We start from the raw sequence: 56,291 nt of genomic DNA on the forward strand, positions 1-56,291 counted from the left end.
TTTGATGCTGCAGATCCTACCACCAGAGAACCATCCTTCAGAATTAAAAAGAATCATCCAGTTGAAGGGACTATTGGCAACATTAATGAAGGGATTTGCACTAGAGACAAGCCTAGATTGAACTACCGTGACATTGTGAGATATGTGTGCTATACATCCAAAATGGAACCGAAGAATGTGAAAGAAGCTTTAGAAGATGAGCTGTGGATAAATGCCATGCAGGAAGAATTGGGACAGCTTGAGAGGAATGATGTGTGGGACTTAGTTCCACGACCAAGTAACTCTAATGTTATTGGCACTAAGTGGATTTTCAAGAACAAGACAGATGAGCATGGAAATGTTACAAGAAACAAAGCCAGACTTGTAGCTCAGGGGTATACTCAAGTAGAAGGAGTGGATTTCGATGAGACATTTGTACCGGTAGCAAGACTTGAATCAATTCATCTTTTGCTATCATTTGCTTGTCTGATGGGTATAAAAATGTTCCAGATGGATGTTAAGAGTGCATTTTTGAATGGTTTTCTGGATGAAGAGGTCTTTGTTGAACAACCCAAAGGTTTTGAAGATCCACAGCACTCCGACCATGTGTACAAACTGAAGAAGGCACTATATGGGCTTAAACAAGCACCAAGAGCATAGTATGAACGACTGACTGAATTCTTGAACAAGAAGGGCTACAAGAGAGGGGGAGTAGACAAGACCTTGTTTATCAAGAAATTTGGAAATGGGATCATCATAGCTCAGATTTATGTGGATGACATTGTGTTTGGATCAACATCACAAGCAAAAGTGGAGGAATTTGTTGAACAAATGAAGAATGAGTTTGAGATGAGCATGGTAGGAGAACTGACTTACTTTCTTGGTCTGCAGGTGAAACAAATGAAAAATGGAATCTTTATTTCACAAAGTAAGTATGCAAGAAATTTAGTTCATAAATTTGATCTAGTAAAGGCTAGGCACATGAGAACACTGATGGGCACCAATGAGAAGTTGATTAAAGATGAAAATGGAGTCGCTGTCGATCCAACTCTTTATCAAAGCATGATTGGAAGCCTCTTGTATTTAACTGCAAGTAGGCCTGATATAAGCTTTAGTGTTGGCGTGTGTGCTAGATATCAGGCAAACCCCAAAGAATCACATTTGGCTGCAGTGAAGAGAATTGTTCGATATGTTAGTGGAACGGTGGATCATGGGATTTGTTTCTCAAGTGATACAAATTCTAGTCTTACAGGGTTCAGTGATACGGACTGGGCAGGCAATGCAGATGACAAGAAGAGCACCTCAGGAGGATGTTTCTACTTAGGTAATAATCTGGTTTCCTGGTTTAGTAAGAAACAGAATTCGATCTCTTTATGAACTGCAGAGGCTGAAAATATAGCGGCAGGAAGTTGTTGCACTCAATTGTTGTGGATGAAGCAGATGTTGGAAGACTATGGTATTATACAAGATGTACTGACAGTTTTTTGTGATAACACCAGTGCTATAAATATTTCAAAGAATCCTGTTCAACATTCTCGAACGAAGCACATCAATATTCGACATCATTTTATCCGAGAATTGGTGGAGAACAAGACTGTCGTGTTGGAGTATGTAACTACAGAGAAGCAACTAGCAAAATATTTATACAAAGCCTCTTGATGCTGTTCGGTTTGAGGCCTTACGGACAGCTTTGGGCATTTGTGTAACGTAATTGTTCTTAGTTTTTTTTTTTTTTAAAAAAAATGACATTGCGTATTGGGTGGGAGCCGTGTGTTATAATAACCGGCCCCTTCATTTGAAATTTCCAGCCCTAATTCTTTGCTTTACTCCAGAAAGTTTGCTCTCCATATTTCTCAGAAATTTCTCCAAAATGGTGAGGACCCGAAGCAATCGAGTGTTCAATCAGTTTCCCCCCAAGAAATCTTCCGTGCCGTCGAAGAAGGTGAAGTTTTTTGCCCCACGGCAAGCTGCTCACGCCTTTGCTGAAAGCGAACCTGTCCCACTTGCTTGCCTTCCTCCGTCAGCCATTGTTCCTTACTCCAAGGCTCCGTTTTGCGACGAAGGAGATGAGATTTACTCTACTCCACGCGGGTCTTCAGAGCAAGAAAGTATTGCTCCCATTGCCCCTTTATCTCCGTCTCCTGACGTGCCGAATTTGGGTGAGAATCGGTCACCAACCAACTCTTCTAAGCCTCTGAAGGTTGTTGCGGATCAGGTGTTTGATGAAATGCCACAGAGAGATAATCTTCCGGATTTATTGAAATTTGTAGCAAGACCGGGTTTTTCATGTTGGAGCTCTCGTTCTCATGCATTCCAACAAGGTTTGAGGCCACAGTTTACACCAAGTGTTGACAACCAGAATCCTGAGTCATCTTCAAAGAAGCGGTCTCGATCTTTTAGTGAAGAATCCCTACACCCATGTGTTCTTTCTTCGGATGATGAGGAAGAAGTTTTACTGGAAGCCATGGAACCAGTGGAAAAGGAGAAGTCTTCTCAGCAATCTCCGTTTTGCGACGAAGGAGATGAGATTTACTCTACTCCACGCGGGTCTTCAGAGCAAGAAAGTATTGCTCCCATTGCCCCTTTATCTCCGTCTCCTGACGTGCCGAATTTGGGTGAAAATCGGTCACCAACCAACTCTTCTAAGCCTCCGAAGGTTGTTTGTTGCGGATCAGGTGTTTGATGAAATGCCACAGAGAGATAATCTTCCGGATTTATTGAAATTTGTAGCAAGACCGGGTTTTTCATCTTGGAGCTCTCGTTCTCATGCATTCCAACAAGGTTTGAGGCCACAGTTTACACCAAGTGTTGACAACCAGAATCCTGAGTCATCTTCAAGGAAGCGGTCTCGATCTTTTAGTGAAGAATCCCTACACCCATGTGTTCTTTCTTCGGATGATGAGGAAGAAGTTTTACTGGAACTCGTGGAACCAGTGGAAAAGGAGAAGTCTTCTCAGCAATCAACAAAGAAGAGGAAAGAAAAAGACACACCGTTGCCAAGCAGAGTCACACGGTCTGCAGCAAAGTGTTCCGCCTCTGTTCAGAAAGGTTCGGGTTCTCCACAGAGCACACGAACAAGACTAACGCACCTGGTACATCCTCTACTTTTTACTCAGAATTAAATAAGAAAGTATGGGACTCAGTAGTGCAGAGAAAATTTTTGTCTAAACGGCTATTACATGTAGCCAATTTTAGGGAGTTAGGCATTTTTTATCTTCTTAAAGCACAACATCTACTTGGAACGGTGACTAGGGTGCAGCCTTTGTGAAAAAACGTGGTTTATGAGTTTTATGCTAACTTGGTGGAAGAGATGAATAACCCTGCATCTGATATGTATCACAAAGTGTTCGTCAGAGGTCATTTGTTTAATTTCTCTCCTGTTATGATCAATGACTTCTATGAAAGTAATCGGCCGGTTTTGAATAGAGAAGTTGATTTTAATGTCATTATCGCTGAAATAACTGCCAATGTGCGACGTAAATGGCCTCCTGCAAAGTCTTTTCCTGTAGCAGAGTTAAGCTTGAAATACTCTGCCCTTCATAAGATTGCTCTGAAAAATTGGATGCCAAGTATGCATGCAACGGGAGTAAAGAAGCCTTTGGCAAAGCTACTCTTCCTGATTGGTACTACTACTACATTTGATTTTGGGCAGTTAGTGTTTGATCAGATCATCAGCAATGCTGAAGCCACAATCACTCATCCGGTTCTTCCTTTCCCTTCCCTCATTTATGGGATTCTGACGAAGCAACATGATGTCAAGAAGTCGGATGAGTTGTTTGAGAAGGCGTCGGGGTTACTTCGAATCTCGAAGAAACTGCATTCGGGAAAACATGTCGATGATGTTCAGGGGGAGCAGAGTTCTGATGAAGATGATAATGCTGAACCTAGTGTTGCTCCGAGTGTCTCTGGTGGTGTTGCAACAAGATCTTCTCAGTCCACAGCAGCGGTTTTAAATGCAAAAACCGTTCAATTTTTGTCCAAGGAGTTGCTCAATTTGTCAGCATATGAGTCTCATCTTCTTCAGGAAATGAAGAGGGTCGGACACATGAAGAAGGAGATCACTGCTATGCTTGGAGATCTTCAGTCTTCCTCGGGTGCTGATGGGCATGCTGGTACATCACAGTAGTTTGTTGTCTTTCCTGTCTTTTATTTCTTATTGTCTTTGGCTATCTTTTTGTCAAAAATGGGGAGAACATTTAATTAATCCTCTTGCCTTAGTCAGATTTTTTTTAGTAATCAGGCTGTTTTGTTAGTTTAGCCAAAAAGAGCCAAAGGGGGAGATTGTTAGTGTATTTTGTTATTGGCTTATTTTTGGTAAACTATTTGAAAAACTATTTTAGGCAGATTGGTTGTAATTTGGTGGTAACCTTGGCTGGCGTAAGAAGGAGGGAGTTTCTTAAGGAAAGTTTTGGTGGCACAGCAATCGTATTGATTTGGTTGCAGAAAGTGTATAGTTGACTTAGTGAATTAATGGTTGACAGATTTGAATGTTGGTGATGGTCTTTTGATTGGGTGAAGCACGGTTTAGGTTGTACACACTGAATGAATGTTTTGAGTAAGAGTGTGCTGAGGATTGCAGAACTGTGTACGTGAGAATGAGATTGTAAGGCCAAGAATCACTTGATGAGTTGTGACGGATTGTGAGAACATATTTTGAATTGGTTCTTCGGAAGAAGATTTTGTTGGTTTCGGGAGGAACCCATCAAGACGAGTGGTGCTCGCTGATCAAGTCTTCTAAGGAGGTTCTAGGCAACGGCAACAACTTCAAGGAGGGAGTAAGACTGTTTTCGGTCCTTGTAATCTTTTGAACTTAGTGGATTGATCACTGTCTGGGCGTGGCCCCGCAGAGTAGGTGTGCGCACCGAACTGCGATACCATTTTCTAGTGTTCTTTACGTTTTTACATTTAGTTTCTTGCATTTCTGATTTGATGGCTTAATATCGAAATTTCTATTATAACAGTGTTACAGTAAAGTGTTGTAATGCTTTCTGTGACACCAGTAACCAAAACAGACCTATCATAGATATATATGCAATGTTATAATGATGTTGTTATATGTAAAAAAAAAAAAATTATGAATTTGAAACATAATGCAATTTAAACTATTGAATAATATTTACCTTTATCGATAACACACTTTTAGAACGGATTAAAGCTCTTGTCCTTTACTAACGAGTATAGAAGAAAGACGAGAAAGCACACGCATTATATAGAGCTACGTACGCTCAATTTAAGCCGTTGCATTAAGTTTCAAGAGAATCATCCACCTCACACTTGCGATTTGGCTCCACGCTTAACAATAACAAGTAAGCAAATAAAAACATGCTCTTATGAAGGCTTGCCCCTCAACGGAATACATGGAAAATATATGGAATCGATAGAAAAAGAAACACAATACGGGAGAAAGATTTAAAAAAAACCAACATACTTGTTGTGATTCTCGGAGTTAAATCTGGAGAAAGATTCAGTAGAATCGTTTTCGTGAGTTTTTGAGCTACCAAACGATCCAAAACCAACATGAAATACACAAAGGGGAAAAAAAACTATTACATTCCTCACAAAAAATTAATGGAATCCAATATGTAGTTCGATTGGAACTTGAGATTTTTGTTCCACTAGGAATTATATAAATTAAAAAAATAATAATTCAATTCAATTAAGGGTAGGTTTAGGATTATTTCTGATATATATATATATAAAGTAATTCAATTCAATTAATGGTAAATAACAAAAAAAGGAGGAGGTAAAGGAAAATAGAGGGGTCATAGTTACAAGCGGGACAGAACTTGTTTAGAAAATGATTCTAGAGAAGAATTTTGATGCTTAGTTGTAACTTTGCCTCATCTTTGTTAGAGTTGAGGCAGGTCAGCATTATTTTGATCACACAAGTTATACTAGTCAAGGTTGTTGAAATTAAGGACGTGCTATTTTTTTAGGCTAAGAATCAAATTTTGTTGTTCCACTTGTTTTTTTTTTTCTTTTCTTTTTTCTTTTTCTGTTAATCTTTACTTTACCCTCTCTGGTTTTGAAAATTTCCTATTTTCAAAGGCAATTGGTGGTATTGATGGATGAGTCATAAGTGTCAAAAGCGACCTACATAAATAGAATTGAGCCATCCTTGTGTAATTTGAATACCACAAGTCAATGTGCCTCATAGTTTTGGGTTAGTGGCGATGACAATCAATGATGAGAATTACGTGTTTTGGCATCTAATGATAGCATAGATATAATATTTAATCCTATCTAGTTCTTAGAGATGTTTTTTGCCATGTGTAATTATCAGATTAATACGATGTGTCACTAGTTCTTAGAGATGTTTTTTGCTATCTAGTTCTTATATATATATCCAAGCAGTTTTAGGATTTTTTCTTTCAAATCCTTATCAGAGTCCAACTCAACTCTTTAATCCTCCATTATATTATAAATGCCTGATATTCCATTCTTCCCAATCACTTATCTCTCTAGCCAAACCATAGAAATCAGAGAAAAAGCCTTCTTTCCAAGAATCAGAAAGAAACATTATAAGTCGCTGATTTGAGAAGCTCATTAAGTATTGTTTGTGTCAACATGTCAATGGAGAACGGAGAAGAGTATGAATATGAAATACCAATAGGATATAGATTTTGTCCAACTGATGAAGAACTCATTACTTATTACTTGCTCACAAGAATCTTGAATCATTCACTCCCCTCCAATGACTATGTCAAAGAAGTAGATATATATAAGCACACTCCTGACGAACTTCAAGGTAATTTCTCTTCTTGTCACTCCACGTAGTTTCGTCTTTATTAACATAAATAAATTTACATATATATACACAACAGCACTCGTTTGATAATATATGTTGCTGATTTGATCAATATAATACATAGAGTTGGCCGATGAAATTGCACCGCCATTTCATGTTAGCCATTTGCTGTTGTTGTTGTTGTTGTATTTTTTTTTTTAAGAATTGTTTTCCCTTGTATACTGTATAGTAATAATACAGTTCACTTGCTATATATCTACAGAGAAATATGGCACGCGCAGAGAAGTTGAGATGTATTTTCTCACCAAAAGAACGCCCATAAGTGCAACCGCAACTCGCCCCAGCCGTACCGTAGCTAAGGGTGGATATTGGAGAGCGAGTACTCAAAAGAAGCCCGTAAATGATTCAAATGGAAAAACAATTGGATATAAGACATTGTTCAACTACTTTCTTGCTAAAGGCAACATGTCGACTTGGCTTATGTACGAATATATCCCTCAATCCGGTTCCGCAAAGGTATTTATCAACATACATGATTTGAATACAAGAATTCAGTGTTGTTATAATTTGCCAGATAAATTTAGCAAATTGTTTTAATTACAAAGGCAACTAACTAGATCTTTATTTTTTCCACAGGTGGATGAATTTGTACTGTGCAAGATCTACAATAAAAGAAGTGAACAGAAGCACACAAATGCTGCTCGAAGGGAACAGCCTCGCCGTAACATGATGCAGCCACAAGCACCAATTACTTATCAAGTCGATGACGTCGTACTTGCTGAACCGAACGTTGCGCCACAAGCACAGCCAACTTTTCAAGTCGATGATTATGTCCAAAGCGTGCAGCCTCAAACACTTACTCATGAATATTCTCTCAATAATATTGAGTGCTTCACAATGGAAGAACTTTGTCGAATGGCCGGGATTGTTTCCTCAGAGGAGCCTAATTATGTATGTGATTATCAACCTCCGGTTCCGCAACAACCTGCTTGTGACATTCCAACTCATGACGATCTACAATTTAGTCGACAATACATGGAGGCACAACAACAAGAACCTTCTTCTATTATTCTTAGCGATGTTGATGTCGAATTTGCACAAGAATTGGAGGCACAACTACAAGAACCTTCTTCTGAAACTCTTAGTGATCTTCATGTTGAATTTGAACAAGTATTGGAGGCGTGGACTCTTAAAGTTGCAAAACAATTTGAGTCACAATGGCAAGAACCTGCTTATGATTTCTCACATGATGCTGATCTTCATCGTCACAAAATTAGAAGATTAGCGTCAGCATGAATAAGCATCTACATGTTTAGAAAGGTTTCTTCTGTTCCTTCAATAAATATAGCGGGTTTTCCCGAATTCTCTTTGTTGTATAAGGAACACAAAGACTGTGATGGACATTAGCATCAGCATGTACTTCTTCGTCCGATCATAGTTATATTCTGCAGCAACAAGTAGACGTAGCTCTCACAATTCTCTGTGTCTTTTGTTTTCTTTTTTTCCTACTTGTTTTAAGCTTATCGTTAACTGTAGAAATTTGGACATTTAATTCCTAGTATGGTTCACGTACAATTACACATAAAAAAAAAAAGCGTATATTACTATCACATCAACATTATAACATTCTACTCCTGATGAACAAATCGTTTCAATCGTTTGATCCAAATTTTATGATTGAGATTCCGTAACAGAATTCTATAAGATGTAATTTCACATCTTAAATTCCATTTTCAAATATTTTTTTCAACACGCTTCAGATCAGGAACTCGGATTCTGATTTTTTTCATTCTCTACCCCAAGCTAATATTTCAATTTTGAAATATTTGGTTCATATGATAGTATAGTTGTTTTTTGGTTTATTTAAGACTTAAGATTGAAATAAGAATACACAAAAAATTCAAAACTCAAGGTATAATTGATATCCAAAGATATCTTACAAAGTCAATTAGAAGTTCATACTAAAGAGGTGGTTAATAAAACTAGTAATATAGGAAAGTCAAACGACTACAAACCGATATTTATAAAATACATTAGTCCTCTGCCTCTTAATAACAGTACAATCCCAATGTTGCAATTCAGGAAGTAACACAGAAAAAGGGCGCAGATGTTATATCTATATATATGTGTGTGTGGGGTTTCAATGGATACTTCATTATTTAGTATTTACTCATCTGTGGGTATTGTTGGTTTAACCATAACATAATGATCCGGCGGTTGTGATAAAGTGGGGGATTGATGCAATTAAGCAATTTGGATTCTTATCACTCTTGATGGACAAATCATTTGGATCCTTTTATTAAAATTTTATTCATTGCCAACTCTGTTCAAAACATGCTGTTAATGTCTTGCCCTATCACAATATCTTAGTTATTGAGAGAAGATATAACACGTGGACAAGATATTCACGCCTAGAAATAGATTGATAGGAACTGAAAGTTAGTTGGTTAGGTGATTGTTTAATTGTCGGTACTTGTTAGTATTTTCTTAAGTAGTTTGTTATCAGTTCATTAGAAGTGTTAGTATTATAAAAGGGTAGTCAGGAGGATTAAAAATTAATTAGTGTAAATTTGGAAAAATCCTTTGAGAGGACAAGCAGACCTCTCGAAAGTCTGCAAATCTTTGTTGAAATCACGTTTGGTTCTTTTTTTCAATAATAAAATTTCTAGGTTTTTATCATAGATCTTCTGTAGAACTTTAATAATTAGTACAATACGATACAAAGACCAACACTGGTAAGCAGTTACACATAAATTTAGTAACAATGCAATATTATTACTCAACACAATTTCAAGCTTTCGTGACAAATATTAGGGTGAACAACATCTGTGTCGTAGGTTTTTTTCTTTTTTCTTTTTTCTTTTCTTCTTCTTTTTTTTTTTTTTTTTTGGGTTTTTTTTTTTTTGGCTGAATATTTTGTCCCCAGTGTCCGGATGATGTCCTTTCCTGAGTATGTAATAGCTTTTTCTGTTGATGTCGTTGCCGTTTCATAGTCATTGTCATTTTCCTCATTCAGTGTCGTTTTTATATATTTTACTGTCACCCTCTCATGTTAATGTTGTTTTGCCTCAAAATCTCTGCTTTGATCTTCGGCCAAACAGCAATTGCCACGAAAACATCCACGACAAAAAGGAAATTACTCATATTTCGAATAGCTAGTACCATTGAAAACATATGTGGGGAGATTTAACTGTTAGTATTTTTTTTATAATAAAAATTTTTATTGTTGTTTATTTTAACTTACTAATTTAGCTTTATTTTACTACTAATTTGTCGTTTGTCTTAGAGGAAATTTTACTATCGTTTTGTAAGTGCACTATAAATAGTCACATTAGCTATTGCGATAGAGGGACTTGATTATTGATGTTGAACACAAAGTGTTGAATGTTTTTCTCCCATTTTAGGATTTTTATTTGCTAAGTGATTTTTAGGAATACTTCTTAGTTAATTTTATCAATCTTGTAGTATAAGCTTCTTATTAAGCTTACTACATACGTTTTTACCATGTACATATATATGCTTATATTCTATTATTCAGAGTAATGAGAATAATATTCCTCTCTGCCCAAACTGTTTTTCTTCCGCAATATGGTATCAGAGAAGAAATTTTTTTGATTGATTTTCCTTTTCTTCCGCTGATTTTCTCGTTTTTCCTCTGATTCTTCCCGGTCATTCGAGCTTGTTTGTTCTATTTTTTTTTATCGGAATCCATGGCTACTCAAGTTCCGGATTTTTCTTCCTCGTCAAACGGCAGATCCGTCATTGATGATCCTTCGAGTTCATTTTTCCTTCATCATTTTGATGGTCCAGGACTCGTACTGGTGTCTCAACTCCTCATTGGTGATAATTACGCTTCTTGGAGCAGAGCTATGCTAATTGCTCTCTATGTCAATAACAAGCTAGGGTTTCTTGATGGATCTATCGAGAAACCGGAAGGTTCAGATCTGATTCTTCTCAATTCATGGATTCGTAACAACAATCTTATGATTTCAAGGGATTCTGAACTCGGTCTCTAAAGAAATTTCAGCTAGCATCATCTTTTCTGAATCGGCTACTAAAATTTGGCTTGATCTCAAGGACAGATTTTCACAGAGCAATGGACCTCACATTTTTCAACTGCGTCGAGAGTTCATCAATTTGGCTCAAGATCAACAATCGGTTAGTGTTTATTTCACAAAACTGAAAGCTTTATGGGAAGAATTGAGCAATTTCAGGCCCGTATGCTCGTGTGGAAAATGTTCTTGTGGGGTGTCAAGGCACTTCATAATCACTATCAAATGGAGTATATAATGTCTTTTCTTATGGGACTTAATGAGTCGTTTGCTCAAGTGCGAGGCCAAGTATTACTGATGGATCCTCTTCCGGCCATAAACAAGGTTTTTTCCTTGATTTCACGAGGAACGTCACAGGAAAGTGAGCTCACAGTCTTTCTCAACTGGAGATTTGAGCCATTCCATGGCATTTGCGGCAAAGAATGATTCTTTTGTCAAGTCTAGTAATGGTCCTTTTTCAGCTGCTGGCAACAAGAACCAAAAGAAAGATCACCCTTTTTGCACTCATTGTAATTACCATGGTCATACTATTGACAGATGTTACAAAATACATGGATATCCTCCCGGTTTTAGGCAATGGCAGAAGCCTCCATCACCTGCTAATCAACCTGGTGTGGTGAATCAAGTTTCTAATCATATGGCTGCTGGAAGTTCTGATTGCCAGAATGGCAATGATGGGAATGCTGGGAATCCTCTTCAGAATCTGACCAGTGCTCAATGTCAGCAACTGATGGCCTTACTCTCTAGCCAATTGAGTTTTGTTCGCCAACAGGATTCTCCCAATGATCCTTCCTCTTCGTTTGTCATAGGTACTTGTTTTTCTGTGTCAATGTCTCCAGTTTTATCATCTCCATTGTTATGGATTGTGGACTCAAGGGCTTCAAGGCATATTTGCTTCAATGCTCATGATTTTATCTCTATGAAACCGGTAAAAAATTCCATAGTAACCTTGCCTAATCGAACTACATACCTGTTCATTATTCTGGTGATGTTAGACTCAGTCCAACTTTATTGCTTAAGGATGTTCTATTCGTACCTCAGTTCACCTTTAACTTGATTTCAGTCAGTGCCATTACCAGTGCCTCTATGCTCACACTTGGTTTCTTTCCTGATCATTTCACGATTCAAGAAATGTACAGCAAGAGGAAGATTGGCAAGGGTAGAAAGCTTGAAGATTTATATGTTTTTGAAATGACAAATACAGATGTTGCATTGAAACACAATCACTCTATAGCATACACTAATAATGTGTCAATAGATACTTGGCACCATAGACTAGGTCATTTGTCCCATAAATGCTTAGACATGTTGAAAGGTCAACTGTCTTGTACCCATTTCCGTTTTGATGCTACGACTCCATGTTACATATGTCCTTTAGCTAAGCAAAGGAAATTACCTTTTGTATCTCACAATAATATGTCAAAGTTTCCTTTTGACTTAATACATTGTGACATTTGGGGTTCATACAACTTGTCTTCCTATTCAGGCCATCGATATTTCTTAACTTTGGTGGATGATTGTACTCGCTTTACTTGAGTTTTTTTGCTCAAACATAAAAGTGATGTTTCTGTGGCTATACCTAGATTTTTCAATCTTATTGCTACTCAGTTTGATAAGAAAATCAAAGAGTTCAGATTAGACAATGCGAAGGAGCTGGCTTTTACTAACTTTTTCGATAATGAAGGTGTTATTCATCAGTTTTCATGTGTGGAAAGGCCACAACAAAATTCTGTTGTTGAACGAAAGCATCAACATTTGTTGAATGTGGCGCACACGTTGTATTTTCAGTCTCAGATTCCTCTCACTTTTTAGACTGATTGTGTTCTCACAACTGCTTTCCTCATCAACAGAACTCCTTCTCATGTTCTCGGCAACAAGACTCCAAATGAGCTTTTGTATCAAAAGACGGTTGATTATTCTCTTCTTCGTGTCTTTGGTTGTCTTGCCTTTGCTTCCACACTTACAGCTAACTGTACCAAGTTTCAGCCTCGTGCTCGTATCTGTGCATTTCTTGGTTATCCTCCTGGCATGAAAGCCTATAAGCTTTATGATGTTCAGTCTAAACAGGTTTTATTTTCACGGGATGTTGAATTAGTGGACCCGTTTCCTGATTTGGTTTTGCCTACCCCTGTTCATGACATTATAGAAGCAGTTCCGCCTGCTCTTGTTGCTGATTCTCGACCAGGTCAACAAATTCCGCCTGATATTCCTTTCAGGCATTCAGCCAGGATGGTTCAACCACCTTCATACTTGTGAGATTTTCACTGTAACTTGGCTTCTCATACTTCTAAGCTGCCCTTGGCCAAGGTTCTTTATCCTTTGTCCAATTGTCTCTCTTATGATAATCTTTCTCCTGTTCACAAGCATTTTGTCCTTAATGTTTCTTCTCAGTTTGAACCACAATATTATCATCAAGCTGTCAAATTTTCTCAATGGCGTGAGGCCATGCGAGCCGAGTTGGACGCTATGGTTTCTAATCAAACGTGGTCTGTTGTTCCTTTACCAATCGGAAAACATACCATTGGCTGTAGATGGATTTACAAGGTTAAATACAAGTCTGATGGTTCTATTGTCAAGCACAATGCTCGTTTAGTTGCTAAAGGTTACACATAACGGGAAGGGATTGATTATGTTGAAACTTTTTCTCCAGTTGTTAAGTTAGTTACGGTCAAAGTTCTCTTAGCCCTTGCAACTTGTCAAAATTGGGATTTGGTTCAACTTGATGTTAACAATGCGTTTCTTAATGGTGATCTTTTTGAAGAAGTTTATATGGATCTGCCCTTAGGCTATCATCGCCAGGGGGAGACCTTGGGGCACAATAGGAAACTGGTTTGCAAGCTTCACAAGTCTATATATGGACTTAAACAAGCTTCGCGACAATGGTATTCTAAATTTTCTTATTCGTTGATTCGTTTTGGCTTCACTCAGTCTAAAGCGGATTATTCTTTGTTTACAAAAGGGACTGGTTCTTCCTTTCTTGCGTTGCTAGTGTATATAGATGATATCATCATCACCGGTCCATCTAAATCTAGCATAGCTTCTTTGAAACAATTCCTCCACAGCCAATTCAAGTTGAAAGATCTTGGTTCATTAAAATACTTTATTGGCCTTGAAATTGCTAGGTCTTCCACGGGCATTGTTCTTTCTCAACGTCACTACACCCTGTAACTTTTGGAAGACGCTGGTTTTCTTGCCTGTAAACCTGCAACAGTTCCTATGGATCCTCGCATCCGTCTCACTACTACCGATGGCGATGAGTTGCCTGATGCTTCTTCCTATCGTCGTCTTATTGGAAGGTTATTGTATCTTACCTTGTCTAGACCAGATATCACTTTTGCCGTGCATAAGTTGAGTCAGTTTCTTGCTCAACCTCGGGCTCATCATCTTCATGCTGCGCATCATCTTCTTCGGTACCTTAAAAATAGTCCTGGCCAAGGTTTGTTTTTCTCTGCTTCCTCGTTGTTGCAACTCAAAGCTTTTTCTGATGCAGATTGGGGATCCTGTGTTGACACTAGGTGCTTCGTCACTGGTTATTGTGTCTTCTTTGGTGATTCTCTTGTTTCTTGGAAAGCCAAGCTGCAGCCCACTGTTTCTCGATCCTCGGCTGAAGCTAAGTATCGTGCAATGGCTGCTACCGCTAGCGAATTGATATGGTTTAGGCAATTGTTGTTTGACTTTGGTGTTACATTGGCTGCTCATATGCTCCTGTTTTGTGACAATCAAGCCGCTGTTCACATTGCTTCGAATCCCACTTTTCATGAGCGGACCAAGCATATTGAGATTGATTGCCATTTTGTTCGTGACAAGCTAGCTGATGGCTTCATCAAGCTCATGCCTATTCGTTCTAATCTTTAGCTAGCTGATGTGGTCACCAAGCCATTGCCTTCTACTCTTTTGTTTCCTCATTTATCCAAGATGGCTGTGAAAGATATTCACTGTCCATTTTGAGGGGAGTTTTAGGAATACTTCTTAGTTAATTTTATCAATCTTGTAATATAAGCTTCTTATTAAGCTTACTACATACGTTTTTACCATGTACATATATGTGCTTGTATTCTATTATTCAGAGTAATGAGAATAATATTCCTCTCTGCCCAAACTGTTTTTCTTCCGCAATAGTGATTATCAATTATTTGCTACTCAATACATCAATTTAAGATTTTTTAATTACATTTACTCAATAAAATATCATTAATACAACCAAGTATGATTTAACTTTTTTATTATAATCAAAAAAATCTTTTAAAAGAATTAACAAAAGCAATTTTAAAATCGGTCTTAGCATGATTCTAAAAACAATTTCATTTTCACTTTTACACTCAAAATAAAACTATTTTAAAAACACTACCGAACGACGGATCGACATCTACCTTTTTTTAGTGGACTGGACCGTGTATTTTTTTGTCTATCATTATTCAGCAAAAGTGGACATTGCTCTTATATTGAGTGAACCACTATAAATCTTGTGTGTGTATATTGTTTATTGTTTTTCTTCTTATTTTCAGGATTTTTTTTTTTTATAATTGTAGCTCATTTAATTCCCAACATATTTCATGGACAACCACGAGCATCCAAACAAGCCTTTTTTGTTCCCCACTCAAAGTATCAACCAAAAAAAAAAAAAAAAAAAAAACATGGCAAAACAAAATAACAAAGTTTACTTAGTTCAACTCTTCCCCAATGTCCATTACAAAAGTACGTAGATATCTAAGATGTTTTTCTACTCCAAATGTTGGCGATTAAAACTGAACTCTTCTCCAATGTACTATTGCAAATTTGATTTCCCTCGAGAGAAAGAAACATGAGGAAATATATAGTTATGGCCTTGTGAGCTTTTGAGGCAAAAAGGGAACTCTATAAGCATTTGTTGTACATAAGTTGAAGAATCTTAAAATTAAAATTAAAATAATAAAAATAATAAAAAAATAAAGAAGAAGAATAAGCTTTTCATGAACTTTCTATAAAAAAAAAAAAAACCTCTCATGTAATGGAATACTCAAGACAATAATTGATTTTTATCTTGCTAAAACAATTCCAAAGTTCCACATAATGATTCTATAATGACTGTAAAATAGCACACCAAGTAATTACATTAAACCTCAAAGTATCAATAAGTGACTTTCGCCAATGACTCATAACCGCTATTCACAGTAAACTTGGAGCTTAAAAAGTTTTTGAAGAAAAAAAAAAAAAAAAAAAAAAAAAAAAAAAAAAAAAGAAAGAGAGAGAGAGAGAGATGCTATGAACACAAGGCTTGATCAGAAGAATATGTCCTCAAACACCAACTGCAACTTCCGGAGGCATGATCTCTTGAGCATGTGGAATATGTTCCGGCGCATTCGTTTCGGGATCTTGGTTGATCTTCGCATTTTGGTCCTGGCCTTGTTCAGTTTCTCTAAGGCATTCTTTATCGTTTTGTCTTTCTTTGGTGGCAGATTTTGACTTCGTCTTGACAGGCTTAGGCTCGGCTTTGCTGGCTGCGGTTTCTTGAGAGTGAAGCATAGGCTGCGACTTCCTAATTGGCTTCTTTGAATCAGTGACTTCTTTTTCAGACCCCTTGTTTGAATTGTTCTGGTTCTGGTTTACTCGTGGAGTTAAAGTTGCACCACCTTCTAGAGAATTGGAGTTCTTGTGCCTTCCAAGCTTTGGTGATATTGCTCGTGTAGTTGGTATCTGAGATAATTAATGAGTAGATATATATGCAATGTTATAATGATGTTATTATATGTAAAAAAAAAGTATGAATTTAAAACTATAGACAACAAGGTCCAATTACCTTTTTCAGTTCAATTTTTGGAGGAGGCTCTCTATAGAAGTTTGGCATCGGTGTTGCTTTAAATGTCATGCTCTTCCTTAATAGCTTAATCTCAGCCTCCTGGTTTTCCTGCAAATGTGTGAAAAAAGTGTGAAAACACAAAATAATAAGCAAATAAATAGAGAGAGAAGAGAGAACTTTCAAGTATGAAAAGTTTATTAGTGTCCCCGCCAACACCTTTGATTTTGCTTGCTGATTAGTTTTTTCTTCTTCCTTTGCCTGAATCTTCTCTTCTAGCTTCGAAAAGAACTGAACCAACAATGAGCGGAAAACAAATTAGATTTAACATTTGAAATTATTTCACTCTTGGAAAAAAAAAACAATATGGTAAGTAAGAGTGATTTCAATCAACCTCCTTCCTCTTTGCAGCGCGTTCATCCAACCTGAAGGCAAATCCCAAAGCGCTGCGAGAAGTTGTGGTTCTGATGTTTGTACAGAAAATCATGGAATCTCAGCACAAAGTCAGTAAATTTTAGGTGCATAAAGTAAAGAGAAGAGCAACAAATAACAAAAAGAAATCATCTAGAATCATACGAAGTAGTGGAATGAGCATCATCCTCATCTTTACTTTGCTGAGCAGTTTTGACAGGAATAGGCTCTTTGTCAACTGATCTGCAGAGTTGCAAATGAAACTATTGAATAATATTTATCTTTATACATAACGCACTTTTGGAACGAATTAAAGCTCTAGTCCTTTACTACCGAGTATAGAAGAAAGACAAGAAAGCACACGCAATATATAGAGCTACATTCAATTTAAGCCGTTGCCTTAAGTTTCAATTGAATCATACATCTCACGCTTGCGAGACTCTTCGTATTTTTCTCTAATTGATTCCCAAAACCGACACCCGCCCAATGTAAGTCAAATTAGAGAAACCGAAACTACATTTATGAAAAACCCAAGGTAACACTACGTCAGGCCGATGATTAGGCTCTACACATTCAACATTTTCATCTAGCTAAGATAGTATGAAGATATCCCCACTTGCAATTTTGAACTTCAAACAGACACTAGCAAAATGATCACAAATTTTTTAGTTGGGGAAGTAGATTGTGACTTACAAGGATGTTTCAGATGGAGGGCAATTAGCCGTTGCATTTACAGAACCAAGCTTCCCAGACTGACCAAATCATTAAATAAATAACAGAATTAGTGACATAAACAAGTGTACTGAACTAAGAACAGAAGAAAATACAGAAAAATAAGAAAGAGATCCTTACTGAAGACTGTTTAATGCTAGAAACTGATGTCAAGGTAGCCCTCCGAGCAGTAGCACCATTAGGTTTGGTTTCTTCCTTTGGTTGTGCTCCAGCAGAAGCACGCCTATTGGGACGGTTCAAAGAAGAAGCTGAAGTAACTGTTCCATTGGTGGCAATAGGCTCAGCTCTAGTCCCATTTTCTCGGGCAATTTTGGCTTCTCTTTTCACTAGTAGCCCATCAACACTTTTCTTCATGCCATCGCCACGAGCTCCTCTTGCAGGGAAGGAAAGGCTCTGAGAAAGAACTGCTCTTTGGTTGCAAGAAGGCAGATTTGTACTCTTCGACTGCTTAGTAGCTTTGGTGTTCTTTGAGACACCATTGTTTGAAGCATTAGAATACTGTCCACAAAAACACAAATTAGAGAATGGAAAGGAAAAGAGGAAGACGGGGGGTGGGGGAAAGACTAATCACAATAACTAGTTTTACCTTCATAATTTTTGAAGTTTTACCAGGAAGAGCAGTCACAGAGGCCTTAGTTGCAACAACAGAAGAATCTTTGCCATCATTGACTTTTACAGGTTCAGATTTTCCATTTGTTGTAGGAACTTTTTCTCCAAGATCAGCATTTTTTCCCTTTTTGTTTGAATCGATATGCGATTCTTCCACACGGTTTTCCTCAACCACAACACATTTCTCATCCTCCAAAGCGACCACCCCGTTTTCGGATTCCATTGAAAAAATGCTTAATTGTGCAAATGAAGAGGAATATTAGCAGCAGAAGCAATGTTCATATCATGCAAACTAAATAATGAAGAGAGAAACTATGAATAATGGTTAAAGAGTAATTTAAGCAAACAGATACAAGGCTTTCATGTTTCATTTGGTTTTTTTATTATTAATTACCTAAATAGTAAATTTCCAAAACTAAATAAAAGTTTATGCAAATGCCGTAGAAAGCAGCAAAACAAAGACCCGAAAATTAAGGGGAAAGGAAATTTTAAATAATTGAACATGAGATCTACAAGATTTAACATAATTCAGACAGGCCAAAAACATCAACGTCTCAGTGCTGCCCTGTACAAGAACAAGAATCCAATGCCATACCTTCATAAAAACAATATATGCAGAGAGAGAAAATTCTGAATCTTCTGGAAAACATATTCTAACTATTTTCCTTAATGTCCTGGAAAATAAGGAGCCACGTTTTAAAACATTAATTGCTTTTCTTCTTTGAACAAAATTCATGAACAGAACCAAATTGAATTTCTGTTTGGATGCAAAGAAAATGCTCTAGAAAGTCAGATCACAATGCATAATTGCTCCTACACACCCACAAGAGACAGACACAATTTCTTTTCATGTCAAATAATCCTTAAATACTCCTCAGAAAGAATAGTCTCAAACTTAATCCACTTCCTGGATCAAAACAAAAAAAAAACACTCTTATTTCCACAGAATCCTGCAAAACATTGTTTATTTTAATATTTTAAACTTAAAGAAAACAAAATGAAACTCATACCAAATAAGAGAAATGCGTAGTTATTCCAACCATTTAAAAACTTTCTTCGGATACCACATTTTGAAGAAACAGAACAAAGATTCATGAAACTACCATATTTTGTTAATTTTTCATCAAACTAGAACATACCCAGATTAGAACACATAAAATCTAAGATAATTCAAAAAAAAAAAAAAACGTCTGAATTAAGTCAATATAACGAATCAGAACCGGCCAAAAAAAAACAGAGCAGTAACTGTTATAAATCAAAGAAAGAAGAAAGAACATACAAGATTATGTAGATTCCGAACTCGGGTTCTGGTTATAATCTTTCAATTATTTATAGGCAAGAGAGAAAAGGACAGAACAACAATGATAACAAGGTTCAAATTATGGAAGATTTATGGATTGAATTCTATGGAAGAGTGAAGAATGAATGGATGAAGCAGAGAAAAGAGTGAAAACAGAGTGGAATAGAAGCACAAACACTTGGTGGGATTGTTGTTTTGAAGTGGATTTCCTTTTCTTTAATTTTTTCCTTTTTAGATAGTTGAGATTGAAAGCTACAGAGAGTTGGTGATGATGATACACTCTTCTCTATGGTGTGGTTTTTGGCCTTGGTTCGACAAACACGAAGAGAGAGGGAGAGAGAGAGAGAGAGAGTTGAGAAAATGACCTTTTCATGATGAAATGGATAGACAGATTGGCAAGATAATGTGGCAAATGACTGAACTGCCCCTCTCTGTCAGTTTTGTGTGTTTATGGTAATGTAACTGTTAAACGGTTTTTGAATTGGGTAACTGTTGGCGGTTTTAAAATTCTGAATGTGGTTGGAGGGACATGGGATTAATGGATAACACGTAATTGTAAATCTTAGCAAATAATATAATAAAGTTAAAGAAACAAAAACAAAAAAAACGAAAGTGAGATTTCATTTTTTATGTTTGCAGCTTTCTATGAGTAGTGTATGTTTATAAATATCGTTTAATCTGAATAACTTGATGCAGGAAAAAACAAAAAACAAAAAAAAAAAAAAAAAAAAAAAAAGCTAAAAATATAGCTTAACGAGAAAAATTTTCATTTTTGTTTTAACATTTGGTGTGAGAGTTTAATTATATAAATAAACAGTTTTGGAGTGTGAAACTGTGCTAATTGAAATGCAATATGATTCCTTATGGAATTCACTTCTGAATGCTTTTTTTTTTTTTTTTTTTTGAGAATAACTTCTCGATGCATTAATTTTTAGAGAAAAGTGGGGAAAAAAAGTCTTTTGGATGTATTATGTTTATAGTGTTAAGTGTAATAATTGTTTGGGAATGGTCCAATTCATACTTATAGATAAGAAAGTTGTTAGTTGGGCAATGGAAATTGAATCTTCTAAATTTGATTAATCTCATCGCTCCTTCTAGATTGAAGCAAAACTACCATTAATGTCAAACACTAACAAATCATGCTATATATGCCTTTTTGGCTGTAACCCATATGCTAAAAAGGTTATAGGAATAGGTTTTCTTTTTCAATTTGGGGATAAAAAAGGTGAAAACAAATGTATTAGCTTGATTAAATAGTAAACTCGGAATAATCTACAAGAATTAGCAACTTTATGCCATTCTTACCACTAGAACTTCCCTACTACCTTATCATAATTATGTTCATGACTCCCTTTTCATTAGGTCTTGGAAAAGACTAATATAAGATTATATATACACAAGACAATTTTATTAGGAGATATCTAAAATTTCATTTTGGGTCATTTTCCTATAGTTGGTGATTTAACTCTTTGGATCACGATTATTGGATGTATCTTATCAATACCAAACAATGTAAATTAAAAAATGAAAAAGAAAAAGAAAAGGAACCTTAAAATTGGGAACAATTTGATTAGGTAAAGATTAGCCCTCAAATTAACATCTAAGCAAAAAATTCAACTCCCATCATTCACAAAAGTGAGTAAGGGGTATTATTGTAAAACAGTTTCATGCAGAGAAATGTAATGGAGGGGCAAAATGGTCAAATGGAGGAGAGACCCAATGATTGAAAACAACCGAAGGACACTGTGGAAGAACGTGGGGAGAGTTCATGTGTGTTGGAGTCTCAGGTGGTGGCGTTGTCCTTCTCAATGACGTGGCAAAACAGAGGAACATGATTGGTCTCACGTTATGCCAACCTGGACAAGTACCCCACCACGCCCACCTACCGGCGTGAGCTGTAAGAACGTGCGTTTGGAGAGGAAGGTAATGAAGGCTGGCTCTTTAGCGAGCGAGATACAATCTCGTCCGTTCAATTTGTGAGGGTCCAATCGGAAGCCACGTGTCCGTAGACCCCACCTCCAAACATCCCCACCTTTGAAATTTTGTTTTGATTTTGGATTTTGTGGGTGGTACGTAGCATTCAAAAAGCTAGGCTGGCCTCTCTCTCTCCCTCCCTCTAAAATGTCCACTTCATGATGATTTGCAAATTTGGGTCGTGGGCACAAGAAAACTAATAGATTTTTTATTCAACTTTTTTTTTCTCGTTTTAGAAAAACAAACATTTTTTTTTTCTAATGATCCTCACATTAAACAAATATCATTTGGGATTCATGGTTTCATGCATGATACAATTGAGGCATATAATATTTAAGAAATTGCTAGAAGTCACATTGTTCAATGGGATTGGCAAATGAGCCGAATTATAATGGTTTTTTGAAGGAAAAAAAATGAAAAAAAAAACACACACACACACACACAATAGTACATAGCTATCCTTCAAGAGAGCATGACTAGTTTATTCTATTCCGGATATGGTATAAATTTTCTTATTTAGTGCATACGCTTTTATAAGGGAAAAATATGTGTAAGTGAAAATTTAGGCCCCGTTCACTTCGCTGATTCGAGTTTAGAATTTGGGATTTCTTATGTGCCATTTGATACAAAAGGGATAGAAAAAAGAGTGAGGAAGAAGACATAACTTCTTAATTGTGAAAACTTCTCCATGTGCCTCGTTTGGCTTGGTAGATGTTACTATGGTGGTTACCCCACATAGGAAAATATTATATATATATATATATATATATATAGAGAGAGAGAGAGAGAGAGAGAGAGAGAAGTCTCTCTTGACATCTATGCCCTACCCCATCTCATGCAAATGGAAATAATGAAGGCCATTGGGAACTCTTAGGAGTTCCATCAAGTGAGACAATCCTTTCTTGGCATAAAAGGGTCCAATAAAATTTTCAGGCAATACTTTTGTGTGAGAGAATGAAGACATATATAATTGACTGCCTACACTGTAACATGGAGCTCATGGGGTGTTTTGAAGGCTCTATGCAGCTTGTCCATTAGTATAGAACAAATTGTTTTTTTTTTATTATTTATTTATTTTATTATCAACTAGAATTGTCCCGTTATGGAACATTATTTATTTTTTAGTGTTGTCTTATCCTAGGATATCTATTTGTATTCTATGCGTTTTCAAAGGGTATCTTATATTTAAGGGCTCATTGTTGTTTTGTTAGGGATGGCGTGGGGCAGCCTGTTTACGGGTCATTGGCTCCAACCGTGCGATTAAATCTGGACTACTTATAAACTATGTACAATGAATTTTATTGCGGTCATTGACCGTAATCTAAGCATTATATTTATCGTTTGATTTAAACTGTATAGTGTAACTCGATGTAGCACGTATCATAGGGTGTCCACTATAAATATTCCTCACTTTTTACATATCTTTTAACTTTTAAAGACAATTTAACTTACAAGGACAGGAATTTGTTTACTTAATAAACAAAAATTTAGTTAGTTGGTCAAGCTTGTCATTAACAGTAAAAGAACATTACATCAAATCTCCTTCCTCATCCTTTCAATCTTTTTATTTTTCTTTTTCAGTTTTCAGTGTCTAAACAGAACAGCTTACCACACTTTTGGTTCCCCCACTCTTGCTAATCTAATTTAGTTGAGGATAATTTGGGATATGACATTGTTTGTAGTCCTATTTTACTTATTTATGGGGGGCCAAATGATAGTTGAAACTCTCCAAAAATCAATTTGATTGCCCAAATATGCATAGGAAGAGCTGATTGAAAGTATGTCCTTAAAGCATAATTTGGGTGCCCCACTTTGGTATGGTTTTATTGTTCCACATCTATTTGACCCCAACAAGCAAAACCTCACTTGTTCAGTTGTTCTCATCTTTAATTTTTTTTTTTTATTATTTCATAATCCTCTTTGCTTCAAATGTCCTCTAATGGTACAAATGCCAATTTTGCTTTGCAAAACTATGTTAATCCAAAACCATAATTGAAAATGGAAACTTTCCAAGCACATTATTCAAAGTCAGGAAAAAAAAATGAAAAACGCTATTTTTGTTTCGTATAAGAGCAGAAATATATATCACCCTTGAATGGGATGGTTTTTTATATATATATATATTAGTTAAGTGTTATAAAAGAGACATTCTCTTTCTTTCATACAACATATAATTATTCATTTGGTTATGGAATGATAACTATTAGATAATGTCATTTGAAAGCCTCATTCCACCAACCACTTCTACTAGAAGCCAAGCAGTCTCTCTCTCTCTCTCTCTCTCTCTCTCTCTCTCTCTCTCTCTCTCTCTGTGGCTAGCTAAGAATTTGAAGGAAAGGTTCATGATTTACAAAGGGATCTTCAACAAAAGTGCAGCCTGACAATAATCTGTCGGCAGTACAAGTTCGGAGAATGAGGAGTCATCTAAAAGCTAGTACCTGACGCATCCATGAAGGCCTTTTCCATCTTCTATTTGACAAAAGGGGGGAAAGAAAGCATTTGGAAATAAAAAGAATAAAAAGTTTTACTGATTTAGGGAATTTGACATTCCACTATAGACTTTAATCTAACTTATAGTTTGATCAAAATTATTTCCAAATGTGCTATCTCTCATCTCCAAAAACCTTCCTAGAATAGAGTAAATGGACGATCTAAAACCCGCCTATTATTTATGTTAAAACAAATGGGAAAAGGACTGACCTTACTCTTAGTCTCATTCTCATCCAATGGCCCGCCAATCCTAACTAAAGGAAGGAATGTGATAAGGACCGATTTTTCTCAAAAAAAATTTAAAAAAACAAAACTTTTCTTTTTCTACAACCATATCTTAATCTTACTTTATAGAGCCGACTTCAATCAAGTATAACGTTCTACATAACTAGAGACTGGTAGAGGATCACCAATTTCTTGTCCTTTTTTACTAGAGTTTATGATGTTTAAAAGAAAATGCATACACATGGTTGATCATCATGTGTCTGTCTTTGTGCTTGTAGTTGTCTTGGAGGAAGAGAAGCAAAGGACTTGTTTTCCTTTCACATATTATTTGAGAGTGTAACACACCATTTGATAAAATTTTCCCTTCACATATATTAGTCACGACATTCGTTTTTATAAGATTCATTCTCACGGAATAAATTCTCATCACTCACACAATGATGAGTCTCACCTACTCACCTAGCAGGACTCACTCTATATGAGACTATGGGCCCGTTCGGTTCACTAATTCGAGTTTTTAATTCGAGTTGAGATGTAATGTTATGTGAGAGCTTTTTACTGTAGCAAAAAAAAAAAAAAAAATTAAATATGACTGTTTCTGAGAGCTTTTTACTGTAGCAAAACTCGAATTCTAAACTCGAATCGGCGAAAAGAACGGGGCCTATGAGTAAAGGAGTTTCATCATCGTGAGGATGAAAATGATTGCTTAATCGTTTTATAAACAAAATCTAATCGAAACACTTCGTAAGTGAGATGATTGGATAGGCTACAAAATTTAATCGAAACACTTCGTAAATGAGATGATTGGATAGGCTAAAGCTGTATAGATTCACAAAAAAAAAAAAGAATTTTTTTCCTTCCTTTTCTTTCCTTTTTTTTTTTAATAATAGAAAAGGTGTTCTATATTAACAAACAGGCAGTGGCTCCCTAAATCCAACACTAAAACTACTAGTCTTTAGACTCTTCTTACCCAAATCAGCATCGCCTTTCTGCATCATGGCTACGAATTCATTGTAATCTATTCGACCATCCTGAAAACATATATAAAATAATAGACAACATCAATACTTTATTTTTATTTTTATTTTTTTGGTTGGGGGGGTGGGTTGAGGTTTCAAATAACATTAATACTTATAAAAACAAGATATGAATTACAATGAAGATCAATATAATTAAGGATAAGGAATATCATAATAAAAAGAAAGTGCTTACATTATCCTGATCAGCTTCTCGGATAATTTCTTCCAAGTGGAAATCCTCAATGCCAAACTCCTCACAGGCGTGTTGAAGCGCATCTTGAGTGATGTAGCCACTGCCATCTCTGTCAAAATATGAGAAAGCTGCTACCAGATGATCTTCCCTATCAACTTTATTTATATGCAATGTTGCGGCTATGAACTCTTTATAGTCAATTGTGCCACTATTATCTACATCTGCCTGCAGTTCAAGAGAAAAGTACCATTGGTATCATAAGTCGAAAAGCTTTGTTTTTTAAGCACGTGGGCGGCCCCATAGGTGGACCCCACCACTGTTTGAATAACGGGATGCCCTCCAGTCGACTATTTTAGTATTGCTCTTAAAATTCATGGCCTAACAAATGACCATTTGGATTTACAGATCTTGTGGACATATAAACATAGGCTAGGAGAAATACTAGTAGCACATTTATTAACTACGAGTAAAATTAAAATAGAAAATTTTTGCAAGGATAGGGATGATTTACATTTAAAATATAATTGAATAAATAACTTTTTCGGGTCTAAATTGCTACTGAGAAAGAGGGCATTTGGTTTACAGCATTGCATATGAGACCAGGATTATTCAAATACTTACTGCCTGCATAAGCTGATAAATTTCAGACTCATTTAAATTAGCACCAAATCTTTTCAATCCATCTTTAAGTTCTTCAAAAGTAATTTGGCCACTATTGTCGGTGTCTATCATTCTAAACATTTCTTTCAAGCCCGCAATTTCTTCGGCGGAGAGATGCTCGGCAATGACCTGCAAGCAACAAATTTAACATTAGGCAAGCACAACACAAGCCAAAATCTTAATCTTCTAAAACTTTGATTTATACTATTGACCAACACTTTGGATTGAATTGCTTTTGTGTGTAAGAAATTCCTAAAACTTACTCTGAGAGCCATTTTTTTAAGTTTGTTCATTGCAGAAAACTGCTTCAAGCGACTTAAGACCGCGGAATCAAGGGGCTTGTCTGGTGCCACTCCATCAACTTGAACCCAAGGGTGGCCTGCAGGGAATCAAAGCAACAAATTAGCTTCTAAAGTTCTCATAGCCCATGCTAAATATAACACTAATGTGAACTTCCATTCCAAATCCAAAAAAATAATTATTTCTCGCATTTTTGTAAATTTCAGGCTAAAAATCACTATTGACAAAAACAAGAAAAAGATGAAGAAAAAATTACAGAGAACTTCATGAGCAGTTGGCCGCTTTTTAGGGTCTCTATGTAGCATTTTCTTGACTAAATCTTTTGCACTGTCGGAGACACTAGGCCAAGGATCTGATGAGAAGTCAAGATCACCATGCAAGACCTCTTCAAATATGTCATGTTCGTTTTCTACAAAAGGAGCATAAAAGATATTGTATGTTACATTTACTTGCTTTGTGGATGAAACATGCCATTGAGTTATATAACGAGAGAAAACATATATATATATATATATATATATATATAGCAACTACAAGAGATCTGATAAAAGCATACCAGCCCAAAATGGAGGAACCCCACGTAAGAGAATGTATACAATCACCCCAGCGCTCCAAATATCGGCTTCTGGACCATATCGCCTGCACAGAATTTCCGGCGCGACGTAGTATGGGCTTCCTACCACATCGCTAAATACCTCCCCTGCCATTCGAGTGTGTCAATAACAAGACATGAAAAAAAGATGTAAAAGGGAATAGAACATTAAATGTTTAGAAAACGTGTTTCTTCGTACTTAAACAAAGAAAAACCATTGATGTGATGAAATTATTAAAGTACTAATGGTGAGCTAATTTCATTGATCTACATTATAAATATTGAAAGACCAAAGACACTGATTCTAATGGTAAAAATGTGATTGTAATCAATAACATAATGGAGGAACTTGAAAGCAAAGAAAGACTTGAAATATATACCTGGCTTGAAGAATACGGATAATCCGAAATCTATAGCCTTAAGTGGTGAATCCTCCTCCTCATTGACAAAAAGGAAATTCTCGGGCTTAAGATCGCGATGCATTACCCCCAAAGAGTGGCAGGCTTCTATGACACCAACAATAGTCCTTGTCAACTGAGCCGCCTTTCTTTCGGTGTAATGACCGCGCTTCACAATCCTATCGAAAAGCTCACCACCTGAACACAATTCCATCACAACATGGACCGCAACGGCATCCTCATAAGCCCCCTTGATCGATATGACATTCGAATTCCCTGCCAAGTGATGCATTATCTGAATCTCCCTTCTCACATCATCCACATCATCATTGGTGAGCAGCTTTCGCTTGGCGATCGACTTGCAAGCGTATTCCTTCCCAGTCCCTTTCTCCACACAAAGAAAAGTGGTCCCAAATTGGCCACTCCCCAACTTATGACCTAAATTGTAGTACTCCTTAAGATGACCAGTTTTGGTCTGCAAAACTGACTCTGCCTGGAGCCCTGCACTCGCCAATCTCTTGACATTGTGAGGCTTTTTCGGCCGTGTTGTCGGCTTTGCCGATTCCAGTTCTCTAATGGGTTCTCTTGGTTTAGTCTCTTCCTTGGACTTTTCTTGTGAAATCTCTACAATGACTTTTGTGGGTTCAAATGGTTTCTCATCATCATAATCCTTGACAATCTTTAGTATTTCTGGGGGTTTGTTTTGGACAATTTTTTGAGGTTCTGAATCTGATTGATCCTGAGTACTTGTGATTTCTTTACCAGTATGGAAAAACAAACAATCTGAGGAGGATTTAGGCCACCAAATTGAATTGGAAACTGATTGAAATAGCCCATCTTTCATAGCCCTTGAACTCACACAGTTATTTCCCATCTCTGAATCTAATATCTAATCCTTGTTGAACATCTAAAAGAACAATTGTAACATAAAGAAACAATTTATGAAAAATTTGGAGTGAAACAAGAATATAATAAATCCACTAAAAAAAGGGTACAATTAAAGTGTGAAAGTTTTGGGGAAATTCGCTCAAATATATGATAAATTAAGGCACAAAATTAATCAAAATCTGACCATATATTCACACATAAGGAAGGTAATCAAAGAGAGAAACTTGGACAAAGCCCACCAAAGGAAACTAATCGCATTGACGAATTCTAAATCATTCGGTGATTTTTTGGGGGGTTAATAAAGAAGAAGGAAGAATCAGACGAGGAAAAACAGGATGAAAGTGACAGAAAAGCAGACTCATAATAATAAAAGACGGAAGAAAAAAATGAACAACATGAGGAAACGGTCGTGTGTAGTATTTGAAATCTAGAAATGGGTTTTCGTTTTCCTCCCCTTTTCAAATGTTGTATATATGTGTGTCTCTGCGTGTGCGTGTGCGAGTGCGCGTATATATATATATATATATATATACGCGCAATACATGTACAGACACGGAAAAGGAAGGGGAGAGAGAGAGAGGAAGAGGGAAAAGTTTTACATAAAACAGGTTTTCCTGTTGGAATGGTTCCAAAGCTGCAGAGGACGCGTAAGTCTAATGTCATTTGTGTTCTGATTGGCCAATAGTACAATTAGCACCTTTTTGCCACTCGTGCGTGTTCCATTTATTTATTTGGGAATTAATTTTCTTTCTTTTGTGTACGCAAAAAAAAAAAAAAGAAAAGAAAATTCTTTCTTTTAAGGAAAATAATTCTCTCTTGTTTTAATAATTTTAAGGGAATGGAATGGTTGTGTATTGTCCGGCTTATTAGCGTATTGATAACCGTTCGATTGAATATCAGCGGTTGAATGGTTCCAGACCACATTTATATGGGAAATAAACCACACACACAACCACATTCAACAATAACCTTTTCCAATCTAATTAGTAATTAAAAAAAAGAAAAATACTTTAAAAAAAAAAAAAAAGAAAAAACTCCGGTTAAAATACACAGTAAAACCACTCTCGCCGCCAGCCACACCGCGCACTCGCCGCCGACCGCCGCCACGCATTGCCGCGCGTCTGAAGACACCACCCTCAGTACCAAACGACTCTCTGGCCGCCACGCCGAGGCTCGACTTGTCGAATCTCGGCCGAAATCGCCACCGCCGCTGCCTAAAATTCACGACCAACAGCCTCATTATCCGCTTCGTGTTGTGAGCCACCACCACTGGGCATCAACTCAGACCTCGTCGCACAACAAAAGCCAATACTCGTGCCTCTAGACCATGCAGAAAACGCTATCACAAGCCACCCAGAACCCACTATTATTCGTCCAATAGGCGGCAACTCCACCCACCCTCTCTGGCGGAATTCTGACTCCATCACGACCTCTCTCTCTTCGGGGAAAGAAAACTTTTTTTATTTTCTATTTTTCCCCTTAAAAGTGTTTGTTTAATCACCTGATTTTATCTTACAGTTACTTTGGTGCATCCATTGAAATCTCAACCATTGAAACCATCAATACGCAAACCAATTTGCGGCATTGTAGTTTTTTCTTTTTTCTAAATAAAAGTCTTATTTTATTTCTGAAATAGCACATTATTTGGAAGTTTGGGATCATAAAGAGTGGGGCCCTTATTACAAAAGTTTATAACTATAACTGTATATAAATGTATTTTATAACTTTGGGTAACAACATGCACAGGAAAGTTGGCAGAAACTCAGCTGGCCGGACACTTCTACGGCCGGCTGCCGGCCCATGAGCCATGCCAATGTGTTTTTTTTTTTTTAATTTGTTTTTTAATCTTATCATAAAGAAAATATGTATAGTTCCCCATTCTCTTTGAATGATTGATTGAAATAACAGAAACCAAAACCCCGTATGAAAGGAAGAATCTCTTCATGAGCATTTTCCTCAAAATCTCCGATTTATGACGTGACAAGCAAAACAACTCATTACAAATAGAAGAAAGTGGGTCTTCCTTTCACATAGATTGGCCGTATCCTCTCCCCAATGAAAAAAGTTAATTTTCTTTTTGTTAACAAAAGTCATCTTATAATAGGTTTGACCAATGGTCAACTCCACTAAAGTCTGAGTCTTAAACAATAACCGTCGTGGCAAAAATCGGTGGCTCCAAGAAGCCAACCAATAAGCAGGTCCTTTTTGATAGGCTTTTAGTTAGGTCAAAGACTCCAAAGATGGCTTAAGTAGTGGCGTGCCATCATAACTTCTAGTTGGTAAGTTAGAATTGGGAATTTCCAAACGTGCGTTTCTTCATCCATATCCGAGAATAGATATGCCACTAAGTGGCAAAAAAAAAACAAAAAAGGACGGATTAGCCGATAAAGTTACAAAAAACGTGCGTGTTACATATTTTCCAATCAAAGCTCCGAGAATATCAAGTCAAACGTCCTATGATTGTATAACTGATAAATTGCTCAATGCCCTTTACACGCTTGCAAAAAAAGAATTAGATCGAAAGATTTGGAATTCGTCTATATAGACCTCCTAAATTCAGCACAAAATTATACTAAAGTTGACTTTCCCAAAGTAATGGACAAAGTACTCCTATTTCAACATTAAAACAACATTTCATCATGAGAAAGTGTAACTAGATGTGTTCTAGTGGAGCACCCAGAAGCTACATTTGCAATACAATAGGGGTTCGATAATGTTTATCAGTTTATGTACTTTTTTGGTAAGAGAGAAATAGGATGGCAATAAGAGTAGAAACAAAGCCTTCGGCAGAAAACAGTTGGACTTTGTTTCAAACATCTCTTGCCAAACCAGAAATATCGACATGTCCCGAATCGGGTTTGTTTCCTTTACGATATGCGTCCAGCTGGGGATCGCTGTCAATAGGTACCCCTCTACTCCTAGATGCAGATGAGGATGAAGAATCTCCATCAAAGATGTGTGGATCCCCAAGTCCTCTAAAAAAGTCATTCTTCATCTCCTCAGCAACTTCAAAGAAACGGCCAAGACCACCAAAGAAGCTCCGCTCAATCGTGTCGATATCACCGCGTAGCCCTGGGAAGTTGAAGCTTCGTTCAATTGCATCAATATCGCTGTGTAGTCCAGGGAAGTCCAATGCTCCTCCCTCAGATGAGCCTGTGGGGAAAGACCCCTTGAGCACCTGGTCTGTGACATCATCTTCGGTGTACTCTTTGTTTGATTGCACCACTTCAACAGGCCTAATAGACAGCAAAACAAGAGTGAGTTCATATCCAGCATCTACCAATCCAATGAAACGTACTACCTCCTAAAACTATTTATATCTGTCCCGCCGCATTTGGAGCTTAAGTTTTTATTTCCTAGTATCTAAGCCTGCGCAAATGTGAATAATCGGCAAGAACAAATAAATAACACCTAAAAAACAAAGCTGACAGTCTTTAAACCATGATGCTTATAACATTTCACTACACGAGCATCAATAAACCTTTCAAAGGAAGTGCCAAAAAAAAAAATGCTGTCTGTGTGGGTAAATTGTAATTAGCTTTTGTAATTAGTTTCCTGATTACTATGACTAAATTAGTGTGTAGAATATTTTTCTTGATATCCCTGGAATCATGGGATTAATAGGCATAGATTATTTCCTTTTTAGTCTGGGCGTGCATTCCTATATAGTCTTCTAGTACTCTGTAAATTCACTCATTCAATCAATGAAAATTCATATTCATTCTCTCATATTTCATGATAGTGTGTATATGCACAAGACACGTTAATATCCCATCCCTTCACTAAACTTTCATAGGATCACGGTATTGGGCTAATTTGAATCAGAAAACCACGTTAAACCATGACACTTATAACATCTGCAAGTAGTAACATGTCTATTAAGCATTAACACAAATATTAAAGAGTCTTCTAAAGGAAAGCAACAAGAGATAGTTAATGAATGTTGTGTATATCCACAAAGCACAACACTAACAACAAAATTCTTTTACATAGCATGCTAGTTTGTGTCATCATTCATCTACGAAATCTATCCAGAATTTGGGATTGCTCGTTGTTTTTGCCAACAAAAACATTCAGTGAAATCTATTCAGAATTTAGTACTAGAACAATGCAGAACATCCTAAAGAGAACTCATTGATATCCCATTTTCCCCTTGACTCAACAAAGGCATCCATTTTTCTCACAACACACTCAAATGTGAAGCTACTACACCGCTAATCACATAGGGCGCATTTGTTTCATATACTCAAAATCAAATCATTGATTCTGCTACATTGTTTTCTTCTCATAAAAAATTTGAATTTTAAACATCAGAATTAAGAATCACAGTTTGAGTATACCTTCCAAACAGGCCCATAATATATACTTCTTAATTTTAGCAAACGCCTTCCACCTTCATCAATACATGTATCCAAAACTTGTACTACAGCATTCACAATATCATCCTCCAAGTATAACAGAATTTGATAGAACAAAATCCAGGACACTAAAGTCGTCGCAGGAAAAAAAAAAAAAAACACTTTGTCAATCCCGTTGGCTAATATACTTCCAATGAGTACAGATATATTCCACTCACTATGTTTCTCTTTAGCTCAAAAAATACACAATAAATCAACATTATTATCAAGCTACTTGATACAAAATGATTTCTTTTCTAGTCTTTTCTTCTTTTTCTTTTAACAAGAGGACACAAACCTACAAGACTAACACAATTTCAATACAAGCTCCAAAGCTTCTAAATTTCTCCCATGAGATTCATTGCTTACTCTTTCGACAATTCCCAATAAGAGATCAAAAAATTCCCATTCTACAAAGAGCTTTCCCAATCATCTATGTAAAACCCAAGAACCCTTTATCCAAAATTATAATCACAATTCCATTTTACAATCCTCAATTTGGTGCAATCAAAATAGGTCAAAATAGAAATTGGAAACAAAATTACCTCCCAACGCAATCCCTAAGGATCTCCTCGGTCCTCTCGCACTTCCTGACGAACCTTCCGGGCTCGACCTCCTCGGTCTTGCACTGCGACCTCACCACCTTCCTGGTGGAGCGCCGGTCGCCGTCAGATCTAGTGTTAGCGTTTCCGACTTCGCGAAACTCGCCGGCCGGCGAGATCTCAGAGCCCCCGTCGTCTGGTTCGTTCCTCCACACCCAGCCCATTTTCGTCTTCGATGATTCGGTTCTGTGCACAATCCACAAATCTTCCAGAAACCCTGAGGTTCCGTTGCCAGGTTACGACACGTAGTTTGGTCAGATGATCATCAATATTTAAAAAGAAAAATAAAAAAACAAAGGGTATTGTTTATTTATTTATTTCTTTTAAGCTTTCTATCATCAAATTTTTATGTAACATTGTATGTTTCTAGACATTAAAACATCTTAAAAAAAAGACATTAAGACGAAGGATCTTATCACATCACGGAGTAATGAAAATATATGTAAAATTAACAGATCCTAAAATTACTTTCACCCTGCCCAAAATAGAAATAAATTATGACTCATTTAATTCATACGTTTAAATCAATAATTATTAATTTTTGACATTTAAAATTTAAATTTTTTATGAGAAAAAAATACTGTAACAGAATCAGAACTATGTATTTAAACACAAATCTTTATCTTCCTAACAATCTCTCTTTAAAAACCAGATTTGATTGAGAGGGATTTGTTTTCCAGTAAATGTGGCATCAACAAAAATTAAGTCTTTATTCTTATTTAATTAAAATGGAACAATTCATTTTATTTTATACTTTAGAAATAAAAAAAAAATAAAAAAGAGAAATCTCGGCATGTCATCCACTTTGAAAGACGACACCGATTTTATAGTGAAGAGTAACGACATGATTCATGTTGTAAAGCCAAGCTCTCGTTTTAGCAAATAAACGATTTCATAGTCTGCAACAAAACAACGCAATTTGTAGAGCCAAGCTCTCGTTTTAGCAAATCGCAAATAAACAATTACATAGTCGGCAACAAGAAGACGCAATTAGTCATCAAAAGAAGATGACTAGGTTCCATAGTGAAGAGTAAACGACATGATTCATGCTGTAGAGCCAAGCTCTCGTTTTAGCAAATAGCAAATAAACGATTACATAGTCGGCAACAAAACGACGCAATTAGTCATCAAAAGAAAATGACAAGGTTCCATAGTGAAGAGTAAACGACATTATTCATGTTGTGAAGCCAACCTGTCGTTTTAGCAAATAAACGACGTGATGTCATAGTCTGCAAGAAAACGACGCCATTAGTCATCAAAAGAAAACGACACGGTCCATGTTTTAAAGAGTCGTTTGAATAAAAAATAAACAATAATGATAATAATAATAAAACAGTAAACAGACACACGCTCGGTGGGACTCGAACCCACAATCGTCTGATTAGAAGTCAGACGCCTTATCCATTAGGCCACGAGCGCTTCGTTTTATTTTTTCCTTCCCACAAATCTTAAAAATGAAATTTCGCTTTACAACTTACTACTACTGCCATAACCAAACTGGCAAAATTCTCCATGGAAGAAAAGAAACAATAACCCGCCATGAGAAGCTTAATCAAACTCCAGTCTTTACATTCCAACTATAATTCAAACCTCCTTCGCTTACGCTTCAAAAAATCGTTTCGTGTCTCTCAGTTCTCAAGCCTCGCTAGATCATCCAAGCCAAAGAAACAAACCCACGACAAGAAAGCACAACCAGAAACTAGTACTACTAGCATTGGATCGCTTTTCAACGAGATTACCGACATTCTAGGCACCGAGAGCTTCGCTTCCGATAAAACCTCATCTGGGTTTTCGATATCCGGGGAAACCTGTGTCGGGGGCAGTGAGTTTGGCGCTAGAATCACGTCTTGCACACTAACTGTTTGTAGAAATGTCGAGGAGAGCGTGTTGCAAGAAAAAGATGGTTTTGCGATTGAAATTGATGTTAGTCCGGTTGTTCATGAGGTTGCACGGATTGTTAGGGCGGAGTTCGGTTCGGTTTCGATGGAGGAACGGTTGGAGAAATCGGGTTTCGAGTTGGATTCGGAGATTGTTGATAAAGTGTTGAAAAGGTGCTTCAAGGTGCCACATTTGGCTATGAGGTTCTTTAACTGGGTGAAGCTGAGAGATTGGTTTGATCCCACAACTCGGGTTTACAATACGATGTTGTATATAGCCGGGGAAGCTAAAGAATTCCGGCTGATGGAGAAGCTGGAGGAGGAAATGGAGAAGGCATCTTGTGAGAAGGATGTCAAGACTTGGACTATTCTTATTTCGAGTTACGGTAAGGCGAAGTTGATAGGCAAAGCCTTGTTGATTTACGAGAAAATGATCAAGTCTGGTCGAGAACCAGATGCAGTGGTTTACAGGATGATGATACGCTCACTTTGTGCTGCGGGGAAAGCAGATATTGCAATGGAATTTTACACGGAAATGGCCCGGAAGGATATAAGACTTGACTTGAGTTTGTATAAGATGCTACTAAGTTGTATAGCAAGATCAGGAGATAGTGCTGGTGTCCACTTGGTTGCGGATGATATGGTTAAAGTTTCCCAGATTCTGGATCACATTGTTTATGGTTGTGTAGTTAAGAGTTTTTGCATTTCCGGGAGAATTAGAGATGCTTTGGAATTTATACGAGACCTCAAAGATAAAGATGTAACATTTGGATATGAATATTTCGAGACTTTAGTTAAAGGATTGTGTAGAGCTGATAGGATTGTAGATGCTTTGGAGATCTTCGAAATTATGAAAAGAAGACAACTTGTTGATGGAAATGTTTATGGAATCATCATCAATGGGTACTTGAGAAGAAATGATACTTCCAAAGCCCTTGATCTGTTTCAAAGCATGAAAGAAGTCGGACATTGTCCTAAAGCTTCCACTTACACAGAGTTGATGCAACACCTCTTCAGGTTGAAACAGTATGAAAAGGGCTGCGAGCTATATAATGAGATGCTGGAAAGAGGGGTTGAGCGAGATAGTGTGGCGATCACAGCAATGGTTGCAGGTCATGTCCGTGCCAATCGTGTTTCCGAAGCATGGAAAGTCTTCAGGAGTATGGAAGACAAAGGTGTTTGGCCCACTTGGAAAGCATATTCAATATTTGTTAAGGAACTGTGCAGAATTTCAAACACGGATGAAATTCTAAAGGTTTTGAATGAAATGCGAGCTTCTGAGATACTCATCGGAGATGAAGTAATCCATTGGGTGATATCTCATTTGGAGAAAAAGGGGGAGATAGAAAATGTGGAAAAAGTAAAGCAAATCCAGAGAAGCTGCAAAGTTTCAGCTCAAGGTGATTTATCTTCTCCTGATGAATCTTTGGAACAGGAAAACAATATGGACTTGATTTCCATGTCAGAGTCAGGGATGATGGATTGCTGTCTATTGGAGCCACTTCCAAAGGCTTACAACGAGAGGGATTTGCAGGAAATCTGTAGGATTTTATCGCTATCACGAGATTGGTTCTTAATTCAAGAAGCTTTGGAGAAATGCACTGTTGAGTTCACACCAGAACTTGTTGTGGAGGTATTGAGGAACTGCAATACAAATGGTTATCCTGCATTTCAGTTCTTTTCATGGGTAGGAAAGCAAACCGATTACAGCCACACAGTGGAAACTTACAACACGGCCATCAAACTCGCGGGACGTGGGAAAGATTTCAAGCACATGAGGAATCTCTTTTATGAGATGAGAAGAAAAGGGCACTCAATAACATCAGACACATGGACAATCATGATCATGCTATATGGTCGTACTGGCTTAACTGAGATTGCTCTGAACACTTTCGGGGAGATGAAAGCCAACAATTGTAACCCAAGTGCCAGCACCTACAAGTACTTGATCGTATCTCTTTGTGGGAAGAAAGGAAGAAAAGTAGATGAAGCCATAAGACTATTCCAAGAGATGATTAGTGCCGGGCACATCCCAGACAAAGAATTGATTGAAACTTATCTTGCTTGTGTATGTGAAGTTGATAAGCTTTCAGATGCTCGAAAATGTGTAGATTCTCTTCAGAAACTTGGTTTCACAGTTCCTCTCAGTCATTCTCTATACGTCAGATCACTTTGTAGAGCAGGGAGGTTAGAAGAAGCTTTGGCTTTAGCAGATGAAATTGGAGAAGAGAAAACTACATTAGATCAGTCCACTTATGGAAGCATCTTTCATGGGCTATTGAGGAAGGGAAGAGTGGAAGAAGCCCTTGCGAAGATGGATTCAATGAAGGCAACGGGCATTAATCCAACGGTCCATGTGTACACGTCCCTGATTGTTCATTTCCTGAAGGAGAAACAGATTCAAAAGGCTTTGGAAACTCTTCAGAAAATGAGAGAAGAGGGTTGTGAACCAACAATTGTTACTTATTCAGCATTTATCAAGGGATATGTGAACATGGGCAATATTGGTGAGGCTTGGAATGTGTTCTATCTGATGAAAGTGAAAGGGCCTTTGCCTGACTTCAGGACTTATTCAATGTTCATTAGTTGTCTCTGTAATGTGGGAAAATCTGAAGAAGCTGTAAGACTCATAGATGAAATGCTGAATAGTGGGATTGTTCCTAGTACTGTCAATTTCAGAACAGTTTTTCATGGCCTAAATAGGGAAGGGAAGCAGAGTTTGGCACGGAGTGTAATGCAGAAAAAGCTAGCTTTGATAAGAAAACGCAAGTTCCTGACATAATTTATTTTGTTCTTCTTTCTAGAGTTTGTTTTGTTGCTTCAACCAAACTAATTATACATCGAGCACCTCTATTCATCTTGATGGTGTTAAGATCCCGCTACTCACGTGAAGTGGATTCCACTAAATAGATAGATGGGCATTAATCTAGTGGCACCCATCACTTTGTGATAAAACTCCATCGGGATGAATACCATGTTTGTTATACATTATTTGTATTGGTTCTTTTAAATATAAAAAATTCAAACCAACCAACTGGACTAGAATTATATGCAACTTGGTCCACAGTTTCTCCAAATGTAGACAATATCCATGATATACATAAATATATTTATGGAAATATCCGGAAAAAAAAAAAAAAGAGAAAAGTCTGGCAAATATCATTATTTTACAAAAAAGAGACAAATACTGCATAGAGTGTATAGCTCTGAATTTTTATTCTTTAAACTTAATTGATATCTTTTTTTAGTTAAATAACAATCAAAAGGGTATTAATCAAGAGTATAAGCTAAAAATTCAGCATCGTGCACTTTAAAGATAAGCTCAGCAATTTTCTCGAAGAAAAAATAAAATACAACTCTTTTTTTTCTTCTATTATCCTCATTGTTTCATCATGAATCATATTTACTTTATTTATGCATTCTATATAAGAATCTCTGAATAGACAAACTTTGTTTGGTTCAACAACTCAAATTGTTGATTTAGTTTGAGTTGTGGTGATTTAAATTGTGGTAATTTTAAATGCAATTTGAACCAGTGTTTGGATACGTAAATAAATTATAATTTGAATTGAGAATAAAATCTAAATTGTATTTGGATAAAGTGTTGGAAACAGTCATTAGAGTTTCATAACAAATCTTATTAAATCTCATTGTAAATGACTTTAAAAAATATACAATATGGGTGTGGGGTTGTTCTTCTCTTCATTATGAACATATAAGAGAAAAAATCATCTCAATTGGAGTTGAAATGAAAAAATTATGACATTTTTAAGGTTAAAGTTGAAAAGAGAGAAATAAAAAACAATTATTCTTGAATTGTTGTCAAACAATCCGGATTGTGAATTTTAGAGGGTATGAATTTTAAAATCAACCCTTTGAATCTTTAGTTGATGGTTTGAATGATCCCTTTTTATTTTTAAAACAAACACTAATTTGAATCTTTTAAACACAATTCCGAATTGTTTAGTTCAAATAGTTTAAACCAAACATAGCACAAAAATTGTCCGACGATCGTTTAAACCACTTGTTAAGCTGGATGAATCAACAAAATTCAATTTATGAATTGACAGTAAGGAGAGATCAAACAAACTATTATTTAAGACCAAATAATTACCTCAAAACTATTTAAGAGCAATATCTTTCAAATGTATTATTTAGACCAGAATTATACTCTGCCTCATGCCCTCCAACCTTGTAAAAGCTTTTTTTAATTAGTTACTAAGACAAATAAAATCCACAATATCTAACATCTAAATTGCATAAGTTGTATGTTTTGCTAATAAATTGTAACTTTGAGCAATATATATATAGAAAATAGGGAGATTCTCTAGTACGTCTGGCCTACCGGTAGGCCAAATTTTTCTAACTATTTGATCTACGTATTTTTTGACTTTTGTGTGATCTTATGCAAATCTAACGATTAGAAAACCTAACCTACCGGTATGTTGGAATACTAGAGAAAGTCCCATAAAATTATAAGCAATGAATCATATATGGATGTTCTAAAGAGCCACCTCCCGCAGTTTTTTTTTTTTTTTTTTTTTCAATTTCACAATGAATAGGGAGGAAGATATAACACAAGATAAAACTAATAAGACAAGAACATATATCACCTAAAAATTTAACTTTTGTTTACAAGGAATGGGGAAACTAGCTTTCATTCTTTACAAGCATTTGACCAAAAACTTAGAGAGGACTGAAGGATCATAGACATGCATGGTGGTGAATAATGCCCTTCCCCAGTCTCAACATGCCTAGTAAAATTACAAGTACAATTTTTAAGTAGATAATCCATATCTCTCCACCATGGTTTGCCAAGAAACTGATGATAATTTAATCTATGATACTAAAGATTTCCTTAAATTCCTGAATACCGATTCCTTTCCGGAACCCCTTAACAGGTCTTGGATCGAAGTCTTACCTGATGAGAAAACAGATAGACATGAAAGTGATAAATTTAGAGCTTTCTCAAAAAGAATACAGTTTATCGTTAGATTGAATGAAACATGAAGTGTTCATCATTCAGAAACAAGGTGCCAGCCAATAAGCAGTTAACTACCAACTATGAAAAACTAGACGTATAAATAATTGACAATTCCACAACCTTGCCCCAAACGAGGAAAGGCTTAATCAACAAGGAAAGCCAACTAAAAATAAACCTATAGACGAGTTTTGAGATCTGACATGAAAATTTGCATATGTCGAACCCAACTTAGAACAAGCAAAATAATTGCTCCTGGGAAAGGGAAAAAAATACATACCTAAAAGTCATTGCTAGTGAGTCTAGTGGTTGAAATTTTGGGACAGGAGCACAAAGCTGACTGATGGCAAAAATGAGCAATAGGCCAGCAAGAGCCTGAAAGTTATTAGGTGATTGCTTGGTTAGAAACCTGTAACTCCGCATTAAAACTATTAAATAAGAATATAAGATGGTACAATATATTAAAACGCAAATAAGTAAGCAAAAAGACAGGCTCCTAATTTGGAAGAGAGAATTGATACAATTTTTCCAAAAACACGTGATAAAGATTAGTCGAAGAAACACACTTCTTAGCAAGGAAAATCATATAATGTTTTCTTCTTATGGGATGACACCCAACAACCTGAGATATACATACATACATACATACATACATACATACATACATACATACATACATACATACATATATATATATATAAATATATATAAGAGAGAAAAAAAAGAGTAGGCAATCACATTAAGTACCTTATTAGAGCTTTTTTACAATTTCTTCAATGGCTCGCTCATAGTAAGTCATTCTCCGTGTAGCTTTAACAGCTTCTCCAAAATTTCGATTTTGGAATGCATTTGCAAATAAGTCAGACCAGTTTTTGACTTTCTCTTGCATCTGAACAAACAAAAACGCATGAAACAATAATAGCGACTTAAAAAGGAAACACTTCAACCAAATAATTTCTTATGCATATACTGGATAAGCAAAACTTTAGAATTAGATCAGGAATTTTTGCTTCCTGACTCTAGCAAACAGCGGCTTAGCAGCTTAGGAGCCTACTTGTTACAGCAACATAGGTCTATACAGCCTATAAAACCTTAATCATGCCATCAGATCCTTGAGCTACCAATTTCCCATTTCTATAGCGGCCTGATTAACAAGTTACCGTATTAAAATTTCAACCTAGAAACATGAAACTTTGGATAAGGACACCAGAATTCAGCATATGAGCAACGGTACTATTCTCTCACAGAACAATTCTCTAATCCTTCCAGCTGGTTTCACACACTTTGCAAGCATATTTGAAAGAAGGCCCATTTATACCTCAGACCGAATCTGATTTAAAGCCTGAGAGTCAGCTGCCTCCTCCACAGCTTCCCTGATTTCCATCATCTGCATTGCACATTAAGAAAGTATTAGAAAATATAAAAGTACGTATAAGTAAAACTTTAATTAAATTTTAATACATTGAGCAAACACACTGTTCTAAATTACCTCAGTAAGAAATTCAAAGTCTGAAATTGTTTCTTCTTCATCGACATTGACACCTTCGAGCTTCATCTGTAGTAAAAGAGGTAAATTCACTTCAGAGCTTGTAGAAATAGAAACACAATTAGGAATGCTCTACTTTTGGACTCAGAAAAACTGCGCTTTCTCAAGCAAATACACATATGAGAGCATAAAAACATTTTAAAGGTCCTTCTGTTCCGAAAGTAAAAGATAAGCACATCCATATTGCCATAGTTAGTCCTCAAACCAACATTGAAGACCAAACAAGTGAAAAAGGTTTCTAGATAGAAGCTACCAATGAAAAAAATCGGAGTATGACGTTTACATGTTTCGCGTAAATTTATAATCTAAATACATCATACGTGGTAAAAGACTCACATTCTCAGCAAAACAAAGAAAACAATAAAAAGACAACACTTACAATATAGATTGCTCTTGACAAAGGCTTGCTAAGCGTGCGGTATGCATCGATCACCCGAGCAGACTGCTCAGCAGCATATTCTCTTTCTTTCTAACAAAATACCATGATTAACTTGAAAGCCTTTAATATTCGCTTCACTTTTACTAAAATTCAGCATTGTACTACTGGTAACATGACAAACCTCTGATTTCGAATGAACTAAATCTGGATGCAACTTTTTTTGCCAGTTCTTGTATTTTCCCTCCAGATTGTCATCTTCAACATTGTACTTTTTCTCCCTTTTAAAATTTTATCAACAAAAACAAATGAACATAATTACAGAAACTTGAATATATTTCTTCAACTTTCAACTAATGAAAGCAATTAATGCATAGGATTTTTAATTCTAGAAACGCAAGGAAGAAAGCTAACAAAACAAACGCCTTTTTTTCCTCATTTCTTCACTCAAAAACGACGATCAAACCAAAGAATTAGCTAACGAAGTTCCAGAAAGCACATAATTTGCAACGAAAAATGAATCAGAAACCTAAATTTCAAAACATTCTGTCCAATGCGTAGTAACTTACAATCCGAATATTTGGAAGTAATCGACCGACTGATCCACCGGCTGAATGCAGCGGCAAGACGGACAGAAGAGAAACAGCGCCGCCTCAGCCGCGGCGTTGCAATTCCAGCACTTCGCGTCGAGGTTGAGGGCAGTTTGGGAGCTGAGAAAATTTTTCCCGGAAAATTGGAATTTCCCGAGAAAATCAGGTCGGCCGCTGGGGAGGAAGAAGAGCCTGGAGTTGTCGGAGCAGGGAGAGAAACGAGAGCGAGACTGAGCTCCGGCGGAGAATTCGATTGTGGAAGACAGGGCTCGCCGGAGAACGGCGGAGGAGAGTGGGGTCCACAGCCTTTGCCTCAACATCGCCGGAGATTTCTGGATTTTTTTTTTCTTTTTTTTTTTTCCGGAGGGGTGGGGTTCTCTACAAGTCTACACTTCCTTTTTTTTATAATGGAATAAAAATAAAAATTTTCAACAAAAAAAAAAAAAACCCTTTTAAAATACATTTGTAAATATGTAAGAGAAATACTACTCAAAAAAAAATATATATATATATGTAAGAGAAATATAAGGGAGGGAAACAAAGGAATGACATAACTCTCAATCTAAATCAAGGAAAAAAAATCCTCAAAAGAATCCAAGAAAAATAAAACAATTGATTATGAAAAGAAGTGGCAAAAATAGAATTTTTAGTAATTAGTTTTGAAATTTAGTAAATCTAAACATTTAACTATGTTAGGAGCTAAATCCATAGATTTTCTGTGTTTGTATCAAATATTCTGATTTTTCACAAATACATTTTTTTTATATGCTTCAAAAATTACTAATTTTCTTGAAGCCTCTTTTTTTTTTTTTTGGCTGAATAAATACTAATTTGCTGAAGCCTTTTTTTCATGTAACTCCAATTCCCCAACAAAATTTTTGTAACAAAAAAAAATTAAAAAAATGAAAATGTTTCCTAAAAGAAAAGGTTAATTTGATGAACAAACCCAGCAATGAAATCAATGAAAAAACAAAAGAATAAACAGCCAACAAGAAATAGAAAGACAGAGGATATTCCAATCCAAAAAGTACAAATTGAAAGCCAACATCCAAACAGATAACTTGAAGGCCTACTAGGTATTGTTGAGACACCAATGGAAGGGGTGTAGCTGACTGATCTCTTCTTATTTTCTAGGCTCTCCATTATTCTATGTTTTGATTTTCAAGTTTTGATGGTTTGGTGAAATTTTGGGTGTTGATTTTTGTAGGCTGTTTTGGAATTGAGGAGAGTGCCTTTCAAAAAAAAAACAAGAAGAATTGAGGAGAGAAAAGTTTTAAAAGTTTTAAATTTTAAGCAAAGGTCACTAAAAAAAGAGTTTCTATCAAAAAAATAACTATCAATGGTTCTAGTTTAGTACTTTTTAAGGAAAGTCTCGTATTGCTATCATGTGTTATAGTATAATTATCTTTTAGTATCATTTATTTTTAATAATTTTAAATTAGTATGTCGACTTTTTAGAAAAAAAAAATTTTATACCTTAAGGTCATTTTTTAGAATATAAAATATCAAAGTTACCATTTTCATTAATTAACTAAAAAACTAATAATAAATTTAGAAAAATTCTGAAATTTTTTTTAAACATTTAAAAATTAAAAATATAAAATAATGCTTTAAATTAAAAATAAATTTTTCAGAATTTTTCCTAAATTTAATAGTTTTTGGTAAAGTAATGAGAAGGGTAAATTTATAATTTTACATCTTAAAAAATGACCTCAAGGTACTAAAAAATAATTTTTTAAAACATTAAGGTACCAATTTAAAATTACTAAAAACACATGGTACTAAAAGACAAATATGCTATAACACAGGGTACCAATATGAAATTTTTTTTACTTTTTAATCATCATATATGTATCAGAAACTGTTTGTTTTGCATACTTTTTCAATTTGATGTGATTTGACCAGATCAAACGATTAAAAATTAACCCTATTAATATACCGGCCTATCAAAGAAGGTCCATTAAAAAAAGAGTGAGGAGAATAAATAAAACTAAAGTGTCACAACTCACAATATACTTTAGAAAGGTTACATTTATTGCCAGCTTAAAACATTTTTTAACATTTAGAATGTTGAAAGTTGTTCTGTGTTGTGTTTTAAATAGTATTTAACTACAATATATGTTTCAAATAGTGTCGAATCAATTACATTATGTCGCGTTATTGAATGAGCTCATATATTAAAACATAGAAGGGTAAATTGAACTTTAAATATCATGGTGTAATGTGATTGTGTAGACATAATTTGAACTTTAAAATTAGACAAGTGATCTAAATGGATTATCAGCGTATGATATTAAGTTTCAAAATAAATTAATAATTTAAAAATGATGATTCACTTATTAGTCTCAAAAAGAAATATTTTTTTGAAACTATTCTGTTGTCGTTTAAACTATTTTCTTTTTACGGCTGTTGTTATTTTACGTGTCGTTTAATTACCAAAAATAATTTGTCGTTTAAACTATTCTGCTCTTAGTTCTCCTCTCCTTTAGGCTATTAGTCTCGAAAATAAATATTTTTTTCTTTCTTTTGTCCTCTGTAAAAAATCTTTTGTGCTACGAAAAAGTTTGTCGTCTTTTCAAATATAAGTAGCAAATGATTGTGGTTCACATTATTTATTGTGGTTTACAAAATAAGGGCATGGTGTTTTTCCCATGGAGGCATACTCTTTGCTTCAACCTCACGTTGCCCATCAATTATCGCATCAAACAAGTAGGCCAAATTATTAACCAAAAAAAAAAAAAAAAAAGTAGGCCAAATTCATCCCTTGATGGGAGTCTATGCAAGCAATTTAATGCCAAACAAGGGACCAATCTAGTACATATCAAGCAGGCCCTAGGTGTTCTTTATAATGGCATTATAGTGATCAATAATGGCGGCAACAGGCTCGTGATGCGTGAAAAAGAAAAAAGAAAAAGATATTTACCTTTTAAAATTTATAAAGTGTCAAATGTCATCGGACCTTAAAAATTTTAAAATTTAAATTAAATCACTCTTAGATATATCATGTGAGCTCATTTAAAGAGTATAAATTAAGATTTTAGATGACGATAAAGCTCGTCACCTCACATGTAAAAGATCATTTCATTTAAATTATTAAAATAGTATGCATCATGTAGACGTAGCGATCTACAGTCAATCAAAAAATAGAATATATTAATTAAGAAAATCAGTAATTCGAATTAAGGGCCATTAATCACCGTTATTATCTTTAACATCATTAACTACATATGATTAAGATAGAAAACGACATGACATATAACCATGAAATGAATTCAGTGCTGAAAATAAATAACCAAACCAAAATTATAGTGGTTCACCGTTAAATGAGCTACATCCACGGTTGGGCTGTTCACTATCTTCAATCGGAGGCTTATTATGAAGTTGTTTTGAGTACAATATCTCTAAAGGAATTTCTGGGAAGTAACATATGTAAAATGGCGTTAAAAAGTCCTTTATGAAGGGTGTTGTTTCTTTATTTATAGAGGTCGGATAGGGTGATTGCATTGGCAATTACCTCCTCTTTTTATTCCGAGAAAGCCACAAAGTAGTGGTATGAGTTAGTGGGTGGTTACCACGAGCTCATCACCCATGTCCTCTTTGTAACCGTTATGATGGACACGTCCGTGATGGTAAGAGCGGTTCCGTAAAATTCGGAGAGGGTAGCTTTCCTCTTGTATTCATCTTGGGCGGTGAGTGGGTAGCGAATAAGGGGTAGCAAATATCTTCATAAACCTGACATGTCGATCGGTGACAAGCAATCGACAACGAATGAATACTTGTGCATGTTGGCTTTGCTGGTAGTCTTGATTGATAACAATCAACTATAGCGAGTAGTCAACTGAACGAGAATAGGTGGCGAGTAGGCCAATAGGCGACCATCGAGTACTCAGATGGGTGACTGATGAGAATCGAGACGTGAGTAACGAGTAGATGACAACATCCTTAGCAACTAGCAAGTATATGAAGTTGAACCCCAACACGTCATATCGCTTTTTAACACTTCATCAAGTTTAGGATGATTTTAGAAAATTTTGCAGTTAAGGAAGCAATTAAGGGAGCAACTTTCCGATTCATAAAAAGTTTAGGCGCAGAAAAGTGCCTCAAAAACCCAACTTAGATAAAAAGCTGACACAATATAAGATCGAAATAATTTGCCCATGAACATTTCGTTTTGGGTAGTTTAAGTATTTAAACTTGTACAGAAAAGTCTTTCCCTTTTCTGATTCTGGTTAATGGATAAAGGGGCAACATTGAAATTAAAACACAAAATAAGCAATAAAATTGTAATTCCAAAAAAATGAGGCACATCCAATCCAATAGTCTTCTAAGTTTCACAAGTCTCAACTATTACAAAGCACCCTATCATGAGAGTTCACAAAGAACAACTTTTCCACTGAAAAATGTGGAATATCTTAACGAGAATAGAAAACTGACTTATCTTATGTATAGCTTATTACAAGAAGCGTCCAGACGAAGAAGTAGAAAATATCCAAAAGCATGATTATGTATAATAAATTATTGGCACAGATACATATTTTCATACATTATAAAAAGCTATACTCTTCATGAATATGATATTACTTCTTTTGTATCATTGTATTAGATTGTGAGGTCTCATTTCATTTATACCATAACTCCAAAAATCTGCTTTACGCTGTTTAACTTCCATCTCACCTCTTTTAAGAAATCGGGCCAAAGCAGCAAAGCCATTGGCTTTTCTGCTTGCTTAACTTCTTTCCTCCATTAAGACCGTTTTCATGGACGCCATTCGAATCCTTGGTATTTCGTGTAATATGGTTCGAAATCGATATCTGGGTCGGCCCATCTTTGGCAGAAGAAGAATCAACCTGATTGGTATTAGTGTCACAAGGAACTGAGAATTCCTGCTCTGGGGAAGCTGCTGGTGCTATTCTGTTGTGGTTAGCTTCCTTGGAAAAGGAATTTGATCCTCCTTGCCTGCTTGTAAAATAATAGGAAAAAGAAAAAATAAAGGTTCAGAATCATATAATCCACTTGACCTTATTTATTTTAGTTTGAATATGGTTTTGCTGGTACTTCGGGGAAACCATTCAACTATAAACAGAAACACAAACAAAAAAAATACCCTTTTGGTAGATTAAGTATAAAAAGAACAGCGGTTAGTAGATTAAGTAATATTATGACAGTTTTATTAACATAATCACCTGGCATTTTCAATGGAAGAGCTATTCTTAACCGACTCTTGCGAGGATGTCTGCTCTACTTCTTTTTCAACCTCAACATGAGCTTCGAGCCTTGAACAAACTCCTTCATCTTCTAAAGATTTCGAGTCCTTAACAGCATTTTTTACCTTGGGAGTCCTTTCACCGCCAAACTCATTAGAGGATTGCATTTGGGTATTGAATCCATATTCTCTAACCATAGAAATGACCTTTTCCAATGTTCCTAGAGCTTGTTCCACTTCTGAACTGATATTTCTCTTACCACCAACGGGGGATCTTTCCATTACTTTCTCGATTAAAATTTGCTCTTTGAAATGCTTGCTTTCTTCTCTCTTGAGCTCCTCAATCTCACAAATAGCCGTTGTACCTGCAACTCGCACGTCCTTTAGCGGATATTCAACTGCATGGTAATCGCAATTAACTTTTTGATCCGTCACTTCCAAGTCGTCTGAATTATTTGCGGCCTTTTGTTCGTCAGAGAGGTTGGACAGGTCACTCTTGAGTTCTTTCTCTTCCAGGTCTTTTTTGTGTTCTTTTTCCAATTCATCCAAATTATTTATGGTTTCATATTCTATAGGGAGATGCGATGACTCACTATTGAGTTCCTTTTCTTCTAGAACCCCAATTGATTGATTAGTGGAGTAAAGAGCTTCATGTATCCGAGTGTATAGCGAGTCCCTCAAGGCTTTGCTGAAATCTTCATCGCTTGTAAACGTAGAAGACACTGCCTGCAATTTTCTAAGGTATTAATGTGCAAACGTGTTCGTGCATGTTTTGAGATATATGATTTACATATCTTGTGTAAGAAGCATATACCTTTTGATAAAGCCTGAAACCATTGCCAATGAGCTGCCTTGCGATAAAATTTATAAGCGATGGTGGGACAAAATCCAGCTTTATATCCATATTAGCTATTGTCCTATGAAATTCAAAGTTGTTCAGAGCTTTTTGAATTTTGTTTTCTCTATGGCGTCATATTAACATTCGATACTCCGTGTTCTAATTCATAAGAGGAAAAAAACAAAACATAATTGAAATAATGACAACGTACCGAAAATAACTTCTTTCTGGGGTAACTTTTTGTAAAGCAAAGCCTCCCACTACATCAATCCTAACCACATCCTTTGCTTCGGGAATTGCCTCATTAGTGAAACCATGAGTACTGATGTTAATATTTCCCGTGTCTGAGACCTGAGATTAATTGCAATTCATTTAGTTTGCAATCCAATCTATAGTTAGAAAACAAAAAAAAAAAAAACAAAAAAAAACAAAAAATTAAATGAAATAAGTAATGAAATGTTTCGAGTTAGTACCGTGTTTAGGAGGACAACAACCAGATCATCTTCCAAGTACTCGAACAAAAAATAGTGAATAATAGCTTCTCTAGTTGACAGTGGCCATGAAACCTTCACCCTTTCTTCCAAAAATATAAACAAAAATCAACGTGTGAAAAATGAAATATGTTCAAACAAGTACCAGAAAAGATTAAGCCAATTCTCTAGACTCTACTGTTGTAATCTAGACAAACCTCACTAAAGATATTTGTTCCCCAATCCGAACCTTCTGCAAACAATTGCAAGAGAGAATTTTGAAAGTTGGGATCGTCGACTGAGGCCACCTGGGAAATTAGGAGGATAAGTTTTGTTTAATTCAGGTTTTTCCCTTCAGTCCATAGTAAATATAATAAAGATAATATAAAATGGAATAAAACCACATACACAATGGACATGATGACTCACCATTTCTTGTAGAGGGCCGACTCCCACGAGATGCATAAGCCTGCAATAAGATGCGAAAGTTATCTGAAAGTTGTGATTCGGCGATGATGTTTTGTTTACTTGTAGCGCTCTCAGAGAATCAAAGCTCATGCTAGTAAGATGAAGATCAAATTGTTTTAATTGTTTCGGTTTTATCTTACAGACGTCTAAAGGTCCGTCCACATAGCCTTCAACAAGCAATGTATGAAAAGGAGTGCCCTGAGGCCCTTCCCGATACATTACACGAAACTCTTCATTGTCCTGCTTTAACTGTCAAAAGAGGAAGAAATTTACTATTGTCACAATCTAATTTGTCTCACACTCGAAGAAAGGAAAAGGATGAAACTTTCTGCCTAGAAAGTGTCAAGAGCAGGCTTCAAAATAGTCCAAAACGTGCAAGAAAACAAAATTTTGAGTTTTGTCTGCATACAAATCCGAGTTCTTACATCTTTGAACAAGAAAATCCTGGCCCAACCAAAGGCATAAGAAACTACCAGTTAAATTCTTTATGATCTAATGATTCATCAGCAAAAGTTATGTCAAGATTCATGGGCATAGAATAAAGATGTACAGGTTCAAAGGGGGGAAAAAGTGGATTTGATCTAGATTATAAGAGGATTGACCACCAAACCCAGAAAATTAGTAACAATATGCAAAAAAAGATAGCATACTTTCCATTCCTGTTGCGATGCGGTTTCAAGAGATTTTGATTCCTCACTGCCATTCATAGAAGCACTCCTTAACATATCAAGAAAATTTGAGACTTCAGCAGTCCTCTTTTCTATTACCGTCTCACTACATCCTACAGAACCCAAGGATCAAGATCACACATAAAGTTTCATTATCAGCAGTTTACACTAATAATATAAGCATATACAGTATGCTAACATATATAACATATATAACATATATATATATATATATGTATGCATTATAGGACATTTAGGCGGAAATAACAACCTTGGATTTCTTGTCCTGAGGATTGTAGTATTTGTCTCTTGACAAGGGCCTTCAAAGACTCTAAATTTGTTAGCTTAGGTGAGGCCAGTGTTCTATCTAGCCTCTCCCTATACTGATTGATCTTCTGTTTTGTGCCCATTCTTGCATCTCCTAAACCAGGTATCCTCAATAAACTCAGATATTATCTCCTGAAGATCCAAATAACAATGATAAACAAAAAAAAAAAAAAGGAGTTAGAATATTGTCATTAAGCCACTTAGAAAAAGGCTTTAAAAAAACCACTAATATCCTTGCCTAAAAAAAGTGTACTTTTTGATAAATAAACAGACTAAACACTTTTAACATTCAACTTGGGACATATTTGATTATTTTCCCATCTATACAACACAATAGAAGCTTTAAAACTTCACCAAAACAGAAAAAAAGAAAAATTCCAAATTCCAACAGAAAGCAAAGGAATGACAGATTCCAAAATTAAGCAGCACGCAATACAAAATTCTCAAATCACCCAATATAATGATCAAAACATAAATACCAATATCAAAAATTGGAAATAATATCTTCAACTTCTGACTAAACAAGTCCACAGACACTAAAAGCAAAAAACCAACAACAACATCAGCAGAGTACCCATAGAATTAGAGAAAAACTAATCCAAAAGAATACCAAACACAAAATATAAAAAATACCCAGATAGTTATAAGCATCAAACTTCTCAGCTGCAGAAAAACCAAGCTTGGCCTCTTTAATGAACTCTGAGCAGAACCCAGAATCAGATATGCAAAATCCTCACAAACCCAAAATTTGTAGATCCCAAAATACAAATCATAATCATGAATACAATCCCTCACCCATTAAAGCGAGACAAGCGCACCTGATTTCTACACCCGCCCAGACGGATTATAGAACATGGAATTGCGATTTTGCCTCTCTCCTTGGGTTTAACGAGTTGCCAAAGAATCCACAAAATTAAATATTTGTATATATTATGAAAATCCACGCAATGGACTTTTATTTGTGTTTATGTTCGTGTTTTTGTTAAAGAAATCTATAAAAGTAAAACAAGAGTACTTTTGAATTTTGATTTGTACGAGCTCTTAACGCGCGTGGAGACCGGGTTAAGGTGGGACCCAAAGTGGCCATTCCCATGTCAAAGTAGTTGCCAACCGCTAACCTTATAAATTGGTTGGTAACGTCTATTTATTAAGCACTAGAGTAGCATTTATTAAGCACTAGAGTAGCAACTAGCAACAATACAAAACGAATGGAGGAGTATTCTCGGATATCAATTCAAATCTTAATTTGTATGTATTAATTGATAAATAAATGTAATTTATTATTATTAATTAACATGATAATATTTTCAACACTCATGAATAAAAAAAATGACAATTCATATATTACATCAATTAGTATATAAAGGTTGATATTTGAATTAGTGTCCTTAAAATTATTCCGAACAAAATAATTATTAACATTATTTTGAACGAAGTAATTATAAAAATTCCCTGTCAATTATAATTTTTACAACAATGTATCTTTCCATTTTCAAAATGTGATATTCGTTTATCTTAATTTACGAAATAATGATGAAAAAACCCAAGTATTACAAGTAAAAATAATAGTTGTTTTACAGAAATGAAAAGAGATTATTATTCATATGTTCTTTATGGTTTTTTAGTTTATTTGTCTTACCAATAAGAATTTTTAAATCCTTCAAAAAGTTAAGAAATTATCAACTTTTAAAGTCGATTTCACTTTAAACATAATAGAATTATCAAAATACTCCTATTCACATGCCAATCACGTATTAGTTTCGACTGATGATCCAATCAAGAGTTTTTTCATTAATATTCTTATTGATTGAGGGGAAATATTGTTTAGAATGTATATTCAAATCATAATTTTTAATTTTGATGTTTTAAATTTAAATTTTTTATAAGATGTAACAGAATTAATGATTTGAATTTAAATATATAAAATAAACGAGCTTTTATTGATTTATCAGTAGTCTGTGACATCATATTAAATTTAAAGACCAATTCACTAAAATTAAAAATTGAAGGGATAACTTGAGAATTAGTTAAAATTTACGCGACAAAAGCATGAAAAACTTTTAAATTTAATAAGCAAGTTAAAAACAAGTAAAACGGCATCCTGTGGCAACTACATTTGTGTGAAAGCTACAAGACACGTGTCCATTAACACTGGCTGTCACGCAAGGAATTGGGAGACGTATGCGTTGGTATTAAGCTTAGAGAATGATATTAGACGGTCCATCTGGGCAACAATGGATTCGTGAAATAACATTTTGCTTTGCTTTCTTTGTTTGTTTTTTATTTTTTAGTAAATTGAATTTTTCTTTGTTCGTTTTTTCTTTCTTATGAAATTAAATTTTCTTTTTTTTTGTTTTTCCTTTCTTAGGAAATTAATAAATCTGAAATTACAAAGAACCTGTCATCTTAACCAACTTGTTCCATAGATTGATAGTTAAGTGTAAGATTCTCTTAGGACTAGAATTTTAACCCTGCCGTTTTGTTTTCCTGAACTTTCGGCCTTTCTTCATTATCTCAAATCAACAAATAAATGATAAAGGGTATGTTGCAACCATACACCTTAATTTTTTCATCACTTGTAAGTTAAATTACATTTTTAGGGTTCTAAATCTGACATTTCTTGACGATGCAGCCCGAACAATTATAGACATCAATAAAAGTTCAACATATCAAAATTTAAAAAGTTTAGGTTTCAACTTATTAACCGGCGTAAAATTTTAGACGCATCTGTATAAAAATATTGTGACATTTCTATTTAATAATTGATGTCCGTTAGCTATGTTCATTAGCTATTAGAACACAAATAGAATAACTTTTTAAATTTAGATTTTCTACTTTGTCAAAATTAAAAGTATGGTATCAAAATTGTCAAAACATCGATAAGTTCATAAAACACAAGTACAATTAACCCATAAATAAAGTTTTACTATCATGTTGAATCTTGTGGGAATACCTAATACCTAACTACTGTACATGCGATAATCAGTGTGTGTTGCGGCACATACAGGTCGAGACACAATTATCTTTCACAAATAGGGCTTCACACAATGAGATCTACCCTTTTTTAAAAAAAAAAAAAAAAAATAGAAGTACTAAATTTTTTTATTGTTTTTATTCTTGCTTAGAATGGAAGTGTAAAATAAATACCTATATCATCATCCATACTACTTCCATTTAATTATTGGATGTCGTTGTCAACATAAGTCTCTCTTGCTACGATTCTAGCATAAATAATTGGCAATTGCAACACGACTAGCATTTTGTTAACGTCACTTATCAATTACCACTAGTTGTGGGGGAATTTTCATATCTCATTATGAGCAATTTTTCATATAATTAACAAAATGACAAATTTTATAAACTTTCTCTGAATTTTGTCACTTATATCAATATGTCCCTAAATTTTAAAATGTGCATGCTGAGCCCTCTTGAATTTTGTCACTTGTATCAACATGCCCATGAGGTTAATTCCGTTAAGTTTTTTTTAACAAAAATGCTTATAAATGCCCCTGAACTTTGTCACTTGTGTCAATATGTCCCCTAAACTTTAAAATGTACCTGTTTTGCCCCTCGAATTTGTTAGAAATTGTGTCCTAGAAGCATAAAATGTAATATGATATTTATTATTTATTTAATAAAAGAGTTTATTCATTATTTTATGTGCATATGTTATTGAATATTTTATGAATAGCATTGAAAATTCTATGATTATTTATTTGACCTTAAATATTGTATATAAGTGTTATATGCCAGAGGATAATACTTAAGGATAATAATCAAAATAATGTTCGCAATGAATTTAATTAAAGTTCAGAATCTTTAATTAAAACGTTACTAATACATGTCATTCTCATTCATAATGGAACGTTGTTATCCGCACTGTTAATATGCAGAGATATTGAATGAGTGTATTACGCATAATGAGATAATGTGAGACATGGATACATATATACAATATGAATTTCTGATAATTTCTGTTAAGTACAGAAATTCTAATTGAGTCTACCGATGATCATATATAGAATGATCTTAATCATGAGTTATTAGCAGACTCTTATTTGTGAATTTATGTCTTTTAGTTTACTCGGTACAGATTCTGAGATGTTGAATCCTATTCCTTGTATTTTGGAGACATGATGAAGTGAGTAACTGAGAATGTTATTATACAAGATGTAATCCATTCCTTCTTGAGAAAAAAATAGATAAATAATTCTCTTGAGAGTTGATTCAATACTTGGACCAGTATGAGCTCTGATTCATGAATTTGTTTTATGAATCACTGTCCATTAGATAATCAATGGTACTCAAGGATAAATATATAATTATGGAGGTTAACGGATTTCACCTATCTCTAATTATGAATTATGGAGGATTGATCTATATGTAATGACTATATCAAATGGACAATTCACAGTTTAGAAGTAATTTATGTCTATAATTACAATAGTGCAATTTCAAGTTAATTGTGGAGTAACTTTTAGAATTAATTAATTAATTAGAGAGTTTAATTAATTATTAATTTTATTGAAGCTCAGAATTATAGGTCCACGTGTCCCCGTGTCGTCTTTGTAATCCTACAAGACACTAAGGGAAAAATGAAAATTTTAGAATTATGGAATTCTAAAATAAAACACTCAAGAATAATTAATTGAGAATTAATTATAAATTAAATAATGTGATTATTTAAATTTAAATTTGAATTTTAAAACACACATGTGAAGGTATTTACATAATGTGAACACCCAACACAGTGTGAGTCCATCTGGAATTCAGTTGCTTATTCTTTAAGTTATCTAATTGACTTATTTGATAAGTTGTCCAATTTGAAATTCAAATTTATTTAAGTTTGACTTAAATTAGAATTAGAATTTGAGTCAAAATTGAACTGCATGATAAATAAAGAAGTTTACCCTATTCTTTACCTGTAGTATGTGCCTACTATAGGGATGGATTCCCTTATAGTGGCTGGCCAACATTGTCACGCCCCCCACGCCCCCCAAGCGGGGTGGGTGACGTGGAGCTCGATTAGGGATTAATAAAGAAAATTCCCAACCGGGCCCCACACTTGACTGCATTAAAATATGAATAAATTACTACAGAATCCAGGAGCCTCTGACACACAGGGCTCCACCCCACAGGACATACAGTATCGTACATACATGCTCATGTAAATAATCATTACAACAGACATCAACCACAGTCTAGTAAATCCAAATATTATATAAGTTTACAGAATTTCTCAAATTTCTTACATTTGTATCAGAGGATGACCACAATCCTCACTTGATTCCAACAGCAGCACAACTTAGCTGCTCCGTAGCAATATCCAGCTACTGTGCACCGCCCCTAGAGTCTCCTGGGAGGGGTTTAATACATTTAAAACATAAAACGTGAGCGAAAGGCCCAGTAGGATATAATTTGAAATAAACGTTATAAATAAATGAATAATAAATGTGCGAGGGAAATATATAAATGAATAAGTAAATAAAATAAGAAATTCATTCTCGACGGAACAGCCGGAACCTCACATCCTTTTTCTCAAAGGAAATAAATGTAAAATCTCCATATTACAGGCTTCAGCAAGTAATTAGTACAAATTACTTAC

General features: G+C 35.4%; 7 protein-coding genes and 1 non-coding gene across 11 annotated transcripts; 2 read left to right on the top strand and 6 right to left on the bottom strand.

The window, feature by feature from the left end:
- The first annotated feature begins 6,552 nt into the window (after positions 1 to 6,552).
- LOC112093691 (protein ATAF2-like) lies at positions 6,553 to 8,023 on the top strand. The gene is made up of 3 exons (XM_024172644.1): positions 6,553 to 6,727; positions 6,990 to 7,243; positions 7,364 to 8,023. Exons 1-3 carry the CDS (start codon positions 6,553 to 6,555, stop codon positions 8,021 to 8,023), a joined length of 1,089 nt encoding a protein of 362 aa, XP_024028412.1.
- Positions 8,024 to 15,999: 7,976 nt separating this feature from the next.
- Positions 16,000 to 19,900, bottom strand: LOC21399915 (protein WVD2-like 4). The gene is made up of 9 exons (XM_010108659.2): positions 19,584 to 19,900; positions 18,282 to 18,537; positions 17,816 to 18,193; positions 17,657 to 17,715; positions 17,129 to 17,206; positions 16,947 to 17,016; positions 16,772 to 16,843; positions 16,556 to 16,663; positions 16,000 to 16,452 (listed from the first exon to the last, which is right to left on the bottom strand). Exons 2-9 carry the CDS (start codon positions 18,525 to 18,527, stop codon positions 16,054 to 16,056), a joined length of 1,410 nt encoding a protein of 469 aa, XP_010106961.1. The 5' UTR covers positions 18,528 to 18,537; positions 19,584 to 19,900; the 3' UTR covers positions 16,000 to 16,053.
- A 5,164-nt stretch (positions 19,901 to 25,064) lies between these two features.
- On the bottom strand, positions 25,065 to 28,846 carry LOC21399916 (calcium-dependent protein kinase 26). The gene is made up of 7 exons (XM_010108660.2): positions 27,438 to 28,846; positions 27,022 to 27,165; positions 26,722 to 26,874; positions 26,429 to 26,544; positions 26,127 to 26,294; positions 25,506 to 25,730; positions 25,065 to 25,324 (listed from the first exon to the last, which is right to left on the bottom strand). Exons 1-7 carry the CDS (start codon positions 28,327 to 28,329, stop codon positions 25,199 to 25,201), a joined length of 1,824 nt encoding a protein of 607 aa, XP_010106962.1. The 5' UTR covers positions 28,330 to 28,846; the 3' UTR covers positions 25,065 to 25,198.
- A 2,090-nt stretch (positions 28,847 to 30,936) lies between these two features.
- Positions 30,937 to 33,666, bottom strand: LOC21399918. The gene is made up of 2 exons (XM_010108662.2): positions 33,286 to 33,666; positions 30,937 to 31,579 (listed from the first exon to the last, which is right to left on the bottom strand). The coding sequence occupies exons 1-2, from the start codon at positions 33,504 to 33,506 to the stop codon at positions 31,153 to 31,155; spliced, it is 648 nt and encodes a 215-aa protein (XP_010106964.1). The 5' UTR covers positions 33,507 to 33,666; the 3' UTR covers positions 30,937 to 31,152.
- A 1,022-nt stretch (positions 33,667 to 34,688) lies between these two features.
- Positions 34,689 to 34,761, bottom strand: TRNAR-UCU. The gene has a single exon. It is a non-coding gene; the product is annotated as a tRNA-Arg (tRNA).
- Positions 34,762 to 34,841: 80 nt separating this feature from the next.
- Positions 34,842 to 38,150, top strand: LOC21399919 (putative pentatricopeptide repeat-containing protein At5g06400, mitochondrial). The gene has a single exon (XM_010108663.2). It carries the CDS (start codon positions 34,882 to 34,884, stop codon positions 37,999 to 38,001), a length of 3,120 nt encoding a protein of 1,039 aa, XP_010106965.1. The 5' UTR covers positions 34,842 to 34,881; the 3' UTR covers positions 38,002 to 38,150.
- A 1,652-nt stretch (positions 38,151 to 39,802) lies between these two features.
- LOC21399920 (iron-sulfur cluster co-chaperone protein HscB, mitochondrial) lies at positions 39,803 to 43,853 on the bottom strand. 2 transcript variants are annotated; one of them, XM_024172641.1, is made up of 9 exons: positions 43,786 to 43,853; positions 42,692 to 43,107; positions 42,307 to 42,403; positions 42,126 to 42,215; positions 41,690 to 41,755; positions 41,519 to 41,587; positions 40,948 to 41,089; positions 40,481 to 40,575; positions 39,803 to 40,140 (listed from the first exon to the last, which is right to left on the bottom strand). In XM_024172641.1, the coding sequence occupies exons 2-7, from the start codon at positions 43,030 to 43,032 to the stop codon at positions 40,952 to 40,954; spliced, it is 801 nt and encodes a 266-aa protein (XP_024028409.1). In that variant the 5' UTR covers positions 43,033 to 43,107; positions 43,786 to 43,853; the 3' UTR covers positions 39,803 to 40,140; positions 40,481 to 40,575; positions 40,948 to 40,951. The 2 variants fall into 2 exon arrangements, with proteins under 2 accessions (XP_024028409.1, XP_010106966.1); XM_010108664.2 differs by lacking the exon at positions 43,786 to 43,853 and having other exon boundaries at positions 42,692 to 43,126.
- A 3,160-nt stretch (positions 43,854 to 47,013) lies between these two features.
- LOC21399921 lies at positions 47,014 to 51,654 on the bottom strand. Of its 3 annotated transcripts, XM_024172627.1 has the most exons (12): positions 51,505 to 51,654; positions 51,320 to 51,385; positions 50,631 to 50,818; positions 50,342 to 50,472; positions 49,832 to 49,940; positions 49,653 to 49,692; positions 49,442 to 49,531; positions 49,227 to 49,326; positions 48,965 to 49,104; positions 48,730 to 48,832; positions 47,896 to 48,641; positions 47,014 to 47,668 (listed from the first exon to the last, which is right to left on the bottom strand). In XM_024172627.1, exons 3-12 carry the CDS (start codon positions 50,767 to 50,769, stop codon positions 47,392 to 47,394), a joined length of 1,875 nt encoding a protein of 624 aa, XP_024028395.1. In that variant the 5' UTR covers positions 50,770 to 50,818; positions 51,320 to 51,385; positions 51,505 to 51,654; the 3' UTR covers positions 47,014 to 47,391. The 3 variants fall into 3 exon arrangements, with proteins under 3 accessions (XP_024028395.1, XP_024028396.1, XP_010106967.1); XM_024172628.1 differs by lacking the exon at positions 51,320 to 51,385; XM_010108665.2 differs by having other exon boundaries at positions 51,320 to 51,654.
- Between the last annotated feature and the right edge of the window lie 4,637 nt (positions 51,655 to 56,291).

This window comes from Morus notabilis, unplaced genomic scaffold (genome assembly GCF_000414095.1).
Source record: "Morus notabilis unplaced genomic scaffold, ASM41409v2 Scaffold758, whole genome shotgun sequence".
Taxonomy (NCBI): domain Eukaryota; kingdom Viridiplantae; phylum Streptophyta; class Magnoliopsida; order Rosales; family Moraceae; genus Morus; species Morus notabilis.

Bases quoted from the DNA above. Each gene is read 5' to 3' on its own strand.
- LOC21399915 (XM_010108659.2), bottom strand. From the start codon at position 18,527: ATGGAATCCGAAAACGGGGTGGTCGCTTTGGAGGATGAGAAATGTGTT. The intron at 17,716-17,815 runs GTAAGGATCTCT...TGATTTGGTCAG, and splicing joins CTAGCATTAAACAGTCTTCA to TCTGGGAAGCTTGGTTCTGT. The intron at 16,453-16,555 runs GTAATTGGACCT...TAATTATCTCAG, and splicing joins CAAAAATTGAACTGAAAAAG to ATACCAACTACACGAGCAAT.
- LOC21399920 (XM_024172641.1), bottom strand. From the start codon at position 43,032: ATGTTGAGGCAAAGGCTGTGGACCCCACTCTCCTCCGCCGTTCTCCGG. The intron at 41,756-42,125 runs GTAAGTGTTGTC...CTTTTACTACAG, and splicing joins TGTCAAGAGCAATCTATATT to ATGAAGCTCGAAGGTGTCAA. The intron at 41,588-41,689 runs GTAATTTAGAAC...TGTGCAATGCAG, and splicing joins ACTTTGAATTTCTTACTGAG to ATGATGGAAATCAGGGAAGC.
- LOC21399918 (XM_010108662.2), bottom strand. From the start codon at position 33,506: ATGGGCTGGGTGTGGAGGAACGAACCAGACGACGGGGGCTCTGAGATC. The intron at 31,580-33,285 runs GTAATTTTGTTT...GCTGTCTATTAG, and splicing joins CTTAGGGATTGCGTTGGGAG to GCCTGTTGAAGTGGTGCAAT.
- LOC112093691 (XM_024172644.1), top strand. From the start codon at position 6,553: ATGGAGAACGGAGAAGAGTATGAATATGAAATACCAATAGGATATAGA. The intron at 6,728-6,989 runs GTAATTTCTCTT...ATATATCTACAG, and splicing joins CACTCCTGACGAACTTCAAG to AGAAATATGGCACGCGCAGA. The intron at 7,244-7,363 runs GTATTTATCAAC...TTTTTTCCACAG, and splicing joins CTCAATCCGGTTCCGCAAAG to GTGGATGAATTTGTACTGTG.
- LOC21399921 (XM_024172628.1), bottom strand. From the start codon at position 50,769: ATGGGCACAAAACAGAAGATCAATCAGTATAGGGAGAGGCTAGATAGA. The intron at 49,693-49,831 runs GTAAGATAAAAC...ATCTTATTGCAG, and splicing joins GGACGGACCTTTAGACGTCT to GCTTATGCATCTCGTGGGAG. The intron at 49,105-49,226 runs GTACTAACTCGA...AATTAATCTCAG, and splicing joins TTGTTGTCCTCCTAAACACG to GTCTCAGACACGGGAAATAT.
- LOC21399919 (XM_010108663.2), top strand. From the start codon at position 34,882: ATGAGAAGCTTAATCAAACTCCAGTCTTTACATTCCAACTATAATTCA.
- LOC21399916 (XM_010108660.2), bottom strand. From the start codon at position 28,329: ATGGGAAATAACTGTGTGAGTTCAAGGGCTATGAAAGATGGGCTATTT. The intron at 26,545-26,721 runs GTAATTTTTTCT...GATTCCCTGCAG, and splicing joins AACTGCTCATGAAGTTCTCT to GCCACCCTTGGGTTCAAGTT. The intron at 26,295-26,428 runs GTAAGTTTTAGG...TGTTGCTTGCAG, and splicing joins TTAAAAAAATGGCTCTCAGA to GTCATTGCCGAGCATCTCTC.